A 60,948-nucleotide genomic window follows, 5' to 3' on the forward strand; every position below is an offset into this window, starting at 1 on the left:
GCCAATTTTTACTATAAAATAATGGAGTCAACCATGGTGTACTTGCTTGCTTCCTGCACCATGTTAAAGGACTCTGAATAGCTCCAGAAAATCTTAAGATGCAGGACTACCCCTCTATCAATGTTATTTGCATGCATTTGTCATCATTTAATGATCCACTGAGTGCCAAGTTGGTGGCTGTTGTGATAAATGAGCACACATAGACTGTGTATTCCCACCACTGTGTCTTTACTTGTGTTGGAAAATTTTTCTCACAATATTTGTTCTACATGAACTTTAAGACCAAGCTCCAATTCCTATGAAGCTTTTATTCACTATTGCTTCCTAAAGCACTTTCTCTACCACTTTGATTTTTAATTATATCCTGTTTGTGCTTCCTCTGTTTTCCCTCCTCCACCTAGGACAGTGCTAACCCAGTAAATTGCTCAATAACTGCTGTCGATTGATTGCTTTCTTCTCTATATCTTATTACTATTATAGACAAATGAGACAATAAAAAAGATTCCTTGGACACACAGGGGTGAAAAAAAATGCAGTTAATATCTGATATCTGGCAAGAATATTGTGATCTATAACAAGAAAGAAAAAATAGCTTGCCTGTCAAAGCAAAGTAACAAAGGTTTTGCAAGCTACGACAATTTTGTGAGAAAGATAATGGTTCTCTCTAATTGGGTTTGAAAATTCTATATTTGTACCTGAACTGTGTTTGGTTTAGTTACAGTTTCTGTATTTGAAAGTAGACAGTATCTTTCAGCCTAACTGTTTGTTTTTTGACTCTTTTACTAAATGACTGCTGCATGCAAATATGTTTTTTGGTGCCCAAAGCAATAACGAGATGTTTAAAAAAAGGATACTCCTGCCAAAAGAATTCTGGTTGGCTGTCTATCACACAAATTAATTTCTCTAAAAATGGGCTATTTTCTCATTTGCTTTAATGGTGCTCAGAGCAGGTAAGTGTGATTTTTTGCTGGGTCTTTTGCTCATCAGTCCTCTGAGTATTTTATTTTGTTATGGACCATTAAGAAGTGAGGTTGATAATGTTCCATCATTATGCAATCATGCAGAGGATTAATTTCTCTTTCAGACAAATGGAGTTAAAAGACTATTATTATTCTTTCTCCAGTTTCTTCCCCAACTAATGGATCATTTAAAAGCCATAGGGGTATAGTATCTTAAAAGTCTCTAAGAAACAGCTTTAACAGCCATAGTTTATTTTTTCTAATTTATAACCAAAAAGTAAAATAAAAATAAAAAGTGAAATAAGACATAAGAAATTTTGAGACAAAATTTTCAAACGAGTGATTTCTTCTTTGCTCTTCCCCGGGGTGTGGTTCAGCCACTGTAGTCAACAGAGCCTACACAGAGATGTGCCTCCCGTGTTAGGAGAACACTGTGGCATCCTGATTGAGTATGACAATTACAATTGTTAAATCCATTAAGAGAAGCCAAACTACTTGAATCAGGATGAAATAGTTACTGTAAGTGTCAGAGTTGTTGATTTGTATTTAAATCCACTGAATAATAATAAATCATAATGATGTGAAGAGACTAAAACAGAGAAAGGTGATGTGGCTACTTCAGAATTTTCTAAATGAAATAAATCACTTTTGAGACAGTACACAGCACTTTTATGCAATAATTTTGAACTTAGTATGTTTTAAGGAAGACTAAGTATAGTACTTTCCTATGCTTTGCAGATATCACATATTAGATGCTGCATGTATTTTCTAACTAGGGAGTATTCTCCCTGATGAACATATAACCTGCTGTCATAGAGCAGTTGTGATGTGCATGTCTACAGCCCAGATGGCTGCAATGTGACCCTTCCTACCTGTGCAAATTTGGGGAAATAGTTTAATTATGATCATGGGCTCAATGGTGACCCACCACACCCCAGAGATATCTGTGCCTAAACACCTAGAATCTGTGAATGTGACTTCATTTGGATAACAAGTGTTCGTGGATATAGTTAAGGATCTTGAAATGAGATGATTCTGGATTATTCAGGGGCATCCTAAATCCAGTGACAAGTGTCCTCACAAGAGGCTGAGGTGGACTTGAGAGCGACACATGGAGGAGAAGGTCGTGGAAAGATGGTAGCCCCAGGAAAAGCTACTGAGTGATAAAAAGGAACAGACCATAATCATGTGTCACTTAAACACATTTTGATCAGCACCGGGCTGCATGTATGAAGGGGTCCCCTAGGCTGCACCTTACAGCGAAAGTGTGTAGCGGGCATCCCACTTGGTGTGTGTAGATACACACTGACATTTGCATGACAGAATCATCTAATAATGAATTTCTCAGAACATATCCCATTGTTAAGCATCGCACGAGTGCTTTGACACAATTGGAAGAATCCCCAGAAAATTGTTGAGTAAAAAAAAAAAACAACCAAATTACCAAAGTTGAGACAAAATTTACGTAGATCTCTTGATATGACAAAATTATAGAAATGGAGAACAAATCAACAATAATAAAGGAGAGGCTGGGGGTGGAAGGGAAGAAGGTGTGACTCTAAAAAGGCCACTTGGGGCGTCCTGGTGGGGATGGAAAGACCTGTGACACCTGTCAAAGCCCTTTGTTTCACTTTGTGTTGTGAACTGTCCGCAAATTGCTACCAAGTCTCTGCCATTTAATTGTTCTTAATTTTATGCCTTATATTTCACACAGTCCTGTTTCAGTTTTCTGTTGCTCCCTAATTTTAGTGTTTTTAAAAAAGAAATGTTCTGTGTCTTGCCTATATCAGTATTAGTATCTTGACTGTGATATCATCCTATAATTTGGCAGCTTGTTATTACTGGAGAAGGTGGGGTGAAGTTTACAGGGCAGCTCTAGTCTGTCTTATAACTGATATGAATCTAAATTACCTTGACATAAAAAGTTTAATTACAAAAATTAAAAATAATGGGAGAAAGTAAAGAAGAATATACCATCAATTGTAGTAAGTTGCTGAGACTGCCCTATACTTCCTAGCTATAAATAGGAGGGAAGATGGAGTTAAGCATGGCTTCGCAGTTAAAATAATGTGTGGGAGGAAAATAGAACGGGTAACTCAGGTGTTTGATGATATTGATTCTGGCAGACAGTAGCTCCATGTACATAATTTCCACTGCAGCCAAAGTGAGAACTCCAACATGATTAAATAGCGTCATTATTGGGCCTTATTGCTAAATTAGAGGTATTCTCGGCTGCTTAATATGCTATCATTTCTCTTCTTCACTTTATGCAGATGAAAAATACTAGTATTTCTAGATTGTGTGAGAGAAACTCTTACTTTGAGGTATATTCATATAGACGTTAAGACTCAAGTTGAAGTAATGCAAAACTGAGGGTTATTTCTAAGACTGCTATAAAATTGAGGGAAAATACAATTCTGATGTTATATTTATTCAGAAGTCAGAGTAAGATGAAGAGTGATTTGCAGGAAGAAGATTACTGCACATTAAGATGATGTTGCTGGGTGCTCACAGTGCTTTTTGGAAGGGACAGGGGACCTGTAATGGAAAATCATGTCATAGTCTACAACAGGCTTTTGGAACAGATTATACTTAAAAATTATTTTCAAGTAGGAAAAAACTATTTAAACTTTAGCCACAATATAGAATATGCACAAACATGCCCCAAAATAGAAACATCTAGCATGACAGAACTCTTAGGTAAGGAAGAGATTATATTTATAAAATACTGTTGTTTTTCTAAAAAAAAAACAAAAACCTCACTGGATTAAGTTATAGCTTAAGTTATAGCACAGGCAATGTAGAAACATACCAATGTCTAAGCTAAGGAATAAATTTCTACAGCAGTTTTACTCTTTTTTTGTTTCCTTTTAGTGTGGAATCAGTTAGCTTGTGGTTCTCTCTAGTGATCGTTTTATGTGCCACATATATCCTAGTCAGCTGCAGAGAGGCAGCAGATCAAAATAGCAGGCATATTTATTGCCCGCCACTATGCTCAGCATTTACATGGATTATCTCATTTAATCTTCACAACCACCCCTGGGGAAGACACTATTATGATCCCCATTTTCCTGAGAAAGAAAGGAGGGTGCTTTTAGCTGTCATATCTTGCACAAAGCCATAGTTTCTTAGTTGTATAATTTGATATGTGATTTAATATGGTGATTTGTTTTTTATAACCATTTCTTTAAAAAGAGGGATGGGTCTATACTCTTTGTCACCTGTCAGTACCCTTGTAGTCACAGGTCTGGATAAGAGCCCAAATGGATCAGCCACACTCAGATGGTACCCTCCAATAGTGCAAAGGGTTCTGGAATGGCTGCAACAGAGCCAGAGAGACTCAGGTTTCTAAGACCCTTTATGGTGAGTCAGGTTGGAAATCACTATTTGGAAGGGGTGTAGGGGGCAAGCATGGAGATTGGTGAATTTCCTTACTTTATTTTTATGAAAGCAATCTCTGCAACCTTATGAAAATATGAACCAGAAACTCTGAATTATGGTTTCACTGTTGTAAATGATGAATTACAAGATTACAGGAAAGTGATTTAAAAGCCTAGCATTTCCATTTCCAAAAGGTCTGAGAAGCATAAACTACATGCTTACAAGCTCAAGGTTTCTGACCTTAGTTTGGTATTTAGGCTTCCCTCATGGGTCAGCTAGAAACATTATCAGTTGTTTATGCAGATATCTGATGGCTCACCCTCGATTTATTCAAATGCAAGTTTCCACTTCTCCCAAGACACATCTGCCTATCCTCAAATGCAGCTTATATTAGTAAGTCACTCTTGCCTTCTCTGTCTGTGGATGATGCCCTGGGTTTTCCTGCCTCTTGTGTGTGGAATGCCTGACAATAGCCCACCTTTCAGACAGCTCCCTGTTAAGATCCTATGATATTCTTTCATTTGTAGCTTCAACCTTCCTTGACACATTTTTTCCTCTTTCCTCTGTACAAGTACTTCATATTCCTGTGAACTAAGATTGCTTTGCTGTTCTATATCATGCTTTAAGCTTTTCTACTTTTATACCATTCTTTATATTGTTCCACCCCACTTCTTAAAATTCTGCCCAGTTTTTAGAGGCCTATTCCAAGTCCTACCTTTTCTTTCCCCAAACATTTTCTAAGTGGAATGCACTGTCTCTTTCCTCTGAAACATCATAGCACTTAAATTGAGTAACTAATAATAGGAACAGGTAGCATGGTACCGTGCCAGTATTAAGAACTTGCACACATTCGTTTACTCCTTACACAAAACTTGTGACAAACACTCTGTTGTTGCCACCATTTTCCAGATGCGGGCAGGGAGACATGGCCAGATCCTACAACCTGCTAGTTGGTGAATTGTCAGTCAGAATTCAGAACCTCTGCCAATTGGGTTTCGCTGACATTAGCTTCCTTTTTATTACCTGCTATATGATTATTCTTAAACATTTCTCACTTCCTTTTGGGTCACAGACTCCTTGACAGGTAAATCCCAGCAATGTTTAACCTGACCCTTACCTATATATCCCTATAGAACTTTATTAATTAGATATTTGTGAAATCAAATTGAATTTTCTTCAATGGCTATTATAACAGCTCATGTAGATATAGAACAAATAAAAAATTCCAGGTATCTGTAATTGGTGAAAAATATGCCTGGAAACACATAACTCAAATTGCACAAAAAGAATCTCCCCACATTATGCTCTCCCCACTCCCAAACAGAAACAAGTAAATACTGCCTTATCTTTGAAGTGGAATGGAATATCAACATGAAAGATAGTGTTTTCTATTCTTTCTTTGTTTTTCATCATCTTATTTTACTGCTGAGGCAATTACCTAACTTCAGTCCTACCCAGTCATTCAGTATGATTGTCCTTATCAAATATAATTATGTTTTGTATAAAAGAAAGTCAAAGAGTTATTTTATATTCTTATGCAAAAATGAGACTTGATCCTTGGTAGGTGTTTCCTGCATCCCTAAATTTTGAACTGTAACTTAATAAGGGGCAGAGATCTACTTAGCAGCCTTAATTCCCAGCTGATCATTACCATCTGGCACATTTTCTTGGAGCTTGTGACATAGATTTTTGAATGTCAGAGCAGGAAAACTTCTTGCTAGGGAGATACTTTAGGTGTCAATCATCATTAAAATAAAGATCTCGAGTGACTCAAGTCAATTCCCACAAACGGAGGAACTCCTGTCAATCAGCGTTGCTTTGTGTTGTTAAAGGCAGCACAGCTTCTGAGGCTCGTCCAGTTGTGTGGGGTTAGTATCGCCAGACTCTCACCTTCTCCCTGACTTTCAACTCTGTGTCTTCAACTTTTAAAAAGACTTAAATTCCTGTATTATAAGGCTACTTCTGAATTAATAGTTAATTTTCCAATTCCATTGTCATTATCAGAGAAATAGGTCAAACACATAGCATATCTAAAAGTCTAGAATGGTATTCAAATCCCAGGCATTTCTCATCTAAAACCTAGAAAATGAAGGAAGTAATTTTCATTTCACTGGAGTATTATTAAAGAATAGGCCCACCTCCAAGTAGCTGCTGTGTTCCTCCTTACTTCTTACTGAGAATCTATGTCCAAGACTCACAGCCCGGTGACCTGGGGGACTGCTTCCAGAATAATTCCTGCAGAGTCCCTGTCCTCTAGGAATATACTCTTTTTAAGGAGTTCAGATATGTGTGGGAAGATATTTATAATACTAGTGAACATGTGATAATTTTTTTGTGGTTTGATAGGATAAAGAATTTGCTTTGGGAAAATAATCCAGTCAAAAAATGGGCAGAAGAACTAAAAAGAAACTTCTCTGAAGAGGAAATGCAAATGGCCAACAGGCATATGAAAAAATGTTCAACATCACTTGTAATCAGGGAAATGCAAATCAAAACTACCATGAGATACCATCTTATACCAGTGAGAATGGCACATATTAAAAAAACTAGCAACAACAAATGTTGGCGAGGGTGCGGAGAAAAAGGAACTCTCCTGCACTGTTGGTGGGAGTGCAAACTGGTCCAACCACTATGGAGAGCTGTGTGGAGATTCCTCGACCTACTAAACATAGAGCTTCCATATGATCCAGCAATTCCACTCCTAGGTATTTACCCAAAGGACACAGAAACATCAATTCCAAAGAGCACCTGCACACCTATGTTTATAGCAGCACTGTTTACAATAGCTAAGCTTTGGAAACAGCCCAAATGCCCAAAAATAGATGACTGGATCAAGAAGATGTGGTACATATATACCATGGAATATTACTCAGCATTCAAAAAAGATAAACACATGCAATTTGCAGCAACATGGATGGCGCTGGAAGGGATCATGCTCAGTGAAATAAGCCAAAAAGAAAAAGGAAAATACCGGATGGTCTCACTCATAGCAGGAATCTAGAAAACTTAAATAAGGGACCAGGAAAATGAATAACTATAAGAAAGTGAAAATCAGGGCCTCCCGGTGGCACAGCGGTTGAGCGCTGGGTTGTGAAGCTGCCCGCGGCCTCTGCGGTGCCGGTTCGATCCCCGGCTGCTCCCCGGCCACCAGAGGAGGGTCCCACATGGTGCGCAGACCTCTCCTGCCGCCCGCTGCTCCCCTCAGCAGTGTACTTCGGTCCTTCTGCCTGCTCTGTTCCCTGCTCTGGCTCTGGTGAATTCTCTCACCCTCCCGCGCTTCTGACTGTGCCCAGTGCTTGTATAAACAAACAAACAAACAAACAAACAAACAAACAAATAAATAAAAATGCCTCTATAAAAAAAAAAAAAAAAAATTAAAAAAAAAAAAAAGAAAGTGAAAATCAAAATCAACAAAAAACTATGAACCAGAGACACTTTTTGGGGGTGAGGGGCGGGAGGGGAGGGATTGGGGTCAGAATGGGGGGATTGCAGTTGTATGGGGAATATAAAAATAAAATTTATTATTTAAAAAAAAGAATTTGCTTTGGTTCACAAGCTTTTTCTGACTGTATTCTGCTTAGTAAAAACTAATTTCTGTCTGGGCGATCTAGATCACTGATTGTCATTTCCCCAGTGGGGAGAAGAAATGGACCAAAAAAAGAAAAAAGAATAGGGGAAGAACAAAGTAAAACCTGTTGGTACCAACATATGTAAATAAGTTCTTATTCATATTTATAAGGATAGCCTTTCATTTTTATAAAGCAAGCCTTATAAAATAAGAACAGCAAGTTTTGTTATGCCTCATTGGTTAATTTGTTAAAAATTATTCAATAGGATGAATTCACAGACCACACTAATGACCGATCAGTGTACAAGGAAAATTTTGAGGGGATGATAAAATCCCCTGAGTTAACAGAGATATAATGTATGACTAATAAGACACAGATCTTAAATTCCAGTTAGTGGACAACTAAAGACTCAAACCTATTTATATAAATATACACTGTGCACCCATCATAGACTTAACCAAATAATTTTATAAAACTATGTTAAAGTATGATAATAACTTTTATTAAGAAACCATTATGTTTCAGTCACTATTCTAAGTAACTGACATGTCCCTCCTTTAGTTCTCTGAGCTTTGCGAGGAAACAGGGAAACAGAAAATTTGAGCAATGTGCCCAGGGCACAGTGAGAGTGTGTTTGCTTCAGAGTGATCCTGCTCTCTTTGTTGCTAATGTCCCGTGATGGTCACGAGTTTATAAACCGAAAAGCGAAATAGCCGGAGCCAGACGCGTGACCACATGAAAGCGACTCTGGTGATGTGTCAATAACTAGTACATAAATTGTGGAGATTCCCACTATTTGATGTGGGTATGTATGATGGGCATGGTATAAAATTTTAAGTGTAGTAAAACACTGAATTTGTGTACTTTGCAAACATTAGTATGATTTTAATTCATCAATATGTAATTTTAGCAAATTTCAGTGATGAAACCCCTATATCCTAGTTGCATGTAAAAATAAAATAATTTTTTTTTAATCTTAAATTTTATTTTTATATTCCCCCATACAATTGCAAACGCCCCATTCTGACCCCAATCCTTCCCCTCCCGCCCCCCACCCCCCAAAAAGTGTCTCTGGTTCATAGTTTTTTGTTGATTTTGATTTTCACTTTCTTATATTCATTTTCCTGGTCCCTTATTTAAGTTTTCTAGATTCCTGCTATGAGTGAGACCATCCGGTATTTTTCTTTTTCTTTTTGGCTTATTTCGCTGAGCATGATCCCTTCCAGCGCCATCCATGTTGCTGCAAATTGCATGTGTTTATCTTTTTTGAATGCTGAGTAATATTCCATGGTATATATGTACCACATCTTCTTGATCCAGTCATCTAAAAAATAAAATAATTTTTTGGAAAAAAGCATTGAACTTGTTAACCTAAAAATTGAGAAGGTCACTAAAATGGCAAGGTATGTCTATTTGGGATCAAATAATCTGGATGCATGGATTCAGATAGAAAACTTGGAGTTCCCAAGGAAGGACAGAATCAGGGATTTTTATGGGAAGAATAGAAGATGAGGTACATGGGTAGGAAAAGAGTTGACAAGTGTTAAAACAATTGTTTGCTTGATGGTTTCTTGAAATAATTACTTGTTGCCCCAGTCCAAAGAAAGGGACCTCTTTTTACTTTAAGACAGTGTTGGATTCTAGTAAACATTAAGCAATTATACAAGTGTATGCCTTTGGGAAGCTACTATATTTTTGATCTTTTGTTCTTAGTTCTTCATCTGTGCTATGTGTAAAATAATCACATTTTACACAAAGAACTCTTTTAAAGATAAAGTGAAACAATACACAAAGTTCTATCAAAGCAGTGGGCTTGTAGCAGAGGCTTGGCAAATGCTAGTTTTCTTTCCTTCTCAGATAGTCCATGAGAAAAACCTCTACATAGTCATAAGATTTATGATATCATTCTGGGGTAGGGTTTGGTGTTTTTATTTTTTTGGTTTGTTTGCTTTTTTAGCATCAAAGAAGCAGCAGCTGGATAGACTAGGAAGCCAATACCTTGGGAGTTAGGAGAACTTGGTCAGGCACTACATCAACATACTGTGTAATGCAGAGCAAGTGACTGTCTCTTGGTTATCGTCGATATTTAAAAAAAAAAAAAAAGAAAAAAAGTGGTGGATCAGATAGCCCTTCTAACTTTAACAGTCCATGGAAGAGATACAATTTGGAAATAAGGATCTCTTCCATTAGTGGCAAAATGAAAAAAAAAGAAGTATTATGTACTTGAAAATTGAATGTCAGCATTGCAGCTAGGAAAAGACTTATTTGGGTTTATGACATTTTGAGCAAATGAGTGTTGCAAGACTCCAAGGTTATGGCCTGTAGATAAGAAATGATTAGTTGTTTCATTCAAGATTTGTTACAGAGCTCTGGAAAAGCAAAATTCTGTGTAGAATTTTTTAAAATGATTTTTAGTAAAACAGTTGTGTTCCAGGAGAAGTAAACTTCCCTGAGCCCTTTACTCAACTGGTCCTACTGAGCCATTCATTCATTCATTCATTCTTTTATTCTTTCATTCTTTGTTATGCTTTTGGTATACATCCAGGAATGAGTAGGCACTGAGGTCTCAGAAAGGAGTGAAGTGTATGTGATTCTGCTTACCTCTTGTTTACAATGCATCTCAGGCAAAGGCAATTAACAATAATAATAATAAATGATAATATATCATGCTAATAGAAGGCAAGTTAACTATTGTTAATATTATTAAATCTTAGGTCAGGGAAAACTTCTTGGAGGAATTTTAAAAATAAGTAGGAGATAAATGGAGGTGGAGGGAGATGAGAATATTTCTGTTCCAGTGATCAGTGTAAATGAGACACAAGAGTATTGCATTAGGAATGGCAGGTTTGAGGATTTGAATTAAATATGAGGCAGGGAGTACGAAGCAGTCATTCTGGAAAAGTAGATGGCTGCAGTGTGTGTGGGGTGAGAGGATGTCTTAGGAGGTTTTATAATATATCCCACAGAAACCTCTAGAAGGGACAGAGGAAGATTAGATATTAGCAGGATCCTTCAGGCTTGGAATCAAGGTGAATGGTTTGGAATAGAAGCAAAGTTGGATGCAGGAAGACAAGATGGAATGTTTTTGTTTGAAGGTGGTAGAATAGGAAAGGATAATGCAATGGGGTTGGGGAGAGAGAGGAAGAGAGAAAGAGAGAGAATGGTTATATGGTTATTCAACTGTACGAGGACAAGGGAAAGGGAGACATCAGAGATGACAGGTAGACAGGTATCTGGCGTGAACAGCTGAATGACTAATGGAGCCATTTGCTGAGAAAGTGCTGGAAGAGGAGATTGTAAGGAGGGGCAGTAGGGAGAAGATCAAGAGTTTAGTTTTGAACACAGTAGCACAATGAGACATGCATGAGTGAGGTGCATTGAATGATGGTCTTCTCCCTGCCCTCCAAGATATGTTTATGTCTTAATCCCCAGTCCTGTGAATGTGATATTATTTAGAAAAAAGTTCTTTTTCAGGTATAATAAAGTTAATGATTCAAAGATGAGATTATCTTGAATTTTCCATGGGCTCTTGGTCCAATGACAAGTCTTCTTACTTGAAAACCAGAGAGGCCAAAAAAGTAAAGGGCGTGGCAGTTGGGAGACTAGCTGCTATAAGACCAGTAACCCCTGGAGTCATGAGAAACCAGAAGAGGCAAAGAATGGATGCCCTGGGAGACCTGGAGTGGTGCAGCCCTGTCAACCACTCGATTTTGGAATTCTAGCATCCAGAATTATGTTTTAAGCCACCCAGTTTGTATGAAATTTGACAGCAAAAGGAAATACCAGAAGAGTACATTCAAGTTGAGGTGTGAGGTTGGAAGTAGATTTGAAGCTCAGGAAAAAAAATCAAGGCTAGAGATATATTTGAGAATCTCAGTATTTAGTTCACATGTAAATCATAAGAATGGAAGAAAGCACTTAAAGAAGAAGGAGGAGGACATTGTTGTGCCTAAAATGTTCATGGTAGGGACCCAGAGAGGTCAAAGAGTGAGGACAGAAAGGAAATGCAATGAAATGTGCTGTTTAAGAAGGTGGGGTGGGGGGAATCAAAGCACAAGTGATGGTTTGTCTTAAGATTTGAATGCAGGTAGCTGAGAACTGCTCATCTCCAGAGACACTTATCTCTGTGGTGCTGTCATTTCTTCCCAGCATGCTGAGCCACCAGAGACAGGGGCAGGGCAGTCAGAGAGCTGGATTCTAACAGAGTCAAAGCTTTACACATGGAAAGGACAGAAGAATGAGAAGATAGGACATTTGGCAAAAAAAGTGGTTGAAATTTTGGTTTTGTGGATTAAAAACTAAAGTCTATTGCAGTATATAATACTAACAGAAGTGTACACATGTCATAGCAACATGGCTTGGTGAATTTTTGCAAACTAAACATGCTAGGATCTTATCAGGGGCTGTGTAACTTAGTGCAAAGCAGATGCAAGAGAGGAAAAAGCAAAAAAACATCAAGGACTACAGACTAAAATGATATTCTGGTATGTTTACCAAATTGAGGCATAGATTAACTGAGAGGAAGTATAGAATGTTGTGATTTGGTTTCAACAGTGAGCCTGTTGTGATCGTGTGTGGACTGCTGATGTGGGGCAAAGGAGGCCAATCAGTGTCAAGAAACTTAGAAGTAAGGTCATTGGAAAAGTCATCTGCACATATTTTGTTCATCCAGGACCACAGAAGGAATTCAGAGCCTTATGTGCACACATGGGAGTGACCTGCAGTTGATTCGCTAACAGCTAATGGAAGAGGGTGAACAACAGGGCAGGCCTCAACAGACACAGAATGACACGAGAAGGTCAGTGAAGGATTAGGGGTCTTGAAGCAGAAGTGTGGTTTGAGGGTGTTTGTGACCCCACTTTCAGAGCAGACTGGTTGAGAGGGCTGTAGGTGAGGAGGAATTTCAGGGCAGAGATGGTTTTATTTATTTAATATATTTTTTGCATCATTTTTCATTTTTGCACAATGTATGCATTTTCTTTTTTATTAATTAATTAATTAATTAAATTTATTTATACAAGCACTGGGGTACAGTCAGAAGCACAGGAGGGTGAGAGAATTCACCAGAGCCAGAGCAGGGAGCAGAACAGGCAGAAGGACCGAAGTACACTGCTGAGGGGAGCAGCGGGTGGCAGGAGAGGTCTGTGCGCCATGTGGAACCTTCCTCCGGTGGCCGGGGAGCAGCCAGGGATCGAACCAGTGCCGCAGAGGCTGCGGGCAACTTCACAACCCAGCGCTCAACCGCTGTGCCACCGGGGAGGCCCCAATGTATGCATTTTCATCTTGGTTATATTCCCTATACAATTCCCACTCCCCTTATTTTGACCCTAACCCCTCCCCCCACAACTCCCCTCTTGTAGTGTGTCTCTGGTTTATAGTTGATTTTGATTTTTACTTTATTATAATTAGTCTTTTTCCTGGTCCCTTAGACCAGGGCGTGAAGGAATGTGCTGTGTGAAGTTTGGTTTAGGGTCAGTCTTTTGGATCAGACACTGTTCTGGGTATCATTTCTTTGATTGTCCCTTGCTAGGGTTCTGGGTTTTCTCTCTCAGATGGGTGGCCTCTCTTACTTGATCCATTTTCAAAGTATCTTTCTAGGTAATTCACGTTTTCTCCTTTGATTCTCTATCCGTCAATCTCTTTAACCTAACTCTTCAACTGTTATTTGACTTTTAATGCCTCACTAGGATTACATGGTTAAATTTCAGACGTTTCTGAGAAACACCTGGGAATATTTGATTATCACAAAGACAACAAAGGAGGCCATTTTCTCTCCTCATTTTTGCAGTAAATTATCTCTCTCCCTTCATCCCTCACCTCCTTCCTTTTCACACTTTTCCTTCTATATTAACATTTTGGTATACTGATTATTTTGCTTCTCTGCAGTTCTCCAAGAGCGGTCTATTATTTTAATTGTTACCTTTTCACTCAACATACTAAAACACTCATTCCCTTTGTAGCCTAATAGCTACAAAGCCTATTTTGATGGCAGGTTGACAGGTTAGTTATTTCCAAAACTAAAAGGTGTCTACCACTAATGAATGGACTTAAATTTATGGAAAGGATTTTGGTTTGAGGGAGAAAGCAATGTTGAACTAAATAAGGTAAGTAGGTCCTATTATCAAAATGAACGGACTGTTACAGAGGCAGGGTGATAATCTTCAATAACATTTCCTGGTTTAATTATGCATAATAAATACAGATGTATTCTGGATTTACTCTTTTCTGTATCTCTAATTATTATATAATGTAGTTTCATTTCTAAAGAGGAATTCAGATATTTCCATCCATGTGCTGCAGATGGTATCTAATGTTTAAAACCTTTATGGGACACATTTATTTAACATCTAATTGAGTAAGGCACCATGCTGGGTATAGAGTCAAGAAAAACATAGTTATAATATAAGAGGAGAATTATGAAAGCATTTTCACATTTCTTTTCCTCACATCTTACCCTAGTTCTTAAATATACCTTAGGGTTCTAAAATATGTAACTTATTTATTGCTCTAATTTAAATAAGAGTTTAAGAGTTTAAGAAATTCTTTTAAAATGTCTCCACTTTAACACACTTTGTATCCCCTTCAAGATACCTTAGAACATTAATGAGTAACATAAACAAACAAACTTAAAAGATGCAGATTATAGCCATGAATATGAATTTATTAAAATAGAGTACAAGATTCTTGAGAGGCAGTTTTCTAAATAATTTTTGTGTCCTTTATGTGTGGCATTAGCTATTTCAGCCTATTACTAAGCCTAGTAGTTCTTGTATAAACAAGCCATATAATTTCCTTTAAAGACTGGTTTTATGGTTATTGAATGAATATTAAATAATTTTAATGTGAAAATAGTTCACATTTCTTAGGACAGGTGTCTTATTCCCCCTCAGTTTTCTATATTCCAGGTTTTTCAACCACTTCTTCACATGGGGCAGGTTTTTTTTTTTTTATGGCATCCTGATTGTCATTATCTGGGGAAACTTATTAGTATTTGCTGTAAAGCTTAATACCCCAAACTATGCATAATATTTTTAATTATGTCTGATTAATAAAGAAACGCTTTACTTTCTGCCTTTGATATACATTACTATTATTACAAATGTAGTACAATTTATATTAGCTAGTTTCTTTGTCAATATATCATCATTTATTTATGTTTTGTTCACTGTCAACTAGAGTTTTTAAGGCTTTTAAACTCATGTTAATAAATAATAACCATAACAGTTGTAGCTAATAGAGCACTTAATTGCTGACAAATACTGTTTTAAACACTTTGAATGATTAACAATTTTAATCCTTAAGTTACTTATAAATTAGGTATGTAATTCTTTCATTTTAAAAGATGAATAAATTCAGACAAAGCATAAGTTCATGGAGAGAGCAGGTGGCAGGAGGGATTCAGTCAGGCAGCATGGATCTAGATGTATGCACTAATCTTGCAATTACTCTTCTATTTAGTCTGATTTACATATCAGAAACTATAGGTGCAATTACTCCTGTTTTATTTTGGAATAATTTTTGATTTATAGGAAAGTTGCCAAGAAGTACAGCGTTCCCAAACAGTGTGCATCCAATTTCCCCGATTTTAACATCCTATACAACCCCTTATAATAACTAAGAAATCAACATCGTCATGTTCCTATTAACTCCAGACTTAACTTGGATTTTGCTTGTTTGCTCACTGATGTTCTTTTTCTTTTCCAGGATACCCTCTGGGTGCCAGTTACATTTAGTCATTCTGTGTCCTTGCTCTTCTCTGGTCTGTCACAGATTTTCAGTTTCCCCTTGTTTTTTGATGACCTTGACAGTTTGGGGGAGTACTCATCAGCTGTTTTGTAGAATGGCTTTCAGTTTGGTTGGAGAGAGTTTATGATTTTTTAGGAACAGTGCCATAGAAGGGAGATACCTCGTTCATCCGCTCAACCAGAGGTGCCTGCTGTCAATGTGATTTATATCACTGATAATGCTAACCTCTATCAAGTGGCCAAAAAAGTGCTAGTGAGATTTCTCCACTTCATGAAGTCACTTTTTCCTTCCTGCCCTTTAGAAGCAATTCACTAAATCTAGCCCAGTTTCCAGAGGGAAAGAATGAAATTATTTTTAATCCATAATTTTCAGATCATAACATAATTTTTCCCCATAATAAATAATATGTATTCTCTAAGCCTATCGGTGACTTGCAGATGTCTAAGGGAGGCATGGTTATTAAGCCTTATGAGAATGGGATGAAACTGATATGGGTAAGGAATGTATGAGATGATGAGGCAAATGTTTATTTAGACTTCAAAACAGAGCTATTCATATTAATTATTAAAATTAATCTTGTATTTTTTTATTAGAGATATTAATCTGGTGTTTCCCAAGCTGTGTCATACAAAAATACTAATTTTGTAGGAAGTTAATTGGTATTACATGAATTAAGGAATTCATTATTTTCTTGATTGCAGTACTTCTCAGTACTTCTATATGCACTGTACCTCTCCAAGAGATGATAATATATAATAGAATGTAATATAATATGGAGCATTTCTAAATGTCTTATGATATAAAATTTAGAGCATTAGCATCTCAAGGAACTAGCATTTTGCAAAAACAATCTAGAAGTAGCTGCTCTTTGGGATTCTGCCATGCCTTCTGTGGTCAGATGCAACTCATTCAAGTCTTAGAAGACTCTGTGACAGTCACCTGTAAATGGCCAGCTACAGGAAGTAGTTTGACTATGTCTTAACATGTGAATCAAGTTATTTGCAAGTTGTCGCATGACTGTCTTTAGTATTATTCTCATTATTAGTGCAGTTGAGTACATTTTTTCAAAATTGTTTTTTTTATGGCTATATAATATTACAACAGTGGTGGTTATTATTCAAGTTTTTATTGGAATTATTCTTCTGGAGTTTCTGTAAAATCTTGCTAAATACTTTTCATAAATTCATTGACAGCTCATTTTTATCATAGTTTTGGAAGCATTGAGAACAACTCAGAGTATAATGAAAGAAGTCAGTGATCAAGCAGGGTTGCACTGTTTTTAGTTTTAAAAACTGCAGCTATAAAGTAAGCATTGTGGTGTGTGCATGTTTGTGTGAGAGTGTGTGTTTGAAACTATTCTTGAAGATTTTTTCAGGAAAGGAAGTCCAAACATTTTTGGCAAAATCACAGAAACTGTTGTGTACCTCTGAAATTTGAGAGGACTTTAGATAAGCATCTATTGAAAGTGGTGGTTAACACTATGGAGAGCTGTGTGGAGATTTCTGGACCTACTAAACATAGAGCTTCCATATGATCCAGCAATTCCACTCCTAGGTATTTACCCAAAGGACACAGAAACATCAATTCCAAAGAGCACCTGCACTCCTATGTTTATAGCAGCACTGTTTACAATAGCTAAGCTTTGGAAACAACCCAAATGCCCAAAAATAGATGACTGGATCAAGAAGATGTGGTACATATATACCATGGAATATTACTCAGCATTCAAAAAAGATAAACACATGCAATTTGCAGCAACATGGATGGCACTGGAAGGGATCATGCTCAGCGAAATAAGCCAAAAAGAAAAAGAAAAATACCGGATGGTCTCACTCATAGCAGGAATCTAGAAAACTTAAATAAGGGACCAGGAAAATGAATATAAGAAAGTGAAAATCAAAATCAACAAAAAACTATGAACCAGAGACACTTTTTGGGGGTGGGGGGGGCGGAGGGGAAGGATTGGGGTCAGAATGGGGCGTTTGCAATTGTATGGGGGAATATAAAAATAAAATTTAATATTTAAAAAAAAAAAAAAAAAAGAAAGTGGTGGTTAAGCGCTGAGGAATAAGCTACAAGTGTGCTAGCAGGGACGGAGAACCCAACAGTCTTGGCCTTGTGTTGGCCAAGATAGTTCTTTGCTTGCTGCGGACTTCTCCTGGCAACTCTGTGTGGTCTGCATTGGGGTTCCCAATTGCCTCAGCTCCTTCCTTTGAACAGCTGACTAAAGGGAAAGACAAAAATTTGGGTGTGTACATTTTGGTGAAAGAGTACAGGTGAGTGTGTGTGCACACACACATATGTATATGTACCTTCTTATTACCACAGCTGGTTGTAAAGTCTGTGAGACAACTAAAATCAAAGAACAATCCCAAATGTATTCAATGTACTTTTTTTTTCTTCTTCACAATGAACACCAATATTACAAATTCAGGGAACCCCAAATAATCAATGTCAAAGTAAGTAGTTTTGAATAATGAGGCATCCCCTCCTAGCTTCGGGCGAGCAACTCATCTGTCACACTTGGTGGTAGGTTAACACTGTTGACTAAAAGGAGGATTTTAACTTATCAAGGACTTTGAAAATACTACATTCACTTTGAAGAATAAAATGACATTGAATGCTCTCCAGAACAGGAATAGAAATGATTTCCCAATAGATATGAAGCTTTGAATGTTAATAATAAAATATTATGATAAAATTATTACTGTTAACATTTCCTGAGCACTTAGTATGCACTGGACATTAAGCTAAATGAATGGTCTTTAATCCTCACCACAAGACCGAGAATTGGATATTATTACATGATACTCTTTTAAGCTTCATTAGATTTTATTTTGAACATCATTACTTCTAAATGTTATTTCCATAACATATAAGCATACAAATAGGAAGTGCAGTCCCTTCATACCACCACCAGTATCAATGATTGTTCCCAGTTTGATATGCAAACTACTATGGAATAGTCTGTGCTCATACAAGTACATAGGTAATTTTTAAAAAATGGTTCAATGCTAAATGCATTGTTTTGGAACTTTGTTTCCTATTTAATATACTGCGAGCATTATTTCGTGTCAGTATATATAGAGAGTTTAAAGGATCCATAGATATTCATTCCTATGTTGACAAACACTTACTTTAAATCAACCTTTTCTGAAATGGTTGAACGGCGCTGAAAGAGCACTTTGTTCATATGTTTAGGCACCAGAACTAAAATTTCTGTGAGATAGACTTCTAGACAGTCTCATTGTTAAAGTTTGATAGAAACAGACCTTTGTCTTGGACTGGAAGGATGTTTTGTTCAAATCATGGAGCTGGTTAGTGATTGTGAGCCTTTTGGACTTAGTTCTAACACCTAAACTCCTAAACTCCTGCTCTCAACTGCCCTGCTCTACCCAATAACCTCGCGTAAGACTAGCGTGACATCTTCTCTTGGTGTCGTGACACGTGGACCAGTGGTAACTGTATTCACTTTATACACTGGTCCTTTGGCAAGTGAAAAACCAGGTGGGCAGTGGGATTTTGATCAGATGGAAGCTGGGTGAGGGTTAGGGCTGTGTTAGGTAAATCTTAAGGAAAATGGGCCATTTCTTTTGTGTCTCTGGGAGAATGTTGTTGAAGTTCTGAGATTTTGAACTACTTCTGCTTTCTCCTCTATATATCCTTTCACCTGGATACCCTGGATGTTCAATTCAAGTGATCATAGGAGCTTCCAGAGAACTGTCACATCCAGACTTCACTAATTTTTAGTTATCTTCAGCTTTTTATATAACCCTTATAAGCACAGATGACCTCCTCCTTTTTTTGCTTTCAGTTATTTTTTTCTCTGCTGAGGAAGTTAATATGGCTACAAGTAATGCCATGAAATTCACTGAAACGACATAATTTCAGTGAAACCAACATGATTTCATTCAAAGTGGGTCCATTCTGGCAGAAAGAATTGCATTTTCCTCATATTTTCTTCACCCTTCTGAAGGCATTCCTCTGCCTCTGGTCTGAAGCAGTTTCTTTGCAGGAGGTCGCCTTTAAAGGTCCTTTTCTGTCAAGTCTATTTTTATTCCTCTTTTTGTATTTTTATAGTATTGCACTACTCCACATCTCAAGTTATTTTGAAGAATAAATCTATTTATTTTAATATGACTTCTCAGAAATACATTTTTCTATCAATATTTCTTTGCAGACTCCTTCGTGGATTATTAGGATGGATAAGACAATGAGGGACTAATCTAGATATTAACTGCACAACATCATTCAGTCTTAGAGAATTTGCTAATGATTCCAAGAATCACAGTCATGAAATGAAAGACAATTTAAAAACAAATGTTCCTGTGTTAACAGTGAAAAAATGATTGGCATTGCTAATCAAATATATTTCCGACACTAGCAGAACACAGACTCCATTGCTCAGCTTTTTCAGAAAAAAAGCTGTCATTTAAAAAGGAAAAGTTCTTTCCTCCACCCTCAGCATTTTTATACTGACAGATACACTCATTCATAGATAAATATGTTATTTCTAGGAGTGTTCGGATAATTTCATTGGACAATTGTATCTATGTAAAATGGGATTATTTCTATCTATCCAAAAACTACCAATCAGTTTTGGAACTGTCCTCAAGACATGTTCATTTGCATATCACTACTAAGTTATTGTATCTACTTCTGAAACATGTAAGCATACCAACTAATACACATCTGTCTTCCCTGAGCAATCCTTTACTAAATTACGTTGACTAGAAGTGCCCTTCTTATAGATAACCCTTAATTTTTGTTGAAAAGACAGTTTCTTTAACTGGGGGTAAAAAACACCTAAAGAGAAAAGAGAAAAACTGCTGAAATTTCTAGGGCACTTGCAATGGCGATTATGTGACTCTAAAACATTTGATCATATGTTAAAAATCCATATCCTAGTGGCTGTACTTTCTGAAAGATTAAATCCTTGTTGAAATATTTCTGGGGTTCCTTTACTCAGCAGGAATCAGTCCCCCAGGGTCAGGGAAAGAAGACAGAAAACGAGGACTTTCAGGAATCAGTGAGAGCAAATTGATACGACACCCAGACGGTGCTGCCAGGAGCTGGAGCTCCTAGCTCCATATGGGAACCTCTGATTACCTGCAGGATGATAGCAAGAGGCAATTCAGAGAAGACCCACCTTCCTTATTCAGAAATGGGCACTTAGCATTAGCAGTTCTAGATGATGTCAGCCTGCAGTTCGGTGCTGCTCCCTTGTGATGTTTGGTTCCACCCCCGTCACGTCTCCCTGCTTGAATCTGCGATGCGTTTAATTTTACTCCAGAATCTCTGGTGCAACTATAGCTAGCCTCACTTCTCAAAACAAAATCTAGCATTTACTAATTCTTAGCAAGTCGAGAGTCTGCTAAGACATTTTGGTTCTGAGACATTTTGTTGTAGTTATTTTTGAACAGGGCTCTCTTACTGACTGCTAGTGACAAGCACCCGCAGAGCCTACTCCCAACAAAATGGAGCAATAAGGATTGTTTAATGACTTCTGGGGATTTAGTTCACAATTTAGCCGATGCTTATATCCTTTTTAGGTTCTATTAAAAGATGGACTGAAAAATTTTGCATTTTTGTAGCTGTTTTCATATATTTGGGCACATTCTGCCTAAAGTTGGGTTTATGTAGCTAAGTAGAATCAGGTTGCATAGTGTGCCCCTAAAACATCTTTCCCCGTGGGAAGTATTATTTTGGAGACTTTTCTGGTTTAGTGCCTTGTCTTTCATTCCCTCAAGTACTGTCATAGCCCATTGATCAGCTATGTACTTGGATTTCACATCATGAATTAATTTCAAACCCTGGAGAAGATTTGTAGCAGAAGAAAAGTCCTCCCCTAAATGCTCAGATAGGCTCCCTGAGAAGTCCAGAGCGGGCCTTCCAAGACTTGTCATCTCGGCATGTGGATTATTTCCAACTGAGGCCAAGCAGGCCTGTTGACTTTAAGAGAAACTATCACCACTTTGTTAACTGCCAAGAAGAATGAAGATTGGGGGTATGGCCCAGATTTAGGGTTATCTCCAGAAATAACATTTTTATTAGAAAAGCCTCTCTCTATGACAGGGCAAATATCTGGTTACAGAACATGTGGATTTTGTCATGAGTCACCCTTCTCTCTCCTTGAAGTGCCAGGCTCCTATCTCATTCCTTAGCTTAGAGTGAAAACCTTCGATTTATTGTATTTTTTCTAGGATTTAGTCATTTAGATCCTCTACATTTATATAATTTGTTCTTCTTTTCCTGTTTTTCTGATGTTAATTTGATTGTTTGACCAGCCTGAGAAGAACCCACAGGGTAGGGGGAAATTTCCTTTCTGTCCTTACTTACCCAATACCATCAAGATGTTACAGATTTTGTTCTCTTTCTCAGTTATCTGACACACTGATCATTGAAAAGAGGCCAGTGGCTTTCTTGTTTTACATATGAATGTTCTGGCTTTATATGAACACAATGACCTCTCTGAGTCTAGAGAATTAAAAAGGACAATTTCATTTGGTATATTACTGATCAAGTGAGACCTTTGCTTTAAATTTTAAGGATTATCCCTGCAACTATCAGTAGGTAGAATGAAATATCTAACATTAATACCCACAATTACAAATGTTTATTGATTATCTTATCAAATAGCATGAGTTAGATAGTATTACCTCAACTAGTTTCCTTTCTGTGTGGTAGGATTTATTATTTTTTAATTTAATAAAAAATAAAATTTTAATTCATAAGAGATTTGAGATTTATGAAAATTAAAAAAATGAAATGAATGGAAGTTAAGCAAGTGTTAGTACTCTGTCTGTGTGTAGAAAAGCAAGATCAAAACTCAAGCCTTTGGGGCCTCCCCTGTGGTGCAGCGGGTTGAGCACTGGGTTGCGAAGCTGCCTGCAGCCTCTGCAGCGTCTGTTTGATCCCCGGCTGCTTCCCGGCTACCGGAGGAGGGTCCCACATGGCGCACAGACCTCTCCTGCCGCCCGCTGCTCCCCTCAGCAGTGTACTTCGTTGGTCTGCCTGTTCTGCTCTCCGCTCTGGCTCTGGTGAATTCTCTCACCCTCCAGCGCTTCTGACTGTACCCAGTGCATGTATAAACAAACAAACAAACAAACAAATAAATAAATAAATAAAACATGCCTCTATAAAAAAAAATAAAATAAAATAAAAAAAAAAAAACAAACTCAGGCCTTTGAATTCCAATTCTAGTATTCTTTTCCACTCTCTAGAATCATTGGTTTCCAGGAGGAAATACAAGTTTTCGGGTATCAAAGAGGAACCTCATTCCATGAACTCTCCTCATAGAAATGAGTTAGGAATATCTTCCAGGAAGGCTGGAATGGTTAATAAGTAAATAATATTTTCTATTTCCTCTCATATATACAACTCTCCAGTTAATACAATACATAGGAAGAATAATTTTATAATCATGTAGATGGCACTATGAAAACGGTAAGTGCCCTTATGCTTTTCCATAAATAGGTGTAATTATCTATTTTTTTCTTGCAAATGAAAAAATTGAGCTTTGGGTAAGTAATTTTCCCAAGATCATAGTTTCTAAAAAGAAGAACCAAGATTTCTATACTTGTCTATCAAATTTTATAACTCCTGCCTAATTTATTTGTAACTTAATTGTAACTTGTTCATCGGATATGTACAAGGTGAGACAAAACAAATAATCTTTTGCTACTATCAAGTAAAACCAATAATTCAGACTCAAACAAACCAAAGTGAAAGTTTTTATCTCTCATCAGCTTCTCCATTTCTCCACTCTCAAAATCATGGGATAGCAATTAACTGAACAAACTGAAAGGAAACAAGTCAATATTTATAAGTGATTTTTAAATTTTAATTATAATACTTTAGCCTCTATTTCTGGACATCAGAAGGATACAATTACCTATTTATATGTGTTTCTCACAAATTATGAATTTGGGGAATTGAGGGATAAGATTGGAAGATTTTTGTTTTATCCCATCTGCATTTTTAAATAGAAGTTAAGGGAAGCAGATTTGTTTTGAAGTACTGAGTCCTGACTCAGTCAGTATTCCCAGGCCAATTATTGCTTATCATTAATTCATATTTTTACTGGGGACTGAAAGTCCTCATCTGGTTGGCTGAACAAGTATGTTATTAATTCTTTCTCTCTTTTCATGGCTTGATTCTTTTCTGAGATGGCAACTTAAATCAGATGTAGGAAAGAAATCCTCTTTGGAAAAACAAGAATGTTTTTATTTATTCTAACTTGGGTAATCTGAAGTCTGCCCTATCTGGAGCATTAAAATATTATGTGCTTGATCAACCAAGAATGACAACTGTTCAGCTTCACAGAATATCTGTAAGGAAATCATCTCCCTGTGGCTTTTATAAAGCACACACAGTGCAGTCAATAGATCTTCAGTTCAATATGATATTTGTTTTATGTAATCAAATAAATAGCACATTTATCCAGAGAGTGTTAATGTAATAGTACGATTATCAGCAAAGCAGACTTTTACACCCATGCTATAATGTAATGATGTATGTGAAATTTCAATAATGGCTTTCTCTGTCGGGAAAAGGAGATCATTAATTGAATTGGTTTCCCATCAGAGAGTGGTAATCATCACTGTTTCTAGTGGTGCTGATTTTTTGTATGAACACAAAATACCAACCTACATTATTCTTAATGACATTTTCAGAGATAATCAGGATATTAATTCAAGTTCCTTTTGCATTTCCCAGATCTTTATATTTGCTAATCATTTACTCCAATTCTTCTCTCAAGGAATATATGGAGACCCTGAGAGGGATATTAGTAAGACAGTTCCCTAGTGGAACTTACAGTTTCTTAAAGGAGACAGATGTGTCAATAGATAATTGAATGCAATGAGTTAAGTGCCATGTCCACTTTTTACCTTGTTGTATATCTCAGTCAACCCAATCATTTTATCAATACCACCGATAGTTTCTCTAAAAGGCAAATTCAATACATATTTTCTGTCTTAGTTTGTCTCCTGGGTGCATTTCCTAGTATGAACTCTTTCCACTCTTTTAAACATCTTTTGGCTCTTGGTTTCTGTAACATTACTTAATCCTACGGGGTTTTTTTTTTTGTTGTTGTTCTTTTGTTTTAAACCTTCATGAGTACTCTTTCTATTTTTAAAGGGCTCTTGTCTATATATACTTTAGTGGTTTCCAGAACTTTGTTTCATTTCACTCTGCACATTCACCATTATTTTAGTTATCATCTTTAGACTAATGGCAAAATTTGACTAGCCAGAATTGTGATGGCAGAAGGAGGAAGGGAAAAGACAATTTAGGAATAAATGAGGACTTGGTGAGGTAGAGAAGGGAGCCTAAGGTCTAGGGCCAACATATTTTGAAGGTAGGGTAGGAGCCCAGATGGAACTTCAGATGCCCTATAATTTTAGGGTTAAAGATCAGAAACTGCCTCCATATTACCTTCTCAGATATACTTAGATACTAACATTTTGTCTGATTGAAATGGACAATCTTTTTCTAAAAAATTTCTTCTGTTTCTAAATGCTGCTCAGAAATTTAAGAGTGTACAGTTCCTCTCCTCTGTTCTGATAACAAACACAGTGAAATTGTATTTAATTTGCAACACATTTTTTTTTTCTTTCAGTTGAGGCTTGTGTAAAACACGTCACCCTAATTTGTTATGGAATTTGCTACCATCCTTGGAGAAGGGGATATATAGTAGGAGAAGACGCAGACAGAAAATACAGGCCCCCCTCTGCATAAGTGATAATCTGGAGGAGGATATGTGTGTGTGTGTGTGTGTGTGTGTGTGTGTGTGTTTGAGATAGATAGAGAGAGAGAGAAACAGAGAGAAAGACAGAAACAACCACAAATTGCAGGGCTTCTCAATCTTTTCCACTTTGATATCTCTTAGAAAAAAGCCGATGTGGCAAACTTACAATCTGGAAGAATACGGGGCATTGTGACTTTCTTGTGTGTCAAGGTGAATGTTTAAGAAAGATTATGCTTTATTTGTTTAGTCTTTCTGCTCTGACTTACTTCACTTAGCATTATACCTCCCAGTTCCAAATGGCAAGAGTTTATCTTTTTTATAGTCACAAATGGCAAGAGTTTATCTTTTTTTATAGCTGAGTAGTATTCCATAGTGTATAGACACCACATCTTCTTAATCCACTCATCTGTCCTTGTACACTTAGGTTCTTTCCATAACGTGGCTATTGTAAATAGCACTGCAGCAACCACAGGAGTGCATGAGTCCCTTCAAATGAGTGTATGAACTCAACTTTGACTACTAACTTCTGTTGTTTATTTCAATTATTGTATTTTCCAGTTTTGGACTCTTTCTTTGGTTCTTTTTATAGTTTCCATGTTGCCACTGAGATTTCTTCTCTGTTCATTAAGCAACACTTCCTTTTCCCTGTACTTTTTGAAATATATTTTATTTTAATTTTTCAACATGTTATATTATCACATTAATGGTAATGCTTTAGAACCTTTGTTTGTTGTAAGTCCGGTATTTTGGCCATCTTAGATTTGGTTTCTTTGATTGCTTTTTTAAAAAAAATCTTTACTACAACATATTTTTCTTTTTATGTCCAGAGGTTTTTAGATTAAATATTGACTATGCAGTAGATATGTTTTTCAGATTCTGGATTCTGCCATATGCTGAAAAGAATTTTTTCTTTTTTTCAAAGATTTTTTTCTTGTATTAGAAATCAGTTCATTTTTTGATCACTTAAATTTGTCTAGACTTTATTGTGTGCTCTGCGATTGCATATTTATGGAAATTAAGTTATGTCATGAATTTGAAAGAATCAGCTTTCAAAATCAGCCTCTCCTGCAAATCTTGTTAGAACTTGGTTTCAGGATTTTTTGAATGCCTAGAGCAGGTCTTATTAGGGAATGATGCTTTCTCCTAAGGTATGGTGCTTCTGATGTCTTGGCTGCCAGCTCTCATAGGGTCAAACTGCAGTTCCTCCATGGAGTTGCTCTTTCTGCAACACTGCTTCACACCTAGTAACTCTCTTCTCTCAAACAGGAAAAAAAAAAACAAAAACCTACTATGTCTTAGTCTCTGTGAGGCTTTACACTAAACATAAAGCCCAGTTTGTGGCTGTGGACTCCCAGGAGATTCCCCTCATGTACACTTCTGTTCTCATCTGCACAGCTCAGTTTGGTCAAATGCTTTGACCTGCAAATTTCACTCATTTCTGTTCTCTGCCTCCCCAGCTCGGCAGGTGTGCCATGCTCTTTGTTCTGTGCCAGTCCTTTGTTCTGTGGTTTGAAAATTGTACCAGACACAAGATGGGGGCAACAGTGTGGCTTGCCTTGTGAGTTTTACACCTTTCTGACATTGCACTAGCACTTATTTTGTCCAGTTTTATAGTTACTGTGAGAAGTCTAGTTTAGTCTAGTTCAGTTTCATCGTGGGTGAGCCTTTCCTGCAAAGTATTTTTATACCTCTTTTCTAAATTACTGGTATTTCTCTAGGAGAAATTGTAAGGAGCTTCACTGAAAGGCAAAAACTAAAAAAAAATTATCAACACCAAGCTGCCCTTGAAAGAAATTCTAAAGGAGTTATTATTAAGGAAATGGAGCAATGAATATTGAGGCAACACACTTAGCATGAAGATAGAGGAGCATAGTAGCAATGTGGCCCATTAGAATCAGAGACCAGATCATCCAATGCTGCAATGAATAACGTCGTATATGAGACTTTAATTTGTTAGTGCAAATATAATTCTAATAGTTAAAAGATATGTCCATCTAAAAATCTGATAATTCTTGTAAAGTTACTGTCTAACAAAGTTGAATGCTAATCTTAAAATATTTTGTTTCTGTATATATTGCTGGCCTTTACTTTTATTACTTGTTTTGTTTGCAAAATCAGTATTCGTTGAAGTGATGTGGAATGGTGTGTGTTCTAACAGGATGTGACATTAGAAAAAGAAACAACCTTTCCCACTGCCATCGGGGATTCTCCACAATTGTGAGACCTCTACCAAGTGCTGTGTATAGCAAAGTCAGTGTATTTCAGATCTCTGGAGAGACCTCAATTACAATTGACTGCCTAGGAAAAAGTGACAGCATAGCACTTATGCTACTGAAAGTAAGAAAGAACTTTGTTACTTTCAAAATTTTGTACACATAGGTTACCCTCTTACTGAAATTGATTCCCATATGTGTTCTCAATTCTTCATTGTGACTCAGAGTTGCTATTATAGCAAACCAGTTGTCATGAATTTTGCATTATTGTGATCATCCTTAAACATCTTTGCATGCTGTCTAAGCTCAGGAGACAAAGGTATTTACATATGTTTTCAGTCTACTTAAGAAGGATGTATACATGGTAATCCAACAGCTCATTTATTCTATGGTCTTGATAGGAAAGCTGGGCATACACAATGCATTAGCTTGCTTATCGATTGCACGTATACAATGTAATGAACTATAAAGTAAATTACTTATAAAGATTTAAAGGTCAGCAGGAACAAAATGCAAAAAAAAATGTTGTTTTATTTTCCCAGAGGTAAATAAACTATTTATTGAGTCTCTGTAACTGATATATTTTATCTATCAAATGACTTCCTTTTGTTTACTTTGGAAATGGTTTCCTTCCACCATTTTACAATTTGTAGTTTGCAGATTTACAGGCATTGCTCATGACAAGTTAACAGGACAGTTAATTATTTCCATACCCACTAGAGAAAATAAAGTAGAAGCAATTATAAAATATAGTCACCTTGTTATGATGGCGACAGGACAGCATAGACCTGAGCTACTCAGAAGGTATTTTATTTGACTGGTATGAAGATAGTGAGTTATCTTGATTGTTCACATTTAGTTAAAGATTGAATTCCTTTTTCTACTCTTTTCACTCTTTGCCCCCTTCTCAATAATGCAATAGATTAGTCTTAAAAAAAAAAAAAAGACATGATATCTGACATTCAGTAAGAGGAATCTAACAAGACCTAGCATTCCAAAATGAGCAGGGTGAAGATCAAATGAATGAAGCCAGAGGACATATGGCTTAAATCTAATGTATCGATTTCCAAGTTCTAGTGATCATAAAATCATGTGATGATGTTTGTCATAAAACCAATTCTAAGATCTTACTTTGAATCGCCAATTAAGAAGTCCTGTGTAGAGGGTGAGTAGGGGGCAGTGACTAGGAATCTACATTTTAGTAAATGACCCTGCTGCAGATAGTCTGCCTATATATAGTGCATGGTGAGAGAGAGCCAACATCTATTGAGCTGTCTCCATCTAGCAGGTCAGAGGTTTAACCAGAGCATCACTGATAGAGTTGCATTTCAGTTCTAAAGAGGATATACTTCTTTCATCTAATTTAATCTTCCTGGAAGATTTGAATTATACTTTTACATGAATCTGAGTTCTCATGAAGAGATAGATATAAGTATTAGGATAGCTCACACCTTCTATCAAGCAAAGGTAGTTGAAATTAATAGTTTCATTTCAGTTGTGCTGCTTTCCTTTGACATTTGTGACTTGAATCCAGATTTAATCTTTGGCAACTGGTATAGATTCCTCTTGAGAACAGAGTTTGAGTTCCTCAGCCTTGGAAGGTTCCTATAGTCATGAAGGAATCACACATACAAGCGAGGGGAGGCCAGATCTACCACTGTTCATCCAACATTGCATACCTTCTCTCCCACACATGAGTTCTGTGAAAACAGGGTCACCTGTGAAAGGATGATGTGAGCTGTGGAAAAGAAATCATTACTGAATTATGATGGGGATTTCTAAACTTAATTATCTTTAGTAGATATAGTTATTTTAAGATTTATTTATTTATGCTTACAAGAGCTGGGGTACAGGCCAGAGGGGTGTGTGGGGGTGTGTGTGAGAGGATTCACCAGAAACAGAGTGGGGAGCAGAACAGGCGGATTGACTGAAATACACTGCTGAGGGGAGCAGTGGGCGAGACAGGAGAGGTCTGCTGCATCATGTGGGTTGCTCCCTGGCCAGCTGGGAGATCGAACTTGTGCTGCAGAGGCTGTGGACAGCTTCATAGGTTGCGTCCTAACCCCTTGTACCACCAGGGAGGTCCAATTTAGTAGATATAGTTTTAAGTCATAAGTGAGGGAAATTTTTGTTGGATTGGATTGAATATACTGCAATAGGCAGAGTAAGTTTTTTGGTCTGGGAGAAGTCAGGGGTTGATAGCAGTAGCAGTTCTATGTGATCTTGAGTCAGGAGAACACCTGGCATGTGTGAAGTACAGCAAGGAAACCCTCATGACTGGAGATGCAGAAGTTGGAAACAGTGGGAGTAGATGATATCAGAGAGTTTTTCAGAGACCTGATCATGACCAATCATTTTAACCCTAGTGTGGATTTTGGATTTTATTCTGCTATATGGAAATGCACTGGGTGATATGAATACAAAACTGACATTTTAAAAAGATCATTGCTACAGTCTGGGGAATATATCAATTGTGAGAATCATATCATGAAAAACACTTCATCATCTTATTTGCACATTCAATGATAATGTGCAAAAATCAATTCATATATTTTGTTCCCAAACTTAAGAGAAAAAGTGTGCACAACAATTATTATTCTATTATTCTATTATTCTATTAGATGTTATACCACATGATGATATGCCTTTTAAGATGTAGTGCTTGCTGCTATGTTCATTTCCAAGTTTTGGAAATGACCTAAGTGCCCAAAGAGAGATGAGTGGCTTAAGAAGATGTGGTCTAGCTTTCCTAACACTGTTTATTAAAAAGACTTTCCTTTCTGCAGTGTATATATACTCTCAGTTCTTTTGTGGTAGATTGACTGTCCATATAAGGGTGGGTTTATATCTAGACTCTCGAATCTATTCCACTGGTCTCTGTGACTGTTTTTGTTACAGTGTATTATAATTTAAAAAATTAAAAATGGTATATATAAAAACTGTAATATTTTTCCTGTCTTAGTAAGAAGTTTTAGTGAGAAGTCTTAGTAAGTTTTAGTAAGAAGACTTAGTAAGCAGTCAAAATGAGCAATACATACAGCCTGTTTCTCCAGAAATATAAATTAAGGCACCAAGAGGAGCAAAGTCAGATAATTTAAGAAAAAAGGAAATACAAATTAAAAATAATAATTTTTTTAAAGTTATTAGGACTCACTCTTGCTTTCCCAGTTTCAAATTACACACTGGTGTCTCAGTTCAGATAGCGTTGTTGATAGGACATGTAGACAAATTAATCTTCCTCATTCTCTCTCTCTCCCTTCTTGTAAATAGACCTTTTTTTTTTTTTTTTTTTAAGTTACAAGAACTCAATTACAACCAAGAGAGCTAGAGTCAAAGGCTAAGGGAACAAGGAAAAGGGACTTCCAGGAGATAGCAAGACATTACCACTTTAAGACTTTTTTTTTAAATGTCTTGGTGATCCTCATTAAATTTTCTTTATTTTTAGAATAAGCTGAAATGTTCCTGGACTATTATGAAATAACTAAAAAAAAAAAAATAGGATAATATATTCACCATGTAAGCCAGGAAGGCCTTAGAGAAAAAGAATATGACATTTTCCCTCACAGATGAGTTTCTTGGTAAATTAGGCTCTAAATGTCTGTGAGAAATTATTTCTGAAAAAATGAGATAATACCCCAAAACGAAATAGAATATATTATCACTGAAGACAAACTTACATATTTTACTCTTCCCAGTAAAACAATAAATTATATCTATTTTGTCAGTAATGGACTATTAGTGGGCTAAAATTTAATTTAAAATGAGGGAATTAAGTCAATTTATTCTATTAGGGAAATAATAAACTAGAAATATGACCTTTTCATCTAAAAGTGGGAAGAAATTTGATAATCTAATTGATTTCTCTTTGAGATATGTACTTTAATCATTTATGCTGTTGCACCATTGGTCCTTCCCATAAAAAGTAAATAAAATAATTTTCATTTACTGTGAATAAAATATTTCACAATTTTAATATATTTCTTGGAAGTACAATCATCTATGTTTTTTTCTGCATACAATTATTATTATTCTAAAGATGAGGAACTACATCTGAATTTATGGATTTAAGGCAATAGGAGAATGATTTACCATTTCTGTAATGGTAAATTATTTTTCAGCTCTAAACATAGGCAACTGTGAATGGCTTGTTTTTTCTTCTTTTTATCAAAGTAACGCTAGTTTACTATATAGATTTAATTGTTTTCAACTGTTTTCACCTCAGCAACTGTATATTTCATACAGTACCCTCTGGCAAATGTCCTATCACCAGGCACTACCAAGCTTTTTCCTCTCCTCTCCCTCCCCACTCGTAGTTTTTGTTGTATTTAATTGCTTTAACTTTTCTTCATCTTGCACAAATGAGTTAGCCGTACTTATCTTTTGTGTGATGATTTACTTCCCTTAGCCTAATTCCCTCAAGGTCTATCCATGTTATTGAAAATGACAAGATTTCATCTTTTTTTAATAGCTGAGTAATATTCCACTATGTGTATATAACAATTCTTTTTAATCTACCTGCCCATTGTTGGGCATTTGGGTTGTTTCCATATCTTGGCTATTGTAAACAGTGTTGCAATGAACGTGAGCATGTATATGTCTTTACAAATTAGTACTTCCGTGTTCTTCAGGTAATTACCCAGAACAGGGATTACTGGAGCATATGATAGATCTATTTTTAACTCTTCAGAATCCTCTATACAGTTTTTCAAGTGGCTATACCAATTTACATTCCTGTCAACAATTCATGATAGTTCTTTTTTGACTCTGATAACAGCCATGAATGAAAATTTAGTACCTACACCACTATTGTTTTGCATTCATTTTCTTGTTTTATTGTTGCTCTCCCTTTGCTTTTGAGCAGACTATTTTGTAAACTCACAGACTTTGGACTATGAAAGACTCTTAGATTAGAGCATCAGAAGCTTTTATTGTAATGTAAGATTTTTTTTAGCTGCATGTCTAGGAGGTGGTTTTCCATCCATTGTTTAAATACTTTCAATAAAAGCAGTTGAAACTTTTCCAAACACATGAATGAAGAGCAGTGATACTTTTCCCAGACTCTCTTGAAAGTGGAGGTTTAGTATTTGCTAAGTTTATACCAGTGAGATGTGAGCTCCATTTTCAAATGAAAGATTCAAAAACACTAATTTGAAAGAAAAGTTGCATTCCCATCTTTATTACAGTGTTATTTACTATAGCTAAATTATGGAAACAACCTAAGTGCTCCCAAACAGATGAGTGGATCAAGAAGATATGTTCAAGATACGCAATGGACTACTACTCAGCCATCAAAAAAGATAAATTCATGCCACTTGCGGCAACTTGGATGGAGCTGGAAGGGATCATGTTAAGGAAAATGATAAATTTGGGATGGTATCACAAATATGTGGAATATAAAGTAAACTGAGAGTTTTTTTTCTGTTGGTATCAGGACCATCTTCTTCTCTTTGGCTTACTTTGACAACTTCCTGTTTTATCCTCTACAAATTCATGCTCTCCAGGATTGGAAAATGTGTATGCATAGTAGCCAAAAACATCTCCTATAAAGAACTTGATGCTATTTTTGTGACAGACCTGGTCAGCTTCAACTATAATACCTGCTGGAGCAGCAAATCAGGCATATAGCATCAAACTGAGTGAAAAACCACTGAGGTTTCTTGTCTATGTTCTCAGTGTCCACTTTCATATCCACCCATAGGGCTGAGATTCTAGGCCTTCTCCAAAAAGGCTTTGCCCTTTTCTGCCAACAGACTTTATATGGGTCAGGAACAGAGCCCTGGAGTTTTCTGGAGATACATCTTCATGATCCAGCAAGATCAGTCCTGTCACTTCCCCCAGGATGAGATGGCAATTTCAGTCCTGAATCCTTTCATGCCTCTAAAAAGCATCCGGGAGGCCCGCAACCTTTGCTGACTCTCCAATGCCCAGGGATGGGTCAGCTGGTTATACAGAGTTGCTTCCTCCTCGCTGATGCGTCTGCCAACCTTCTCTGTTTTTTACCTGGAGCCCAATTTGGAAGTTTCTGCTTGAATCTGGCTCAGCAAACCCAAAGCTTGCCCTGCATGCTGTCACATGCCCTCTTCAACATTTGCTCTGCTCACTTATATTTTCACATATCAGGTGTTCTAAGATCTTTTTCTTTATGCTGAAATATATTATTTAAAAGTTTAGTAGAGATATCTTAATTGTATGCCCTTATTTTTTAACTGAAAAAGTTTAATTATATTCCCTTTTTAAAACGTAGTCTTGCTGCTTACAAACTTTAGATGGCAAGTTATTACTTATGAATATTTTGAAAATACAATTCCATGGTCTTCTAGATTGTGTTGTTGTTGAGAAATTAGATGTCTAATACTTCTTTCTCTGTAAGTAATTTCTCTTCTTTTGAATTGATTTTAAGATCTTTGTTATGTATAGTTTTACTATAAATAAAAATGTGTTCTGCTAACAGTTTATTTGATTTCTTGACTTTGTGGCTTAGAGAGTTTTATCAGTTTGGATAGTTCTCAACCATTACTTCTTCAAATATTTTCTCTGCTCTATTCTCTCTTCTCCTTGGGGAGCTCCAAGTTAATCTAAGTCAGATTCATTCATCCTCTTCTCCATCTCCCACCCATTCAGCAATTGTTAACACCATTTTCCACTCTTTTTTTTTTTTTTCAAGCAAAGAACACCCAGTTTTGCAGGCAGGAGAGAGGTGTTCTGTGCAAAGATAAAGACAAAGATTAATTATTTGGAATTTCCTCATCCTTGTTTGAGATGTATATGTGTATATATATATATATATATATATATATCTCCTTGCCTTATACTTTGTCTTTATTGTTTTAAAATTAATTTTATTGATACAATATTGTTTTATAGCATGACACAGATTTGAGGTATACAGCATTATTTTTGACATTGTATATACTACATTCTGATCGTCACTCAAAGTCTATTTTCCATTCACCACCATAAAAATTCACCACCACCCACCCCCCCCCCCCCCCCCCCCCCTCCTCGTAAACCAGTTTACTCACACCCTCCCTTATGTTAAGTGCTTCCTTTTCTTGATGGATGTTTCCAAATCTGCATGTGTTTAGACAATAAGAGATTGCAATTATTTTACATCTGTCTGTTCATTATTTTAATTCTGTCACTGTTATTTTCAGCAGCTCTCAGTCTCATCCTTGTCCAATTTTGATGATTTCGATACTCCTAGCTACAGTGAAGTTCACTGACTTTCTTTGCTTTCTCAAGTTAAAAGGAGAATGGTCTCACCTGCCCAGAAGAGTCCATAAATTAGGGGCAGGAACGCCTTTGAATGACAGTGTATTATCTCTTTTTTGTACCATTATGTTGTTACTAGGGGCTTCTCTCTATTTTGTAATCATGGACAATTCTTCATTTATTTATTTAATTTTCCCCTAAGATTTATTTATTTATTTATACAAGCATGGGGCACAGTCATAAGCGCGGGAGGGCGAGAGAATTCACCAGAGCCAGAGCAGGGAACAGAACAGGCAGACCAACGAAATACACTACTGAGAGGAGCAGCAGGCATGGCAGGAGAGTTCTGTGCACCATGTGGGACCATCCCGGGGAGCTGGGGATTGAGCTGGCACTGCAGAGGCTGAGGGCAGCTTCGCAGCCCAGTGCTCAACCACTGCGCCACCAGGGGAGACCCTAATTCTGCATTTATGAAAGTTAGAAGAAATATTTAGGAAGGTCCTAGAGAATTAGGAAGAATGAATTTCCCATCATTGGCATGTGCTAAGAGTTCCAATTAGTGGTTTGTTTGGTTTATTTTTGGTGGTAGTAAATTTATTTTCTTAAAAGACAATAAAATTAGTCTCTTTGCTTTTGTTTTTGGTAACATTTGAATGTAATCAACCCATGCTATCCAAGGGGGAAAGGCTAAATGAGTTTAGCAGGTCTGGATTTAATTAAGATAAACAGGTATTTAAAGATAGGAAGCCTGTGCTTTCTGAATAGATTCCCTTTTATTGGCCAGTAAAGAAAATGAAACTGGACATTTCACTATTTAATCACTAGTTTTGGTATTTAAATTTTTAGTTTATTAATTTATTATTATTCATTTTACATTTTTTGCTAGTTTCATAGATCAACAATGACATTTTGTTTTAATTTTTATTTCTTTTATAATATGTGAAATTGAACATTATTTATAATTATGATATCTCAAGGCACAAGGAATATGCTAGATGTATACTTTACAAGCAGAGTACTAGAGTGCTTGGTATGTGCATTAACACATGGTTTCTTTAAAGTAGAGTAGTTAGTAGAGTTAGTAGAAGGAACAGCTCAATGCAAAAATTCTGGAATGCTTCATGAAGCATTGGCTTCATACTGATTTACTCAATGTTCATTCACTAGCTATGCTCTGATGTTGCCTAAAAGTAATGAGAATTAAATGTCGAAACAGGAAACCAATAAGTAGGTTAGAATTTTTAGCCAGAGTTGTTGATGTGGTCTTTGTTCAGAGTAGGAAAGACACTACATTGAATAATTTGACATAAGAAGTAACTATATGTGAACCAGGACTTTAAACCAAGTAAGTTAACAAGTCAGGCCTGGCTGGTTCCAGATTATCAGTAAAGTTTTAAGTGTCCTTGAGTGTGGGGCCAGTTTTGTTTAAGGGAATCAGCCTAAGGAACTGAGTCTGGCCAAGAAGGATGCATTGGCCCCCAGTTATGTATTTGCCACAATGTCATTTACAAGAGAAGCAAAGTGAAATAGATGGGAAGGAGTTTACTATGTTAATAGAGAATGAGGGTTCTCTCTGCTCCAGCCTGGGGAGCTCTGGTCAGCGCTGGGTGAAAGGCTTTTCACTTGGAAAACAGTACTTCTTTTGTTCCTCTGATGTAAAGAAACTAACTTAGTTAAGGGGCAGAGGACTAAATCCTGTTTTATTCTTGAATCCTCACTAATTCTTGAAGTGGCTAATCAGACTGTTCCTAAACACAAGTTTGGGGCATACTTCATATTACTTTCAGGGGATGGGTAGATGGTGAAGCATTGTTTATAGTCCTTCATCTCTTTGGTATTTCTCTAGTTCTTACTCCATATGAAATGAAGGGATTTTGAGAACAGAAACAGGCTTTCTTGTTATGGGTACCCTGCAGCCATTTTCTTCCTTTCAAAGAGGAGGCATATGTACTTGTACTGTTACAGGGCAGGGAGAGGAGCACCCCAAACCCTGCAAACCTGCCCGCTCTAAATAGGTTCTGCCATTCACTGCATCAACACAAAACATCTGAGACTTTAATGAAAAGGAACTTTAATACAATTAGTAAACAATACAGGAAAGGCAAAGAATATAGTTTCTAAATCAAGCACCCAAAATTACCCATCCCCTCATGTAAAAGTCCACCCAAAGGGAATTGGCCCAGAGCAAGGCCCCAAAGCCTGCCACAAGCCTAAAGCATCTTTCAGGGGGGAACCACAGAAAAGGGTGAGAAACTACCAGACAAGTCTGGGAGGAAAAGAGCAAAATCAAAATCAAGATAAAACCCGCCATTGTCACCTCCCCAGGAGTCTCACCCACATCTGTGTCACCCAGTCCACGACCAAAAAGCAAGCGCAGTTTCTTCACATGTCTCTGCTCCAAGTGCCTCCTCCAGGTCTCCTTCTGGCTCTCCATCCTGCTTCCTTCCTTCCTTCCTTCCTCTGTCCCTCTCCAGCGGTCTTCTCTTTAGCTCCACTCTCCTTTTGGTGGAGCAGGGAACCTGGAACTTCCCCTTTTCCTGGGGACACCCCCCCCCCTTACAATACCAGGGGCTTGGGGGACATGGAAGGAGACATTTGAAAGAGATGTGGGTGAGAGACCCGTGGGGCGGCTGACAAAGGCAGCCTTTATTTTGATGTTGATTTTGCTCTTTTCCTCCAGACTTGCCCCATCCCTTCCGCTCCTTTCTTATGGTTCCCCACCAGAAGCCTAAGGCTTGTGCAAACTTTTAGGCCTCAGTGACCCTGCTTTGGGCCAACCTGTTTGGCAGAGATTTACCTACAAAGGGGTGGATATCTTTGACCCATCCCTTTGATGTTTCTTGGGAAACTTTTACACTATATTCTTTCTCTTTTCTTTATAGCACACTAGTTATTTCTCTATTGCACACTAATAATTTAAAATTATTTTCTATTGAAAGTCTTATGCATCAGGCAATGTTTTGTCTCAGTGTGAGACAAAACCCAGGGAACTTTGGGGCTCTTGGATGCCCTTACCCTGCCCATTAACAATTCCTTATTGTTATGCAAACTGAGTGAGGTTCTTAGACCTTAGGGCTATGTCATCCTTGACTAAATTCTCCACATCTCCCCTCTGTTTGTGGGTCTTTGAAAGCCATGGTTAAAAACTTACGTGGCTTAAGTCAAGGGGAGAGACTGAACTTGTTGGCTGAGGTGATATTTGTTTTGTTTTTAAGATTTATTTATTTATGCATACAAGAACTGGGGTACAGGCCAGAGGTGTGGGCAGTGAGAGGATTCACCAGAGACAGAGTGGGGGACAGAACAGGCAGATTGGCTGAAATATACTGCTGAGGGGAGCAGCAGCAAGTCAGGAAAGGTTTGCTGAACCATGTTTGGGTTAGCTCCCTGGCTGGGGATTGAACTTGTGCTATAGTGGCTGGCGATAGCTTGATAGTGCTGTTTTTAACCTTCACCAGGGAGGCCCTGAGGTGATATCTGTAGTCAAGTTTCTGAAATCCAGAGGAAGGTAACAGGTAAATAGCTTTCTTTATGAACTGCTCTCCCTGCACAAGGCTTGTTCTTTCTTGAGCGTTCATCAGGTAAGCCATCACCATCATGCACAATTCACACTGCTGATAGAAGCAAACCTAGTCAAGTAAATAATTTTTTGCAGCGCTATTATATAATGAGAAGAGCAATAATATATTATAGCTTTTCCTTTGTGTGTTGCTCTCTTTACAACCTTACTCCATTACATTTTATCTCTTTCCTTTTCATTCCAATAAACCTTCTTTATCTGTTTCTAACTACTCTGTTATCTCTTTTCTACCTCTATCCTTTTAAGTACTCTTTTTATTTATTTAGAGTTAGTTTTCTTCCTTTCTTTAAAATTCTGTATCAGAAACTGCCACAGGGTACTGCATTGTTGTTATTGACCTGCCAACACTGGTCCTGATCAAAAGTCTGAATTTTAATTTCAAGTCCATTGCTGAAGATTTACCTACTAATCGATTTGGTATGTGAATTCATTCTTCAGGTGAAAGACTAACCTTAGCTGGTGAAAAGCCTCTAATGGAGGAAGAAAAGCAAACAAAACAACAAAGAATTCTGATTGTTCATTTTTAGAGCAGCATTGGAAAGATATGTAAATACTGCAGCTATTTATATCAGCTGTCACTCTGCTTTACCAGAGAGGTAACTGCAGTGCCTTTAAACAATTCTGCCTGGTATCTGTTTGGATGGGTGATAACTGTAAAACATTTTCAGTGTCAAGAACTATACATTTTAATGCCATTTTCCATTTTAATGGAGTTGGAAGCTTTGAGAACAGTCCTGACGGAAATCTTCAATTGACCCCGAATCCACTGTTACTTTATACACTTACAGTAAAAGACTGCAGTTTTGTCTCCACAAATACATAATCTTATCCACAGCTATTTTAAAATTGAGAGTGAAAGAAAAATATAACTTCAATATTTTGGAGTTGGTTAGACATAATTCTCTCTAGATATATGATTTTTCTGAAAAAAATGCAAACATTTGGTGTATTTAAAATAAGTATGCTGTTGTCTTGCTAAATATTTATTGCAACATTTATTTTGCTTTCCTGAAAAACATCCCCTGCTCTAGGCTATGTGATTGCTTCCAAAAGTTTCTTTTCTTTTAGTAAACCTTTTATCAAACTGATGTAGCCTGCGCTTGAGAACATATGTTTTACAGTTTTATGAACTGGTTCATTTCCTTTCTTCTTGTCATTTAGATTTTTGACTGTACTTAAAAAAATCCAAAACATATTAAGCTAGCTCACTGAATATGTATTTAGAGATAATGGGATGTAAAAATTGAATATTCAATTCTTTTGGGGGGGCACTGTATCAAAAAACTTTACAAATAGTTTTTGTTTTGTTTTCGTTATGCAAATATGTATTGGAAAATTTTTTATACTGTTAAAGCACTTTATTTTCTCATTTCTATTCCCTGTGAGAGGGGGAAAAATACCTCTCTTTTCATTATTATTTTCTTTTCAGAAAACCTGGCTTAATACATTTTCCAATGTGCAGGATACAAAAAGGAAAAGTCCTGTCTCTTTGAAAGTCATGCCGTGGAGCTGGCATTATACTTTTCAAAATACACAATCTTTAGTGGAAAGAATACACGTAAGATTGTAATTCCACGAAACTAAAAAGTGAGGTTCTGGCCATTGCGAGATTTGGAGAAAATCAAGGATCAACTTTATTTTATTTATTGCTTATTTATTGGCTTATTTATTTATTTATCATATATTCAAACTTCTCTTTTAATTGTATTATTTTTACTGCAGTAACAATGGCTTACAACACTGTATATAATTTGGGGGTATAGCTTTACACCTCTTTAGATGTATGTTACAGCACCACACCCACCACCAAAATACCCATAATCCTCCACTCCAGTCCATTGGGGCCCCCTCCACTCTTTGCTTCCCTCTTCCCAGGCTCACCCCTCTGGTAGTCTGAATTTGCAGTCAGATTTCTAGGGTTTGTTTTTGATTTGGTTTTAGATGACCCTTTTTTTTATTTCTCTGTATTCCACATATAAATTAAACCATCTGGCATTCATCTTTCTCTTCTGCTTTATTTGTTTAACATAATCCCCTCCAGTTCCATCCATATTGTTGCAAATGGATGATGTGGGGTAGATACACCATGGAATACTCCTCAATTATTAAAACAAGATAAACCCTTGCCATTTGTGACAATATGGATGGAGCCAGGAGACATAATACTAAACAAAGTCAGAAGAAAAAAGACATGCCAGGTGGTGTCACTTATTTGTGGAATATAGAGAAACAAAACAAAGGATCAAACAAAACCAAACCAATAACAAACACTGGAAATATGACCTTAGAATTGAGAGTGGTAGAGGTGGAAGTTGCAGGGAGAAGGAGATTAGATAGGGAGGGGGCACAACGGACAGTGGTGAGGACTTTCAGTGCCTTCATGCTGGGTGTAGCGCTACACAGCTGAGGAGGTGTGATCCTGCTCCTCTGAATTACTACAGTGTTGTAAACCATTGTTACTTCAATAACAAAAAACAAAAACTTATGTTCCTGAAATAGATTAAATTGCTGTTTTAAAATGAAAGTACTAAAAATAAATTTGACATTTCACTGGTTCAGTATCAGCATTGTGAGCTCAATTAATATAATTAGCTAATTGAATTACTCATTCCTTTGATGGAGCTTCTATCTGCTATCAAAGCCCATGTTTTACTCTGAGGCAACAATCTAATAGGGGCATCAGTGGGTTTGCTTATACTACATAGTCAGAGCTTGGTCAGATTTCAGATTTCATGTTAGTCCACTTGCTTTTCAGGCTCCTGATGTTAACTGTTTTTGAGAATGGATTAATATCTAAACAACCTCTAATTTTTAGGATAGATTTTCTGTATACATAATAAAAGTGAATATATAAATTAGTTAATAAATTAAATGCAAATATGAGTGTCCTAAGGGACTCTCCTTGAGTAATTGCATAAATTTAGAACCCAAACATGTCATCAATTTTGGTGGCTGAGATACTACACATATATTAAAATAGAAATATATTGTTCAAGGCAGCACAAACTATAATTAATTATGTAGTTGCTATTGGTTATTGTTTTCATTAGGATTGTGTATGTGAAAACAATATTTATTAAGCAATAATCTTTGGTTTTATACTTAAAAAGTTTAGATTTTCTTAACTTTTTTTTTCATTTATTGGTTACAGCTGATAGCTTTACTGATGTAGCAAGATGGAGAAAATTTTATTCATAGAATAAAGAGGGTTGGGCTCACTTAAACCATAAATAGTTCCCTGAGAATAAATAGCATTTTACTTACCAGACAGGGGCTCTAGAATATAACCAAGCATAAAAGGAATGGAGGATTGGATACAGGAATATGACAGAATGCTGTGAGGTTTGTGGTCTATTTTCTCCCCATAAAGCCTAAATTACTATATTTACTAAGTAAATTTAGTATACTCCTAACATCATATGATCAGCTATTTTATACTGAGATGCAGTTGGAGGAAACAAGGTTAGGAATTTGCAGATATCATAGATTTATGGATTTTCCTTGCTACCAAAAACCATGCATTGACAGTAGTGACTGTTCAATCCAAATTTACTTCTATTTTTAAAGGAGAGTCCCAAAATGATTACTAGATTACATTTATACAAGAATTAGCACAAAAGTGAAAGACTAACAGCACTATTGCTCATGCACTTGCAAATGGTTTTCAACTCCAAGTACATTTGTAGCTACCATATGGATGGGTGTTACTGTCATTTTCTTTACATAATATAAACATATGTGTGTTTTTTATTACTCCTATTAGATTATATCGGTATTTCTATGCAAGGATCTACTACATATTGTATTTGTACAACCCTTCACAGAACCTAGCAGAGATCAGGAATAATTAATTCACATCATTGATTGTCTCACTAGCTCAATGACAGCAATAATAGGTTGCTGTTAGCATGAGTGAACCCCAATGTGGAAGGGACAAAACCATTGACAAGAGAGTTGGAAGAATTGAATGAAGGAATTAATAGAAGTAAAAGAATATTGAATATTCTAACCTATACAATGGAAATACACGAAGGGTAAATATCTTGATTTTGATCTACATTGTGACATTTCACTTAAGTTTCAATAAGTGATGTATGTTTGCAATGTTTTGCTTATAACCATTAAACAAAAACCAAAGTTAAATAAAATCCATTAATCCATGGCTTAAATTAATGGAAAAGGGTAGGCATTTTAGTGTGAGGCAAGCTTAGGTGTTGCCCAGGGAATATAAAAATGCATTCTTAGCCGCTGGTTCTGAGAGACTGATTCTCAGAATACCTCTATTATAATCACATGGTGCATTTGATAGTGCAGATATATGAACTCATGCTAAGTCAGTTTCTGGGAGAGAGGATTCAAGAATAAGCATTTTTAATCTGTAACCCCAAATAATTTCAAAGTACTCATTTGAAACCATTGCTCTAGAATATAGATTTCACTGTTTTTAGAGTTGAAGGATATGATTGCTATTATAGGGTCAGCAAAAAATAGCAAGGGGATATTGTGGGTAACTAGAGAGGGAGGGTGGTGTGGCTGGTATAATGGGTTTATAAAACAGATTAGCTGAAACTTGGAACAAGTCATTTAATTTTTCTAGTCATCTCTCTCTCTTCCTTTAGAATGCAAGTATGAGTTACTCCTGGATAATCATGAATAGAGACAATTTGTGTAGAGTCTGATATATATATATGGTGCTTGATTATGTTGTAGTTGTGATTGTTGAGGGAGATTTGTGCTTAAAATTTGTAACACTAGATCCCATAAAACTGCTGAGAAGCACAAAGATCCCACATGAAATCTGTTGTGTAAACAGGCTTTCTAACGAACCCAATCATCACCAATACTGTATATATATAGAGGACAAATATGATCCCATACGAAATCTGTGGCCTGAGAGAAAAGGAAATGAATGTGTTGCAAGAACATCGTAGAATAATGAAATTTGCTTACTGCTCTGTACCGGGACATGATTACAATGGAAAAGTGTAACTTCCTAAAGAGCAAAAGGAAATCATTTTGACTAAATTTGATGGTTTAGAAAAGATAAGTTCTGCAGACAACAAAAGCTAAAATTATAGCTCCAAGGAAGTAGAAGATGAACAAGTTTTGTTATGTGTGTGATTAAATCTCATAGGAGCATGACAAGACCTGAAGTGAGAAGAAAAGAAATAATGGGTAAATTTGTAAATGTTCAGTGTCCCTGTAGCACATTGGTACAGCTTGTGTTTGTTTCTATGAGGAAATCACTGTTTCAGGCATTAGGTCCTGATGAAGATAGAAAGCAAGTTATGGTCGAGCTATAACACAATTGCAAAAGATTTTCTCAAGGCTGGAGCATATTTAATCCTTTTTCTTTTTAACGTTTAAATGTGAGAATTTGACCATTTAGAAAGTTGTCATAAGTTGGTTTTAATTTTTGTAGTTTTTTTGTTAACTGGAAGGAAGGAAGCAATGTCTTCCTAGAGAATCCTAGATCAATCCTCTACAGTTTATTAAGTGATTTTAACTCCTGTGTTGAACCATCGAAAGAAGAATGTTCTGGTAGTAGATGGATTATTATCAGCAGGCAATTAGCAAAGAAAACAAGTCTTCATTATAAATGAGCTGGTCCCTCCCTGCCAGCTTTATTGAGATATAATTGACATATAAAATTGCCTAAGTTTAAGGCATAGAATGCGTTGATTACGTAATACAATTTCTTATTGCAAAATCAGTTAATATCTCTATCACATCACGTAATTACCATTTCTTTTGGGGGAGGATGAGAACATTTAAGATACACTCTTTAGCAACTTTCAGTCTTTTAACCTCGTTTTATTACTATAACCCCATACTGTGCCTGGTAGTTATAATTGGCTTATTATCAGAAGGTTTTACTCTCTGGCTAACATCTCCCCATTCTCCCCACCTCTGGCTACCCCACCACTTTACTCTGTGATTCTATGCATTTGACTTTTTTTGGTAATATTTTATTTTATATAATTCTTACATAATTTTTTCATTTTTGCACAGTGTATGCATTTTCATTTTGGTTATATTCCCCATACAATTGCACCCGCCTTATTTTGACCCTAATCCTTCCTCTCCCCACCCTTTCCCTCCCCAAAATGTGTCTCTGGTTTATAGTTGCTTGTTGCTTGTTGATTTTTTTTTTTTTTTTTTTGGAAGGGATCATGCTCAGTGAAATAAGCCAGAAAGAAAAAGAAAAATACCGGATGGTCTCACTCACAGCATTTGACTTTTTCAGATTCCACATATAGGTGTGATCTCACAGTATTTTTTTTCTTCTGATGTGTCACTTATTTGGTTATTGTGTATAATACTGCAGTGAACCTAGAACTACAGGTATCTCTTCAAGGTACCGATTGACCTTCCTTGAAATATATGCCTGAAAGTGGTATTACTGCATCACATGGTAATTCCACTTTTAATTTTATTTTATTGAGGAAATGGCTTTTTATAATGACTGGATCAACTTACATTCCCACCAATAGTGCACACACTTTCCTGTCTTGCCACATCCTGGTCATCACTTTTATTTAATTTTTTTATTATAACCATTCTAACAGCTATGAGATGATAATCTCACTGTGGTTTCAATTTGCATTTTCCTGATGGTTGGTGGTGTTGAGCATCTTTTTCAAGTTCTTATTGACCATCTGTATATCTGTATTGGAAATATGTCTATTCAGATCCTCTGCTCATTTTTTATTTATATTTTTTGTTGATGTATAAATTATATATTTTGGCTATTAACCCTTTATCAGATCTATTATTTGCAAATATTTCCACCCATTCTGTAGATTGCCTTTTCAATTTTTTTATGGTTTTCTTTGCTATGCAGAAGGTTTTAAATATATTGTTTTCTATAGTGTTGTAAACCAATGTTACCTTAATGAAAAATGTTACAAAAAAGTTTGGTGTTATCCCAGTTATTTTTGTTTTCATTAACTTTGTTTTGGGTATCAAATGAAAAAAATCATTACTAATACCAATGTCAAGGAATTTTTCTGTTTTGTTTTTTTTAGGTGTTTTATAGTTTTCATTTTACATTTAAGTCTTTAATTTCATTTCAAGTTACAAATAGGGTTGGAATTTTATCTTTCTGTTTATGGTTTTCAATTTCTCCAGCACCATTTATTGAAGAGACTGTGCTTTCCCTATTGAGTGTTCTTGGCTCACTTGTCAAATATTATTCACTGAATAAGCAAGGATTTATTTATGGGTTCTGTTTTCTGTTCCATTGGTCTATGTGTCTAATTTGATGCCAGTACCATACTACTTTGATTACTGTAATTTGGTGTATTGTTTGAAATCAGGTATTTTGTTGCTTTCAGTTATGTTCTTTCGCAGGATTGCTTTGACTGTTCAGGGTCTTTTGTAGTTCCACACAAACTTTAGGATTTCTATTCTATTTCTGTGAAAATGCCATTGGAACTTTAATAGGGATTACACTGAATTTGCATTTTTGTTTTTCAGTATTGCCAACCAATTGATTTTTTTACTTTAAGCCCCAACCTAGAAGTCTTTTCAGAAACAAAACAAGCAAGATAAAACCTTTTGTTAATAAACAAAACAAACAAGATAAAACTTATTGTTAATAAAAGAAAAAACGAATAGTAAAGCAAAGGATGTGACAGTCATGGAACCACAGAAATCAACAAGAAATTCATCCTTCGGTGTATATCCAATAGTTCAATAGACCTTATTGAATAAGGACTAATGTTCCTTAGAAGTCAATTCATAAAAATTTCATTGTTTGTGTTATTAACATTAGGCAATATAAGCAATCTACAATTGCTGATTGCCACAGGGAAAATACAGGTCATCCAAAATAGAATTATCAGAATCAAAGAGCAGGATCCTAGATCAGCCTAGAAGAAAACCATTCATTTGATTTTCTCTAACCAAAGATTTTCACTATTTCCTGGATTATATAGACATTCAGTTAACATGTTCCATGATTTTCTTAAGCATCTAATAAGTGCCAAACATATGCTTCAGAGTCAGTGGTGAATGAAGTCATAGACTATCTCATCAAAAACCTTAAGTTTACAGAACAAAAATACCACATTTTATCTAAGTGTGTACATGAATTTAATGTATTCCAAGCTATGTATTATCAATTATAGAATAATTGATTCATTCTCTATTAATCCTTTCACTGTATTTTTAAAATAAACTTTAACACCATGCTACTGAGAAATAGATAGAGGAGGTACAATTATTTGATTCTTGTCTGGATAAAATGACTCTTCATGATTAGACCACCTATTTGACCTTCTGAGGATCATGACCTTAATAAGGCTTATTTGAAACTGGACATTCTATAAATTTTGAACAGAATCACATTATTCCTTCACAATAGAGAAAAAGCACTGTGAATGGTTATACAGAAAAGTGATGTTAAATATAATAGATAAAATAGTTATTGGCCTTCCTTTAAGAGATTTTAATAAGAATCCAGATCTTTCTATGGAGGAGAATGAATCCAATTTTTTTTCATAAAGTGTATCACTATTATTTGACATAATTCACTGGCAGGAAATGATTCCTTATGCAGACATTGGTGATTAGATGGTATTTGCATTGTCCTTAAATTCCATTGTAGTTTAGAACTTCATGTTTAAAAAATGAATAAGTGGTAAAGGTAGGATCATAATCTGTTCCTACCTTCACTAAAACATCAACATCTCTCTGTTGTGATTTCATTGTACCAGTCCAGGCTGAAACTGCCATACTGATATTTTTTAAATTATCTCTTCTAATCATTTCACCTAATGTTTCAAAAGTGATTCAAGCTCAGTTACATCTTCTTGGTGATTTTTGACATTTCTGATGGAAGAAATTGGATTTATATTGATATATTATTTGGATAATAATATCCAAATAGACAACATGGACATTAGTCAAAAGGCCACAACTTGTTCCTTCTAAATCAATTAGTCTCATCAATCAGGTAACTGTGCTCATGCTTCGAAATCTTCCACTTGACTTGGAGAGTTGGAACACGGTCCCAGCTTTACCATTTTTATATATACCTACATTCAAAAACCTTCAGTTCATTTTTTTCCCCCAAAATTCATATACATGGAGTAGTGAGAGTTACACTTTCAATTTATTTTCATGATTAATTGCTGAGCAACAAGGACTTCCCAACTCCTCCGAAAGAGCGTCTTTATGGTTTGCAATTAATGCTTCTCCCTTGACAAAGTCACTTGTAGGAAGGGGGAAAACGAACTTGTTTCAGAGTGAATACACCCTAATTTATCATAAGCCCAAGCTGAATTTTACATAGCTGCTTTTCATTTTTTTTTGTCTCCAGCTAAAAAATCTCTAAATAAGGGGAATCTCTCTTTAGTTATGATGAGACTAAAACCCATGTTGGCCTTTTTGTAGCATTTCAACCCAGTTTCTTTCCTACCTTTTTAAGTGTGTGGTAATAAAATTGAAAATGCATAGAGTTTCAACTATAATCCCATTTATTAAGGTCTGACAGAATAACTCCAGAAAGTTAAATATAGTTGCTGTGTACTAAGATTTATTAAAGGCAACTGCAATGTATCTCTTTAAAAAAAGAGATGGACATATCCACTATATTCAGAGTTAGCATCAGTTTAGCAGAATGAACAGAATATTTTCCTTCTGACTTTTATGATGTTTTTGAAAACCTCAAAAATATTAAATTATAAAATGTAAATTTTCCCTTCAAAAATTGTCTTGTGGGTTTGATATTTCTCACTATTTGAATTGCATTCTGGTTCAAATTTTACAGGTACACATATCTGTACAGCAGAGCTTGATAACAGCTTGATAACAGCTTGTACAGCTTGATAACAAGGAAACAAATTACAACAAGTTCATTCACTGTGGAGTTAGAGGTGTTCTTCAGTTGCTTTCTGGTCTAAATTGCCCCATACAAGAATATGATCTCGGTCCTTTGTTGCAGAGTAAATGATTAGTAGAAAAGTCATCTTAATGATAGATTTAATTCTGAAAAACTATAATGAATTAAGCAACAAAGAACTAAATTGCTAAGTAGTGGGGGTTGTGGGGGGGGAATAGTAGCTTGGGGGCAGAGAATAGCAATCTCTGCTCAATTTTTTTTATACTTTTACCAAGAATGAAAAGAAAAATCTATGATGTTGTCAAAGGCATTCAGTCATAATTGTCATACATGAGGAATGCTTGGATGAGTCATATGATCATTTTTTGGAGGAAGACTTAAGTATAGCAAATAAATGTGAAAAAATGAATTCACAGCATTTTGTGAACATCAGAAAATTTCTCCTTATGCTCCTATTCACTACCATTGTCAACTGTTTCAATAGGGAGACACTTGTGAGCAGAAAACCCAGTGTTTTCTGTATTTTTATGGTGTAGTCACTCACTTGAGCTATTCAAATTTGTAGCAGAATGGTTGAATAAAGAAATGTGAATTTTTTCCTTCACTTTAGATCTTTTCCATGATCAGTATTATGGAGAAAATTATCAGTATTATGATCAGGATTATTATCAGTATTATGGAGAAAAAGTATGTTAATGTCAGTGGCTGGAAATATAATAGCTCAGTTCATATTGAGAACTGTGTGTCCTTTGAATTTTGGACACTGTCTTTGGGCTTTTGGGCTGCATAATTCATTCTGTAATTTCTCCATTGCTTTGGGATGTTAGGGGCTAGCTTTCCTGCTATGGAAACTTATTTATTGACTTATGAAAATACTAGTGTCCATCCTGTTTGTTTCTCTCTTCAGTATCATAGTTGAATGCTAATTGCATTTCCACATCTCCTTTTCATCTTTGTATCTTCTCCTTGATCCCCTAAATCAAGGAGGAATCCTTGCTTCATTAGCAGGAAAAGCTTTGGTGGTAAACTGACAATAAATGGTTTATTTAGTTGTTTTTTAAAGAGATATTATTTGGTTCAAATGAAGACGAAACATTTTTAATATGTTTTGAGCTAGAAAATTAAAGTCATGGGAATTAGGATTTTTAAAAAAGTAAATCAAATGAGATATAATAAAACACAAAACAATTCGTAATTAGCATTAGGTGATTATCCAGGTATATACACTTTGCTTTCTCTTATTTCCTTTTTCTGGCCTCTTTATAAATCAGAGACAAGTAGGTTAAAACAACATTCACAACTTAAATATTTCTGAAGTTTTCAATCACTCATTTCACAATAATTCTTGCCATTTATAGGTTAATTCCTGTGTGTCATTCCCTATAGTGAGGACTTGACCCACATTAGCCCACATTTATTCTTCACAGCAACTTTTTGAATTAGAAACATAGTCCCCATTTTATAGATGTGGAAATAGATGTGGAAATATTTAAATATAGAGGCTTAAATCATATTGCTGGTTAGTGGCAGAGCTACTTGACTCCAAAACTCAAGTTTGTAAACATTACAGTCTATGAATTCAGTGAATATCACTTGACTACTCTCAAACTTGACAGTGGCTATTTTGGACACAATCACAAACTAATCATTGAAGCTATGTTTGAATTTAATAACTTGATTTTGTTCTATCTATAATTTTTTTTAATTTTGTAAGGAGAAAAACATTAGAACTTGGCTCCAAAAATAGGCATATATACTTCATTTAATCTTAACACAACTTTGATCCACATTTATCTCCAGGGGTCAATCAATTCCAGCAAATCTACCATACTTTTACAGTTCACCACCTTTCCACAATGACTGCGCAGTACTCTCTTGTCTCCAGCCCCTGCTGTCTTATCAAACCCCCCTGACTCAGTTGATATTGTAGCCTTTTCTTTTAGGAAATCAAAACAATTGGAACGCCTCACCTTCTTGTCGTGTGCCCTGACACCTTTCCTGACCCTGTATCTGTGCTGTCTTCTGGGAAGGATCTGTCCTTAACAAAGACATCTCTGTCACCCATGTCTGCATCCCAGTGACTCTTGCCTTTTCAAAAATTATCCTTTCTTTTCTGCTCCATTGGTCTCTTCCTTCTTACTGAATTGTTCTTTCTTATATACAATCTTGTGTTTATCAACTTAAAAAAAATGATCCTCATTTTTGCCCTCATTTGCCTTTAACTATTTCCTTCAAAATTTTGCTCTTCACTGCAAAATTTCTTGAGCATTCTGTAGTAACTATGTCAATTTTGTCACTACTTGTTCTCTCAATCTAGTCCTATCTGACTTATGTTATCACCAATTATTTGAAACTACACTTAAGATGACTGATGAAGTCCATTTTCAAAATCCAATGTCTCTGTGACATTTGTCAGTAGCATTTGACATGGCAGACCACTACCTTCTTCAAGCATTATTTTTATTTTAGCTTCCATAATATCTCCTTTTTCAGGTTTTCTCCTACTTCACAGTCACATTTCTTTGTTTCTCTTGTTTTCTCCATCGGAACATTTAACATTGAACTGGCTGTAAGTTTTTCCATTTTTACAACATTGCTAGCTAATTTTGTGCCATTTAATATTCTCAAATATCTCTAGCCAAACTCCCCTCCAGACTCCATCTATTTCACTTGTGATTTACATGTCTAATAAATGTCTCAAACTTACATTTTTTCTACATGATTTTTCTATGAGTTTGATTTTTTTCTTTTTTTGGTTCCACATATAAGTTATATTATTCAGTATTTGTCTTTGTCTGACTTATTTCACTTAGCTCACTGCCCTCAATGTTCATCCATAGTGTCATAAATGACAGGATTTCCTTCTTCCTTAAGACTGCATAACATTGCATTGTATATTTATACATTCTCTTTAATCTCTCATGAACAAACACTAGGGGGTTACCATGTGTTGGTTATTGTGAATAAAACTGCTAGGAACAGGTATTTGTATGAATAATGATGTCCTTTCTTTTAGATATATAACCAGAAGTGGGATTGATGGATCATTAGTACTCCTATTTTTAATTTCTTGAGGAAATTCTAATTTTTTTATAGAATATCTACCAGCTTACATTCTCCATTGCTTCATAGTGGCTCTTGGTTCTATCTCCAAAACATATTCTGTCTAATATTCTCAATCTTTATCTCTACTACCTTGGGCCATGGTACTTGATCTACTGCTATGGTTTCTTTACTGGCCCCCTACTTCCACAGTCTTGTCTTCTCTACAAGTAACTTCCTGCATTTGCCTATTTAAATCATTCCTCAGTACAGTTAAGGAAATAATTTCTATAAGTCACATGAAGTACTCTTAAGGAGAATGCACTCATTCTCAAAGGAGAATGCACTCTTAAAATTACTTTTTATTCTGTAAAATATCTATGTAGATGCCCCATGATTACTATATAACTAATTTTTAAACTGTCTAAGACAGATATCGATAGCACAGAGATCAAGTTTCTATATTTTGGTGGTCGGGAGGAGGAGGGAATAGACTTAGGTTTCAAATATTTTACATTCAAATGGTATTTTTATTATTATTTCTTTGCTGTGCAAAATTGATAAACAAGCTTATGATAGTGGGTTCCTACTTAGAGGCCATGTATATAGTTCAGTGGCTATAATAAATCTTGGTGCATAAACAGAAGGTGAGTTACCACTTCTGCAAATGTAATGTTTCTCTTGTTTTATCTTGTTCTTATGAAGACATAAATTGAATATATTGTCTCTTTATTTTCACAAACTGGCTATGATTTCAGACAATTACAACCAGATTTATTATTTGTAGATAACACCTTTTTTTTTAGAGTAATATATTATTTAGTTTGAAGGTGAGAAAAATTGCTTGGCTGAGGGGTTGAAGGGAGAATTCAATGTACATATTCTACCTAGATGTGTGTTTTCACTAGGTACATATTCTAGGTACATATTCTACCTAGATGCTGTATTTTGCTTCCTGAATTATAACTTGATTGATGGAAAATCAATCACCTATAAACCATAAGAGGGTATATGGTAGGTTAGAAATATTTGTTCTCATTGGTCTTGTTTATCAATATTGCTCAATTCAATATTTCAATATTGAATATATCAATATATCAATATCAATATATCAATATTGCTCATTCAATATTTCGGTTCTTTGATTCATCTTCTTTCCTGACCTCTTCATCCTCCCAGGCCCTGGACATTACTAAATTAGTGTCCAACTTTACCCCTATATTCATCCTTCTAAAGATGGAGAAACAGGAGAAAGGGAAGTGGAAAAGAAGGTGTTAGCACCACAACTATCAATTGATTTCATCTCTAAAATGTATAATGAAAAGCAGTGGCAAGTTTTGATTTGATTTACTAAAATTGAATTGTGGTTGTAATTCCCTAGCAATATGTCTACTAATATGTCTACAGAATCCATATTGCTGGTTCTTTGCCAACCAGCCAAGTTTAAGGCAAGTTTTTATCAAGTTGTGTATAGTTTTGTGCTAACAGAGGAGATATTTTGAAGATCTGCTGATAAGTATTTAATATATTAACGTATATGTACAATATTTATGGTTATTTTTAATTCTTTCTGTAAATATTTACTACATAGAGCTAACTAAACATTCCTTACTAGCTTCTTGGTGAGAATGGTGTCTTTTATATATACTTTTTAGACTACTTCTTGCTATTGAAGTATAGACTGGCAATGTTTTAAATTATATTTTAGAAGCTTCTTGAGTACTTTGATTTCAAACTCCTCCAGTGCTAAGAGGATATGGTTGTTTTTAGCTATTCTTTTTAAAGAAGCAAATAAAAGTTCATATTATTAGTGGTGAGTATAGAATTTGTCCTGCCTTTTAGTGTTGGAGAAATCCCTGAGGGCCAGAGCAAGGCATTTGCGTGGTGTGTTGAAAGTGTTGGTTTAAATTTGCAGTTAGGCAGTTAGTACACTGGGAAATGAAAACAGTTTCAATGGTACCTGGAATTTACATGTTCTTCTTGATCTTCTGTGTTGTAGAAACATTAACATGGGATATTTCTTTGTCTCTAGGCAAGGTACATGGTGAGGGGTGATGGCTGGGAAAAAATATTTGATTTGTATCATATTAGGGAAAAAGTAGGTGCTCCAGTGATCCTCTGAGAATAGAGTAAACTTAAACTCTTGACCTTCTCCTTTGTGACAGACGCCCTCAAACCTCTCATAATATCATCTTGCTTTCCTTTTCTATAAACTACCCCCTTTTCTGTGATCAATATGAATATTTTTGTTACACACTTGTTTAGTTCTGTGAAATAGAACACTTCTGTGCTTTAAAATTTTCCTCTTTGCTATTCTACAATTAGTCATCTTACAGAGATGCTATTGTGACTAATTATAAGTAATGGTTCCCAAATGTAGTCTGTGAAAGACTACATCAGAAATTCCAGACACACTTAATGGACGTATACTCCCTTGCTCGTGTGTGTGTGTGTGTGTGTGTGTGTGTGTGTGTGTGTGTGTGTTACCCTGGCCTCTCATCCCATCTCCCAGGTGGTGCTTATACAAAGCACTTTGCATAATCCCCATTAACTAATGTCACATTCCAACTCCAACTCCCCTCACTTGCTCTTTACAGAAAGTTGGAGGAAGTCTGTAAAGGTGTCAGGTATTCAAACAGGGGAGATTTTTATGCAGGTTATAAATTTTTACCATTGAGTATGAATGCCCCTCTGGTGAATTCTATGTCTTTTACAGGCATTTCCTGAGGGATTGGGGTGTTAAAATGAGGCCAAGTCTTCTCCAGCTTGTGAGGATATGCTAAAAATGTGACGAGGGGCCAGGAGAAAGGAAGTAAAAATCACATCTAGGTGGACTTATTCTAAGGCAAGTCTTGAGTCAGAGTAAAAAAGAATGGATGGAGTCCTCATAGCTTTCATGAGGTTCAGGGAAAGGAATTTGGGCTAGTCATAAAATATTTATTTGCCTGGAGGACATCATCTTTGTTGTAAGTACTCTGTGGGGAACTTTCTGGTGAGATTAGCTTTATGGAAGAGAGTGTGACAGGGTTGTGGGGAACTCTGTTTTCATGATGTAGCAGACATGCCTAGACAAGAAAACTCCAGAAAGAAATGTGTATTCTGTGGTCAGTAGCAGAGTCAAGGTTCCAGATTGCTTCTGATGCATCTATCTCTTAGGAGACTGTTTACCCTTCTGTCATGACATGCTACAGTAAAAACCAAAACAAAATAAAAATGACATCTAAGCCTGGCATAAAAAAATCAAAGTTATCACTATAAATGTCCCTTTTCTTTCTTTTTCTTTTTTTAAATTGAAGTAACATTGGTTTACGTCATCGTTTTTTATTGTTGGTTTTTTTTTGTTTTTTGTTTTTTTGTGTGTGTGTGTTTTGTATTTTGGAAGTATAGGATTGCCCTCTCAGGCATTTTTGAACTCATCATCAAATAACCATACTCTATTGTTCTCCCTTCTCTCTTTTCCCTTGCCCCTCCCCCACTTCCTTTCCCTGCTGGATGGTTCATTCTATAGTCAGTTTTCAAGAGTTAGTTTTTTTTTTTTTTTTTTTTATAATAAATTTTATTTTTATATTCCCCCATACAATTGCAAACGCCCCATTCTGACCCCAATCCTTCCCCTCCCGCCCCCCACCCCCCAAAAAGTGTCTCTGGTTCATAGTTTTTTGTTGATTTTGATTTTCACTTTCTTATATTCATTTTCCTGGTCCCTTATTTAAGTTTTCTAGATTCCTGCTATGAGTGAGACCATCCGGTATTTTTCTTTTTCTTTTTGGCTTATTTCGCTGAGCATGATCCCTTCCAGCGCCATCCATGTTGCTGCAAATTGCATGTGTTTATCTTTTTTGAATGCTGAGTAATATTCCATGGTATATATGTACCACATCTTCTTGATCCAGTCATCTATTTTTGGGCATTTGGGTTGTTTCCAAAGCTTAGCTATTGTAAACAGTGCTGCTATAAACATAGGAGTGCAGGTGCTCTTTGGAATTGATGTTTCTGTGTCCTTTGGGTAAATACCTAGGAGTGGAATTGCTGGATCATATGGAAGCTCTATGTTTAGTAGGTCCAGAAATCTCCACACAGCTCTCCACAGTGGTTGGACCAGTTTGCACTCCCACCAACAGTGCAGGAGAGTTCCTTTTTCTCCACACCCTCGCCAACATTTGTTGTTGCTAGTTTTTTTAATATGTGCCATTCTCACTGGTGTGAGATGGTATCTCATGGTAGTTTTGATTTGCATTTCCCTGATGACAAGTGATGTTGAACATTTTTTCATATGCCTGTTGGCCATTTGCATTTCCTCTTCAGAGAAGTTTCTTTTTAGCTTCAAGAGTTAGTTTTAACGTTTGTCTTCATTTGACCCTTAGTTTGATTTCTCTACATGTAAGTGATACCATCTGGTATTTGTATTGTCCTTCTGACTTAATTTCACTTAACATTATCCCTTCCAGCTCCATCATTGTTGCCTCAAATGGCATGAGTTTATCTATTTTTGACCACTGTGTAATAATCCGTTGTTATATATACACCACGTTTTCTTGATCCACTCACCTGTTTGGGGTATATATTGTTTCCATCATTTGACTATTGCAAATAGTGCTACACTAAACATGGGAGTGCAGATCTCCTGCCAAATTAGTATTTTTGAATTTTTCAGGTAGATACCAAGGAGTAGAGTTACTGCTGTAAGGCAGATATGTATTTAACATTTTGAGACATATCCATACTGATTTCCATAGAGGTTGGACCAGCCTGCTTTCCCACCAACAGTATAAGAGGTCTTTGAGGAAAGACCTCTTTATTTATTTACTTTTTTAAAGATTTATTTATTTATTTATACAAGAACTGGGGTACAGACCAAAATGCGTGGGAGGATGAGAGGATTCACCAGAGACAGTGGGGAACAGAACAGGCAAACTGACGAAATACACTGCTGAGGGGAGCAGCGGGCAAGACAGGAGAGGTCTGCCGTGCCATGTGGGACCCTCGCTGGCTGGCGGGGATCCAACTGGCGCTGCAGAGGCTGCAGACAGCTTCACAGTGCTACGCTCAACCGCTTGTGCCACCACGGGAGACCCTCAAAGACCTCTTTAAATCCTTGTCATTGCTATGAGTTTTTGGTCATCACTCTGGACTATATGCTTTTTAATATCTAGAATGAAAATTTCTTCGCATTTTACTTGAACTTTGTGTTGACTATATTCAAAGCATGCAGACTTAAGCTGCTGAAATGTAACCAGCCCCAAAGAGAGAAAGGAGTCCTGTGGATGCTCTCCAGGCACAGGCATGCCTGTGGATTGGTGCGCGAACTCTCACAGAGGGATGGCTCAGCCTAGATTTCATCCTATTTAATTTGACCATTTGAAAAGCTGACCTTTTTATAATGTAGCAACTCGAACAGATTCCACACCTCTTTTATGACTGAACTGCTTTCTTTCCAACTTGTTATTTTTTTTTTAACATGTGAAAGGCTTTAGATCAGAGGCTGAGAAGTTCGTAACACTAAAGGGAGCTTAATTAAAGTCAGTGGAAAATTCAGTAAGGGAAAATAAAAGCAGCAAGCAATAGAAATCACAGAGCTAGATCCAAAAGCCCATCGGGAATAAACCCAGGAGGCTTAATGCCTTTAGGATAGTCTGTCTGATCAAGGGAGGGGGAATAAAGAGTTGAATCTAAGTTAAAAGGGAAAATCTCTTTCTGCTAATTTGAAATCGTGCATTCAGAATATCCTAAAGAACAAGATATCCAGGAGGGCCAAGTCCTTTTGTATTATTTTTTCGTTTATATATATGTTAAAACAGATTTTTATCGTTTTGTGACATGCTATAGGACATGACTCCAAGGAAGTCTTTCAAGGTGGAGATGAGCCTTGGCTTGGGGGTGGACATGTATCTTGGAGTATGATCACCTTGGTGTCCATTATCACACAAGCATCAATGGCCTGCCATCAAGTACTTCTTTTTTTTTTTTTTTTTTTTAAGATTTATTTATTTATTTATTTATACAAGCACTGGGTCCAGTCAGAAGCGCGGGAGGGTGAGAGAATTCACCAGAGCCAGAGCGGGGAGCAGAGCAGGCAGAAGGACCGAAGTACACTGCTGAGGGGAGCAGCGGGCGGCAGGAGAGGTCTGCGCGCCATGTGGGACCCTCCTCTGGTGGCCGGGGAGCAGCCAGGGAGCAAACCCGTGCCGCAGAGGCTGCGGGCAGCTTCTCAACCCAGTGCTCAACCGCTGCGCCACCGGGGAGGCTCTGCCATCAAGTACTTAATACATGTTGAATTAAATTATAGATTCTTTGGGTTACTGTCCTCTTCTGAATTTTAAATGACATATATATATCTTAATCCACTCTGCTTGATTTGAATCTTTGGTGATATGACATGGTATGGTAGACTAAAGAGAATAACTCGAGGTGCTTCATCTATCAAGACATTTATCATTTAAACATTTTCTTACAATCTCTGACTATGTTTGCTATTTGTCAATCATGTGTATTTCAGGAGCTGAGTTCTAAAAGGAATCACAGATTTTTCAAATGGCTATTTGGCTGTTAGGAATTCTGATAGAAACCCCAATAGATTTGTATGCATGTTACATAGGTTGTTGTGGAAATATCGTGAGCTTGTACTTTTTTTGGTACCATGGCAACAACCCCAGGCGAGGCTGTTTCTCAGCACACTCCGCAAAAGAGCACATTCAGTACTTTTCTCCAAAGCAATAGTGGCTGAACCAGACTCTGATTTAGGCCTGGCCTTGACCAGTTATGCTGCAGGAGGTGCTCATAAAGTGGAGGTAACTTCAAAGCATTCCTCTCTTGCTGCCTTAAGAATAAAGTTGTATTTAAGGGTTTTTTGTTATAATTAATGTCCACACACATGATATATACCTTTTTCTCTAATGTTGATCTGGGATGTTAGTTCCATACACGATTAAGTATTTACTGGATAAGAGCTGTCCATTGATGTGATCGCCTGAACATTATCTTATCATTATAATTTGCAACCCTCAACAGTGATTTAAACACAACATAGATACATGTATGATAAAGCGCATTTTAGAAAAAAGGTAACTTTAAAATTGAGATAGTATATGAGCAGTCACCGTAAAATTATTTTATTATTTCTAGATCATTAGAAATGTTCATAATAAAATGTTAGGGAAAAATAAGACAAAATAAAGCAAACTAAAACACAAAAAAAAGACAAAATAAAATCCTGCAACAATAACAAAAACAACACAAACAGCTAACATTGGGGCATCCTCACTAATCACAAAGACTCAGAGAAGAATTTCACTAATATCCAGTATTCATGAACCTTATGAGGTGTTATTATTACCACTTGAAAGGTGCAAAAACTGAGGCTCAGACAAATTAACTATTCTATCAAAATCACAGAGAATGTTAGAGGTAGGATGTGAGCCCAGTCTACCCAGTCTAAACAGTCTAAAGGTTTTTTTTTATAAACCACTTTCTTTTTCCAGTGACTAAGATTTTTCATGCTCTACCCAATGGCTAGCAGAGGTCCGATACAGGGAATATAGCAAAAAATTACACAGCCGTGTTCTAATCTGGCAAAGATGTTTACTTAGTTTCTTGGTAAAATTGTGGAAGGGAAAAGCCTTCCCTCTCTTTCTCTAGGCATTCTGCATTATATTTGAAATTCTTTTCAAGAAATCAGGATCCCAGGAGCTCAGTTTAAAACTCGAGAACACGAGAGAGTTAGTGTAGACAGCAGCCTTACTCTGGAACTCAGTTCATATAGCCCACATAACAAGTTGGCAGTGGGAGAGGAAGGGGCATTTCGCTGAAGGACCTGAATGAGGTGAGTAAGCAGGGAAAGGAAATGGATAAATTTGTTGTTGCCTCAGAGGTTAATGGAAAATATTTGTGCTTTGCTGAGCATAACTCACCGCATAAAAGATGTAGCAAAGTTGCTTAACAAGGTCACCCAGCTCTGGGGAGATTTTTGATCTATGCTCAATCAAATTCTTTCACCTGCAGTGACTGGTCAAACCTTGCAAGTGGAGTCTACCAAATTTGTCACCCAAAATTCAAGTGCTCATATTGCAGTTTGGTTGGCTTTTATTCCTTGTCATTGTCACCATCTGGGAATGACACCTCCTAATTGAGTGTGTTCAGTCAGGCCCAGAGGCTTCTCTGTTATAAGCCCCAGAGGACACCTATTTATCTTATTTAGATTCAGGCTATTTGCTGAAGAAACGCCTTTTGTGTTGCAGAAAGGGTTAGCATTGGAAAATAAGGAGGACTCCAACAGCGTGGATGTCAGTTATTATTGCATCTAGATAAACAATAAAGATGTTTTAAATAAAATGTTGAAAGCATGAACAGGATTAAGAATTAAGACCAGTGCTTTTGGTCTCACCTGTCATTCTAGAACATGTGCCTTGGCCCAGGTCTGAGTTCCTCAGTGTCAAGGTGTTCCTGTGCCAAACCACTCAGAAGAGATGTCAAAAACATCTGTTCAAATATAGTGATGCCAGGTTTTTTGAGGTCAGCCTCCTGGAAAAACTTGAACTACACTATTTTTAATGTCATTATAGTGAGCTGTAATGACATGTCTTGCCTGATTCCATTTCTAAACTTATTTTTTGAAAAGATTTATTTATTTATGTGTATAGGAACTGGGGTACAGGCCAGAGGTGAGGGGTTGAGAGAATTCAGCAGAGACAGAATGGGGAGCAGAACTGGTAGATCTACTGAAATACACTGCTGAGGGGAGCAGCGGGTGAGTCAGGAGAGGTCTGCTGCACCAGGTGGGTAACTCCCTGGGTGGGGATCAAACCTGTGCTGCAGTGGCTGTGGACAGCTTCATAGTGGCTGCATCTTAACCCCTTGCACCACCAGGGAGGCCCCCATTTCTAAGCTTATTACAGCATGTTGACTACATGTGACTGTGCTTTGGCAAAGCTTGTTTTCAGATTATTAGATTTGGAGACTTCTTGTGGAGCAACAAAGTTATTCAACAACTGTCACCACCATCGTGGCTGAAATACTGGGTTTAATTATATACCTTTCACCTGCACTCCTGAGACTGTGTTTAGCTCGTCTTCCCAAGTCTTGTTTGTCCCCACACCAATTGTTCCTACTCATTGCCGAGATATGAATCACAACTTTGTCCATGGCACTTTTTCTGCACATATAATTTTTATGTCTCCCTGTTGCCAATGGAATGAAATCTAAATATCTTAACCTAACACAATTTCCCAATTATTATTCACACACATTTGACTGTTCTTCAGTGAAATCTAACTGCTTTGTATGTGTGCAATATATTTTTCTTATTTTGCCCTGTCTTTTCTGTCTTCTGTAATTCATCATCCATCTTATGGATGTTCTTTCCACATCAAAAGCTATCATTTCCATGAAATTTTCTGATGCCTTCAGAAAGGTCTATTTCCTTTCAATAGCCATTGTACTTAGTATCTCTGTAGTTATTGCCCTATTTTTTATTCTTTATTCCATCATTTTTATTTACAAGCCTATATTGTCATTTAATCAGTCTGTAAGTAACATAAGGTTAGGGATTATGCTTTTCTTCATTTTGCAATAGTTGGAAAATTTATTAACTGGAACTCTTGCTCATAAGATTGGTTTAATTTATTCTAAGTCTCCACTTGCTTCATTTCCATC

The 60,948-nt window shown here is 36.4% G+C and overlaps 1 pseudogene; it reads right to left on the bottom strand.

Annotated features, from left to right (window-relative positions):
- Window positions 1-32,961: 32,961 nt before the first annotated feature.
- On the bottom strand, window positions 32,962-60,438 carry LOC119234747 (SUMO-activating enzyme subunit 1-like; annotated as a pseudogene).
- Between the last annotated feature and the right edge of the window lie 510 nt (window positions 60,439-60,948).

Source organism: Talpa occidentalis, unplaced genomic scaffold (assembly GCF_014898055.3).
Source record: "Talpa occidentalis isolate TD23 unplaced genomic scaffold, MPIMG_talOcc4v2.1 talOcc4.8, whole genome shotgun sequence".
Classification (NCBI taxonomy): domain Eukaryota; kingdom Metazoa; phylum Chordata; class Mammalia; order Eulipotyphla; family Talpidae; genus Talpa; species Talpa occidentalis.